The 63,525-nt window shown below is 51.8% G+C and overlaps 1 protein-coding gene across 5 annotated transcripts; it reads left to right on the top strand.

The window, feature by feature from the left end:
- The first annotated feature begins 17,420 nt into the window (after positions 1 to 17,420).
- On the top strand, positions 17,421 to 46,281 carry PCDH1 (protocadherin 1). 5 transcript variants are annotated; one of them, XM_032300683.1, is made up of 6 exons: positions 26,465 to 26,641; positions 26,727 to 27,589; positions 30,608 to 32,803; positions 38,574 to 38,793; positions 40,085 to 40,123; positions 42,236 to 42,321. In XM_032300683.1, the coding sequence occupies exons 1-5, from the start codon at positions 26,470 to 26,472 to the stop codon at positions 40,108 to 40,110; spliced, it is 3,477 nt and encodes a 1,158-aa protein (XP_032156574.1). In that variant the 5' UTR covers positions 26,465 to 26,469; the 3' UTR covers positions 40,111 to 40,123; positions 42,236 to 42,321. The 5 variants fall into 5 exon arrangements, with proteins under 5 accessions (XP_032156401.1, XP_032156491.1, XP_032156318.1 ...); XM_032300510.1 differs by lacking the exons at positions 26,465 to 26,641; positions 40,085 to 40,123 and adding an exon at positions 17,421 to 17,597 and having other exon boundaries at positions 42,236 to 46,281; XM_032300600.1 differs by lacking the exons at positions 26,465 to 26,641; positions 40,085 to 40,123 and adding an exon at positions 23,786 to 24,886 and having other exon boundaries at positions 42,236 to 46,281.
- The last annotated feature ends 17,244 nt before the right edge of the window (positions 46,282 to 63,525 follow it).

The following is a 63,525-nucleotide window of genomic DNA, read 5'->3' as shown; positions in this document are numbered from 1 at the left end:
TTTTTTTTTTTTTTTTTTTTTTTCTTTTTTTTTTTTTTTTTTGCGATGGAGTTTTGCTCGTTGCCCAGACTGGAGTGCAATGGTGCGATCCCGGCTCACTGCAACCTCCTCCTCCCCAGTTCAAGTGATTCTCCTGCCTCAGCCTCCTGAGTAACTGGGATTACAGGCATGTGCCACCACGACTGGCTAATTTTATATTTTTAGTAGAGACGGAATTTCTCCGTGTTGGACAAGCTGGTCTCGAACTCTTGACCTCAGGTGATCCACCCACCTTGGCCTCCCAAAGTTCTGGGATTACAGTCGTGAGCCACTGTGCCTGGCCAACCTTCCCAGGTTTTATGACCTGCTTAAGGGAATAAGGGAGAGGAAAAAGTGAGAGTGGCCCTCCCGCCTCTGCTGTTATTTCAAATGCCGAGTTGCCATATTTTGGAGTACTGTGTCCTGAATCCCATCATTATCCTGTCTGAAACTTTCCCAAGAAGTTTCACAGCCCAAAAACTCAGCTGGTAGATTACTGCAAAACCCATTGAACCAGTCTCTCAGTTCCAGGAATAATTCAGTCCATTTAAATAGTTAACAATTGTATCTCATTTCATTTGCTAGGTGGTATTACAAGTGGGCTTCTACCAAAGTTAGGCCTCTAAGTAGTATAATCAATCAGGCATTTAATAAGAGGCATTTCCAGACAAACACCAGAAAAACAAACATTAACAATTAGAGCAATCTATAAACTCAGTTTTTGGGAGTGGAAGGCAGTCAGTCAAAACAGTTTCTAGATTTGAGCTCAAGGCATCTTGAGATGGTGGAATGAGGACAGGCAGTGGCAAGCTGATAGATTTTCCTGGTTTGCAGTTTGCATGAGGTGTTCTGGGGAACTTTCTGAGTAATGCATACAGCAACAGGTACAAAAACTGTTCATATATAGCTGTTGGGATTTCTCTGAATTTTGTATGAAGTTGTCCAGCTTTAGCTTGCAGGGCTTTGGGAAAAGGGCAGTTTTAATTTTTACCGATTCTCAGTCATAAGGTGGGAGAAAAATTGGAAATTGTTTGGAGAGTTATAACCAGATATCAGAGGAAACTAGAAGAGTTTAAGATCCAGTCCAGATTATAGGTAGATAACAAAACCTCAAAAACATGAACAGGACTAGAATTCAATAATAGATGTACTTTAGTTTTCTTCTGAGATGTAATTTTTTAAATCTACAGTCACCTCTGTTTCTACCAAAGGTGATCAAAATAAGACAAATTTGTTTGCAAAATAGGCCCAATTTCATTAAACTTAACCTGATTATTTGTATAAGTGTAGCAAAATAGTGATTGACCATATAGGCTCATTTAAGTTTGCTTTGCTGGAATTTTTCATAAGGAATCTCAAATCAGACTTTTAAAACACAGTCAAGTCTAGGAAGCCAAACCAAGGACTTATCATCATACTTTTCCTACAATACCTATAGATTTGGGTGAATTCTCTCTTCTTGAAGTCCCTAAAATAACCTGTTTCCTAAGCCTGTCGAAAGTGGCATTACTTACATACCTGTAAGGCAACCGTACAGGGGAACCATGTATGCAGACTACCAAGCCAGTTTTTTTTAAGGGGCTTTACTAGATCAATAAAGTCAGCCTTAGTTCTTTATTTTATTTATTTATTTACTCATTTATTTATTTATTATTATTATTTTGAGACGGAGTCTCACACTGTTGCAGTCATTGGAACACAATAGCGCAATCTCAGCTCACTGCAACCTCCGCCTCCTGGGTTCAAGCAATTCTCCTGCCTCAGCCTCCCAAGCAGCTTGGATTACAGGTGCCCACCACCATGCCTGGCTAAGTTTTTGTATTTTTAGTAGAGACGGGATTTCACTATTTTGGCCAGGCTAGTCTCAAACTCCTGACCTCGTGATCCACCCGCCTCAGCCTCCTAGAGTACTGGGATTACAGGCGTGAGCTACCGTGCCCGGTGAGCCTTAGTTCTTTAAAGTATTCTGGTTATATCTGAAAATGGGCATTCCAGTCAAAGCCTTGGTAATATGGCCAATATTTCCAATGTGTTCTGCTACAAGGGAAACAGGTTCTTTTTGAACTGATGCAAATAACTATACTGCCATAAAAATTAAATTCTCACTAATAGTTTCTAAATTCTGGCGAAATCAGGTAAGGAGAAAAAGTAATGACTTCAATTTTGTTTATAAAAGTATACTTCATGGCCAGGCAGGGTGGCTCACACCTGTAATCCTAGCACTTTGGGAGGCCTGTAATCCCAGCACTCTGGGACTCCTGATCATGAGGTCAGGAGATCAAGACCAGCCTGGCCAATACGGTGAAACTCCGTCTGTACTAAAGATACAAAAAATTAGCCAGGCGTGGTGGTGCATGCTTGTAATCCCAGCTACTTGGGAAGCTGAGGTAGGATAATTGCTTGAACCCGGGAGGCGGAGGTTACAGTGAACTGAGATCGTGCCACTGCACTCCAGCCTGGGCAATGGGGTGAGACTCAAGTCTCAAAAACAAACAAACAAACAAAACGTATACTTTACCAAGTGGCTGTAAACTATAGATAGCTTAAAAGTGAAAAAACGCCAGGCGTGGTGGCTCATGCCTGTAATCCCAGTAATTTGGGAGGCCGAGGTGGGCGGATCACGAAGTCAGGAGTTCAAGACCAGCCTGACCAACAAGGTAAAACCCTGTCTCTACTAAAAATACAAAAATTAGCCAGGTATGTTGGCAGGTGCCTGTAATCCCATTTACTCAGGAGGCTGAGGCAGGAGAATTACTTGAACCCGGGAGGTGGAGGTTGCAGTGAGCCAAGATTGCACCATTGCACTCCATCCAGCCTGTGTGACAGAGCGAGATTCCATCTCAAAAAAAAAGTGAAAACAAATTTTCTTAAATATGGAAAACAAGGCCGGGCGCGGTGGCTCACGTCTGTAATCCCAGCACTTTGGGAGGCCGAGGCGGGTGGATCACGAGGTCAAGAGATCGAGACCATCCTGGTCAACATGGTGAAACCCCGTCTCTACTAAAAATACAAAAATTCAGCTGGGCATGGTGGTGTGTGCCTGTAATCCCAGCTACTCAGGAGGCTGAGGCAGGAGAATTGCCTGAACCCAGGAGGCGGAGGTTGCGGTGAGCCAAGATTGCGCCATTGCACTCCAGCCTGGGTAACAAGAGCGAAACTCCGTCTCAAAAAAAAATAAAAATAAAAATATGGAAAACAAAACATTAAAGAACCAGCAATGTTTCAGACAAAAAGTCATCCCCCAAAATTATCCTTATTAGTTTATTCAGGCTCATGTAATCAAATCTTGTTTTATTTGATTTTACTTAGCAGTTTCATGAATTTATGTTTCTTCATTAGAGTCTTGGAAATTCTTACCCAGTGCAATGGTATGATTTTTAAGTTATCAGAAACCTGAACCTGTATTCCAGAGTACTTGTTAAAATCTTTTTCATGGGCTGGGCGCGGTGGCTCAAGCCTGTAATCCCAGCACTTTGGGAGGCCGAGGCGGGTGGATCACGAGGTCAAGAGATCGAGACCAACCTGGTCAACATGGTGAAACCCCGTCTCTACTAAAAATACAAAACATTAGCTGGGCATGGTGGCGCGTGCCTGTAGTTCCAGCTACTCAGGAGGCTGAGGCAGGAGAATTGCCTGAACCCAGGAGACGGAGGTTGCGGTGAGCCGAGATCGCGCCATTGCACTCCAGCCTGGGTAACGAGAGCGAAACTCCGTCTCAAAAAAAAAAAAAAAAAAAAAAATTTCTTTTTCATGAATATCCTTGAAGAAAAAGCAATTTTGGACAATAGTTGATTGCAAATACTTTCAGACAAGAATAAAAGTAAAACAACACCTGTCTGTGAATAACAACAAAAAAAATGGCCATGGTTAAAATTATGATGAGAGTTCATGATAAAAATGACACAATTGATGAAGAAATTTGATTATTTCTATGGAATAAAATATTTGAACATAACTAAAATTATGACTGAAAACATATCAAATTTTTAGGAATTTTTTTACAGTTTCTGGGACACACATTAATAATATACCCATACAAATATAAGTCAAAGAAGGTTAAACGTTTCTTAGTTGACAGTGTTTCCCATGCAAATTTAGCATGTCAAATAAGCCAAATTAGTTTAATATCTCTCTTTTTATAAGGTGAGAAAATAAATGCTTTTGAGATATTCCAGAGGCCATCTAGAAGCTCCCAAATTTAGATTGAGGTCAAAAAGGTTTAATTTAGAATTTAATTTGGGGGAGTTTGTCAACAATATCAAAAGGCTTATAACTTGATTAAATCAGGTTCTTGTTAACTATTTAATCAAAGTGGCAACAAAATATTTTAAAGGCACGTACAGAAGGTTACAAGTTGTAAAAAAAAATCTTTAGTTCTTTTAATATTGAGAGAACTCCATTTTCTTAAGTAATCAAAGACCTAGTAGAGACCATGTGAAACACCAAAAATCATTCTGATAGGTCACAAAATCTTTCTTTTCTATGCCAATTACTTAAAAGGTAAAGAAAAAAACTTTTTATAATCTCTTATCAAAAGCAGACCAATATGCCCCCCATCAAAAAAACTTTGTCTTTAACAGAGGAAACCAAATTCTAGTTTTGCATCAGTGTACTATTAATGTAAGGCTAATTTTTAAAATGTCTTCTAAATAAATCTATCCAGTCTCAGATAGCTTTGACCACACCAGATAAGATTCCTTTCCTAAGATTTCCTTCCTCAAACCTTTACAACATTTTAAAAATATCCATCAACATTTCTGACCCTACATTTTTCTCTTTTTCATTCTGGGAAGATCAGTCATTCTACTTTATGATAGAGTTAATTCTCTTTTTTCCCTTAACAGAAAAACACATCCCCATGCCTTATAATTTTCCTTACCAAAAATGTATCTTCTTTTCCTCACATTGTTTGCATACAGAGTTGTTACACTTACAATTTCTAGTAGTTTTAATTCCATATATTAATTTGAATTTTAAATTTTGGTATCCTTAATTTCTAGTGAAAACTAAGAAGTAAGCCACTGTAAACTGTTCCATACCAACATTCTGTAGATTAACACCATTTCACAATTTCTAGAAATATATGTATCTCATAATATAATTTTTCTTTTTTTTTTTTTTTTTTGAGACAGAGTTTCGCTCTTGTTACCCAGGCTGGAGTGCAATGGCGCGATCTCGGCTCACCGCAACCTCCGCCTCCTGGGTTCAGGCAATTCTCCTGCCTCAACCTCCTGAGTAGCTGGGATTACAGGCATGCGCCACCATGCCCAGCTAATGTTTTGTATTTTTAGTAGAGACGGGGTTTCACCATGTTGACCAGGATGGTCTTGATCTCTTGACCTCGTGATCCACCCGCCTCGGCCTCCCAAAGTGCTGGGATTACAGGCTTGAGCCACCGCGCCCAGCCGATAATATAATTTTTCAATGTGGCACAGGACATTTTTACTGAGACCCAAATATATTTAGTTCTTCTGAAATAAGAAACAAAAGTAGATAAACTCATGTTCAGCGATTAATGTTTCAGCATTTTATCTTACTTAGAAATGACCCATTTGATAAATGTTTGTTACTCAATTTAACTTAGTATAACTTTAAGCTTTGAAGTTACCAAAAAAAAAAAAAAAATTGGAACTATTTTTAACTGGAATATTTTGTAAAACATAATAGTGGTTGGAAAAGATTATTTATAAGCTTTTATCCCACTTATATCTCATTTAATTCACTTGTTCTTAACAATTATGCTTGAATTAAATTACTCATGAAAATTTCATGAGACATTAAACAAAGCTAGCCACCATCTTAAGTTATTTTTCTTGTTGACAAATTTGGCAAGTATCAAAAATATCACAGAAGCAAAGAAACTAAGTTAAATATATAAGTAGAGATAATATAAGCTTGTTTGATTAGTAAACCCAAGTAGAAAAAATGTCTGAACTATATTTAATGCTAACAATTATGAAGACATTTCTGATTTTCTTTTTTTTTTTTTTTTTTTTTTGAGACAGAGTTTCGCTCTTGTTACCCAGGCTGGAGTGCAATGGCGCGATCTCGGCTCACCGCAACCTCCGCCTCCTGGATTCAGGCAATTCTCCTGCCTCAGCCTCCTGAGTAGCTGGGATTACAGGCATGTGCCACCATGCCCAGCTAATTTTTTGCAGTTTTAGTAGAGACGGGGTTTCACCATGTTGACCAGGATGGTCTTGATCTCTTGACCTCGTGATCCACCCGCCTCGGCCTCCCAAAGTGCTGGGATTACAGGCTTGAGCCACCGCGCCCGGCCCTGATTTTCTTTTAACAACAATTTAAAACTAATCTTATTTCTTGAAAATTTACCCAAGTCAACCAGGCGCGGTGGCCCACACCTGTAATCCCAGCACTTTGGGAGGCTGAGGTGTGTGGATCACAAGGTCAGGAGTTTGACACCAGTCTGGCCAATATAGTGAAACCCTGACTCTACTAAAAATACAAAAATTAGCTGGGTTTTGTGGCAGGCACCTGTAATTTCAGCTACTAGGGATGCTGAGGCAGGAGAATCGCTTGAACCTGGGAGGTGGAGGTTGCAGTGAGCCAAGATTGCGCTATTGTACTCCAGCCTGGGCAACAAAATTGAAACTCTGTCTCAAAAAAAAAAAAAAAAAAAGAAAGAAAAGAAAATTTACCCAAGTCATGTAAACTCAAAAAAGCTTGGGGTTAGTTCCTATGTTTCTTTCTTTTTTTAAAGAGAGAGAGAAGGATGAGGTCTCACTATGTTGTCCAGGCTGGTATTGAACTCTTGGACTCAAGGAATTCTCCAAAAGATTCTCCTGCCTCAGCTTCTGAAGTAGCTGAGACTACAGAATCATGCCACTACACCTGGCTTAGACTCTACATTTCTAAGACTTTTAGGAATACTTTATATAAGCACTCATTTATTTCCAAACCACTTTGAATAGAATTACTTTAAGGAATTTTATAAATCAATTTGATAATACTATCCGGAGGTAGGAAAAATACCACATATGCATAACATACAAATATACATACATATGTAAACATACAGACAGATGCAAAGATCTTACAGCTTTTAACATGTTAGTCATGTGCCAGGTACAATAATTCAAAACACACGAATTCATAAAATAAATGGCTAGATCTAAATTGTGTTGTTGGCAGGTATAGCAAGTTAAGATTACCTGCTCAGCTGTCTAAAGTTTTTTACCAATATTTGTGGAAAATACTTTTAAGATTTTTTACTCACCTAGTTTCAAATAGTTCCTTTTTCAATTTAATTTTTTTTTATGACAATCCCCTCCCTGAAGTTTGTATTTCCAAAAGGTAACTATTAGGTTCTGAAGGAGACAGGGTAGGAAATGTGCAACTCAAAGGTACAGAAAAAGAATGCAAATTTTGGAGGCATATTTGTCTGTTATCAGAGGTCAATCTCATGGAGGCTGTGGACTAATTTTAGATGAGTGACTGAGGAGACATCTAGTGGCTATCTGCCTCCAAAGCCCATCTAAATAGACAAACATCCATTTTTGTTTCCAAATAGTATTTTTCTTTCTCTCTTTCAGCCTCAAGCGGTTGCTTTCAGGAGTCTCTGAGTCCCTTGAGAGCTGGAGACCTAAAGTTCAAGTAATTGAGGCTCTGGAGAGGGAAGGGAGAAAGGGAGCACATCAAGAATTCAAGGGAACTGAAAGGAAGACCAAAGCAAAAGGAGGAAGGAAAGGCAGAAGTAAATGGAAAAAAGAGGTCTTAGAGGAGCTAGTCTTGGGGAATATTAGCCTTCTCAAAGAGGCAATTAAGGTCGAGAAAGAAAGAGATACACATAGTTGGCAGAGAATATGGTCAGAAGGAGTTTGGGAAGGAGGTGATGGATCAGTCAACTGAGACGCTCCCATGGGAAAAGCAGGATTCGATAGAGAGAACAGAGATGCCTTAAAATATATATATTCTGTGCCGGGCATGGTGGCTTACACATGTAACCCCAGCACTCTGGGAGGCTGAAGCGGGCAAATTACTTGAGGTCAGGAGTTCAAGACCAGCCTGGCCAACATGAAAAAACCTGGTCTCTACTAAAAATACAAAAATTAACCAGGTGTGGTGGTGTGTGCCTGTAGTCCTAGCTACTTGGGAGGCTGAGGTCTGAGAATCGCTTGAACCCAGGAGGCAGAGGTTGCAGTGAACCAAGATCACACCACTGCACTGCAGCCTGGGCAACAGAGCAAGACCTTTTCTTAAAAAAAAAAAAAAAAATATATATATATATATATATATATATATTCTGAATATCAACTTTCAATTAAGCGAACTTCTCACCATAGAATTCTTTAAAAAACAAATTTAAAACTTTCATTTTATCCTTTTTCTTATTTTAATCAAAGATAGCAATCAAGTGACTCAGAACCAAAACCAATGTCTTTCTTTTTTTTTTTTTTTTTTTTGATTAAGACGGAGTCTTGCTCTTTTGCCCAGGCTGGAATGCAGTGGCGCCCTCTTGGCTCACTGCACTCTCCACCTCGGGGGTTTAAGCGATTCTCGTGCCACAGCCTCCAAAGTAGCTGGTACTACAAACATGTACCTCCATGCCTAGCTAATTTTGTATTTTTAGTAGAGTTGAGGTTTCACCATGTTGGACAGACTTGTCTCAAATTTCTGGCCTCAAGCGATCCAGTGATCTTGGCCCCTCAAAATGCTGAAATAACAGGTGTGAGCCACCGTGCCTGGCCCAAAACCAGTAAGTCTTTTATGACCCAACCAGGGATGAAAGAGATGTCCTCAAAAGAGGGTACTAAAAGATTCAGTCCTCCCAAGATCTTGAACTACTCCCAAAGACAGCCTAAGGAAAACAAAGACCTTCATTGTCACAGGTGGTAAAGGATGGTGTTTGTGAAAATGGTGTCTCTGGTTTCCCATGAAATGTAGGACACTTCCAGTCACATACACACTAATCTGTGATGCCAAACTGGTGCTACTGGGACGGAGCTTCCCCAGTAGTAACCAAACAATGAAGATTAAAATGAGAAAAGCCAGGCCGAGTGAGGTGGCTCATGCCTGTAATCTCAGCATTTGGGGAGGCCGAGGTGGGCGGATCACTTGAGGTCAGGAGGTGGGACCAGCCTGGCCAACATGGTGAAACCCCGTCTCTACTTAATATATAAAACATAGTCGGGGGCCGGGCGCGGTGGCTCAAGCCTGTAATCCCAGCACTTTGGGAGGCCGAGGCGGGTGGATCACGAGGTCAAGAGATCAAGACCATCCTGGTCAACATGGTGAAACCCCGTCTCTACTAAAACTACAAAAAAACATTAGCTGGGCATGGTGGCACGTGCCTGTAACCCCAGCTACTCAGGAGGCTGAGGCAGGAGAATTGCCTGAACCCAGGAGGCGGAGGTTGCGGTGAGCCGAGATCGCGCCATTGCACTCCAGCCTGGGTAACAAGAGCGAAACTCCGGCTCAAAAAAAAAAAAAAAAAAACATAGTCGGGCATGATTGTGCATGCCTGTAATCCCAGCTGCTCAGGAGATTGAGGCAGGACAATCACTTGAATCCGGGAGATGGAGGTTGCAGTGAGCCGAGATCGCGCCACTGCACTCCAGCCTAGGTAACAGAGTGAGACTCCATCTCAAAAAAAAAAAAAAATGAGGAAAGCCCCTAATGGACTGGGATTTCTTATTAAGAGTAGACAGGCAAGCAGAAGTATGATTGGACAAAGGTGAGGTATAGTCTAATGGTAATAAACTGGAGAAACCTTAGCAAGGCCTCTTTGTCCTAACTCTACGTAGTAACTCTGTGTCTTTGAGGGCAAGGAGGTTCCTTTCCTCTGGGTATGGGGAGGATACCTCTGAAATGAGGGTTTTATGATCCACCTCAGGAGAAAAGGGAGGAAGATGGTCAGAGGTTTTATGGCCTACTTCTGGGAAGAAGGGAGAGGGGCAGGTGAGAATGACCTTCCTGCTTCTTCCGTTTTCTCAAATGTCAGGTTGCCACATTTTGGTGTAGTGTATCCTGAACCCATCACCAGTATGGTGACAGGTAGGAGGCCAGTTAAGCAAACACAAAAATACATTATCATAAATCAGCTTCTCATACTAATGACCAATAAGTTATTAGTTATTCTCATTCAGAATATAACAAAGACATTCAAATTCATCAAATCATACATTTTTTTTTTTGTTTTTTAAGATGGGCTTTCACCATGTTGATCAGGCTGGTCTTGAACTCCCGACCTCAAGTGATCCACCCGCCTTGGCCTCCAAAGTGCTTGGATTACAGGCATGAGCCACCACACCCGGCCATATTAAATACATGTAGTTCTTTGTATATCAGTTATGTCTCAGTAAATCTGTTTAAAACAGCAAATTCCAAAAGAGAGCAAGGCAGGGACAGAGCAGACAGGTAGGCAGGCAAAGAAACAGACTTGTATTTCAAGAGCTTAAATAGAGGGGACAGAGCGGCAAACAAGCACACAGTTCAAAAGTAGGAGTTCAAAAGTCAGCTATAGACTCACTGTTGAATGTGAATTAATGTGTGTGTTCCTCAGACACACGCACATGCACACACACACAGACACAAACAGCATGACAGAATTCTCTTTCTTAGTTTGAAAATTCAGCACTTTTTTTCACTATGATGGCTCCAAATGGGATGAAAAATAATGTAGAAGGTAAAACAGGTATGTGTATTAGGAGGATAGGAATCAAGGTGGAGTGATAAGACGTCAATGAAAGAAGGAAAAATGGAGTGGGAACAATGCAAGAAGAACTGGAAGCCGGTGGGAGGGTAAAAGGAGAATGAACTTAACTTGAAAGGAAGGAAGGAGGTGAATGAAAGGGTGTTTGAGGAACAGATAGGCAAGAAAGCCAACTTCCGCACTCCTGGATAACTTACTCTCTATTGTACAGTACCTGGAAAATAGTAGGCGTTAGATAAACATTGAGCTGAAGAACAAAGTCGGGGAGGCTGGGGGAGGCTGGATCACACAGGGTAAGGTATGTATGTAGTAATAACTACAAATATTTATTGAGTTTTACCATAAGTCGTGCACCCTGCTAACCACTTTACATGATCTATCACTTTAAATCCTCACCAATGCTCTGTGAGGTGATTCATAGTATCCCCATTTAATAGATGAAGAAACAGAGGCTCAGTTCAAGTAATTCATCCAAGGTCACACAGTAGTAAGTGGCAGAGTCAGTATTTAAATGTTGACTTGTCTGACTTCCAAACCAGTGTTTCTCACCACTATATTAAATGTATTCCCGGCCAAGAGCAGTGGCTCAGGCCTGTAATCCCAGCACTTTGGGAGGCTGAAGCAAGTAGATCACTTGAGGTCTGGAGTTCAAGACCAGCCTGGCCAACATAGTGAAACCCTGTCTCTACTGAAATACAAAAAATTAGCTGGGCAGAGAGGTGCATACCTGTAATCCCAGCCACTCAGGAGGCTGTGGCAGGAGAATCACTTGAACCAGGAGACAGAGGTTACAGTGAGCTGAGATGGCGCCACTGCACTCCAGTCTGGGAGACAGAGTGAGACTCTGTATCAAAATATATATATATATATTCCCCTTTGAGTAAAGGGTAGGTCTATGCCCCTCTCCCTTGCCACCCCACACACATAAAAGTTTGGAGAGGACCCCAAAAAACATGGTCCCAAACCTAGTGAGGAGAGTACTAGGAGAGGAAGAATGGGGGCAGGCTCCCGGGCTGAGGAGGGACCATATTAAAGCCTGATCTTCAACAACATAAGAAAAACAATTTGAAACTTAATCATCTCCCAGAATTATGATCCCTCCCCGCAGCGGGGAGCACATTAGCAGAGCTGAGAAATGATAATTCAGCAGCCCCCAACCCAGCAGGGAGGGAAAGAGAGGAGGAGGGAAGAGAGCCAGAGGAAAGCAGAAACAGAAGCACAGAGAAAGATGGGGAACGCGGGGAGAGGCAAGGCCTGACCTCTCATGGCTCTTCTTCCTGCCCAGGTCTGACACAGCGTTCCAGGGGAGTGCTCTGGTGGCACTTGGCCCTTCAATTATGCCCAGATAGGACAGGGGTCAAGGTGCTCCCTAGGTCAGTTCTCAGCACCGATGGATCTCCATGTCCGGAGCTGCATCCAAGCTCATCCGGGCCAAATGTGGTTTAGTGGTCTTAGCCTGGTTGAGAGAAAGCTCTCGAGACACCAGGGGCTGGCTCTGAGCGCCCCCTTGTCCGACGGCACCTAGGCGAATCAGCGGTCCGTCAGGAGCCGAGGTGCTGGACAGCTCCCGGTCCTAGAAAGGATTCTCCGGAGTCCACTGGAGAGGTGGGGTGAGGCTGCCCCCGCGCCGCGGCAGTCCCCACCCTCCGGAGACGCGCGAAGGCTGCTGGGAGCTCCTGGGGAAAGGGCTCGGGGTCGTGAAAGGGTCCCGATGGAAATCTGGTGGGGACCTTGAGACTGGAGCCCCGGGGGCAACTTCTCCAGACGCATTCCTTCCTTCTGAGTCTAGACCTCTTCTCTCCCCACACCACCCCCCGCTGGGGACAATGGCGCCTTCAGCCCCCAGAGATGAATGGGGCCTTTGAGAGCCGAACGCCACGGGGTCAGCGGCGGCCACGGGGTCCCCAGGGGCTGCCCAGCCTCCCGATCAAGGAGACTCTGGCTGGGGAGAGTGAGGAGCTCTTGGGGGAGGAAAGGAATCCCATGGACCCTGTCTTAGAGACTAGTGGGCCCCGGAGAAGAGATTCATCTGGATCAGGCAGTTCCCAGTAAATAAGGATTTTCAGGAGGTGGGGAGGGAAGAACCGCCACTATCTGTGGCAGGGAAGGGGAGATTCTGTGCCCCTTCCTCAGGAGGCAGCAAAGCCAGCTGCATGGGGGGAGAACCTACCAAGCTTTTGCTACCTCTTCCCCCCACCCCACCCCACCCTCCACCCCACTCAGCTCCCCAAATCAGGGTCCCACCCTCAGTTTGCATTGGGCAGCTCCCCGTTTCTCTCAGTGCCCTTGTCCCTTCATCTGAGGCTGTCCCTAAGGCTTGGTCCCTCCTTCCTGCTCCTGTCTCCCCTCCCCTTCTTGCACTGCACAGCCTACCCGGTTTCTATGGAAACAAGCTCGGAAGGCTCTGCCAGGAGGCCAAGGCCACTACTGCTCTTGGGGGGAGGGGAAGATAGAAATGGAAAGAGACGCAGGAGGTGAGTTCTGGCAGTTTGCGGAAGGTGGAGATCTGTTGAGAGAGAGACTTCACTGCCAGAGGGGTGGGGCAGAAAGAGAGGTATAATTGAGTGATGTGACCGAGACAGAGTCGAGGGGTTCCTCTTCATTCCCCCAATTCCCAGTGCTTCAGAAATCTAGACAGGGGAAAGTGGTGGATGAAGAAGGAAACCAAGAGCTCTGCCCATTCCTACCTTATGTGAGGCTCTATCCTTTTCCTCCTCCTGGGGGCATGCCCACTTGACAGGAGGTCTCCAGGGAACTAGAAGGTTCCCAAGAAAGGGGAGGGAAAATCGGAGTGCAGTGTGAGTGGTCAGGGATGTTCAGGAATCTCCCCTAGGAAGGTGAGATAGAGGTGGGCGGAGGTATTGGAATGTCAGCTACTTTTATGGTACCCCTCTCCAGCACCTCCACTGAGGAGTTGGTAGAGGGCTGAAGACTGTCGGCTTCCTCCCCTCTGTCCATCCCATCAGGATGTTGGGCTATGAAAAAAGAAAAGTGGCCTAGTAGGGATTGGGTGCAGAGAAGGGGAAATAAGCCTAAGGCAGGAAGGGCCAGAAAACAGGCCGGTGAGTGAGTGAGTGAGTGCAGATGTTTGTGGCTAGGGCAGGGAGGGAGCATCTTAGAAGCTTCAACTGTCAGCTCCTGAGAAGTGCGCCCCAGCCCTCACCCTCTCCTGATGCTCCCATCTTAGGCAAAACTGCTCCTTGGACAGGGAATATCGGAAATCTCAGAGTCCTGGGAGATTGTGCTGTGGGGGGGTTCCTTGAAAAGGGGCCATCCAGGTTACCAGAAGGTTCAGCAAAGCTTCCCTGGGGAAAGGGGGCGTGAAACAGGTACCCGGTAGCCTAGGGTTTCCTGGATCTGAGCCATCGGCTCTCCCTCAACCATAGTCTCCAGCACAGTCGTCTTGGTGTTTGCTTATTTTGGTTATTTTTTGATCAGATATTTTGGCACTGAGCACACTGCCTCCTGTTGCCATGGCAGCCGTGACAGGGGCTGAGGCACCGTGAGAAAAATACCAAAATTAATGAGTGAGTGAAAGTGCAGCCGAGAGAAAAACAAGGTTAAAAAAAGAGTTAAAACAGTAATGAAAACAGGCTTCCCAGCTCCACAGCAGAGCAGCTGCAGAGGCCTCCCCAGAGCAGCAGCCCCCCTCCCAGCCTAGGGCTCCTGGCATCTCCCAGACCTCAAGGCAGGGCTTATTTGGCTTCCCTCGCCCAGCTAGTCACTGACCCAGCAACAGCCACTTGGGGACCACCCTAGGCACAACCGTAGATCAGCTCTAACAGTACATCAGCTTCCATTTCAGGTAGTATCCTGCCGCCCAGAACAGCTTCTCATCTCCTAGACAATAGAGTCTCAGCTACAGCCCCCACACAACAATGGTGGAGCAAAATTACCAGGAAAAGGCCTCCTAGCTATACCCAAGATTTAGAGTTATAGCTGGAGGCAACCCAGCCAGAGTCCTGCACACAGTAACAGCCCAGCCACAGTCCTGGGCAACAGCATCTTAGCTATAGCCAATCCCCAGTATGCTTTCATCACAGCTACAGCTCCAGGACCAATAGCAGTTCAGCTACAGTCCTATACACAACAGTAGCTCTGCTCCTATCCCAGGTAACAGTCTGTCTCCCAGGTACAGGCTCCTAGCAACAGCCTCTCATCTCCTAGGACCTAGGCAATGGATCCCGCTACAGTCCCATCTACATCATATTAACAAGGAACAGCTTCTCAGCTATAGCCAGTCTCAGATATGCCAGCCTCACATCTATAGCTTCAGGCCCAACAGCATATCAGTTACAGCCCTCCCTCAACATGCACACACACACACACACCCATATACACACTGCTTGGCAATAGCTTCTCAGGTAATCTTATTGGCACACCAGCATCAGAGCATTGCAACAGTGTCCCAACTACTATCAGAGGCAGCAGCCTTGGTGTTACAGTTCCAGGCTCTACAACATCCTAGTTCACTTAGCCACACCCCATCCCAGGTACACCAATATCACAGCAAGCACTCCAACCATTCCCATACCCGGCATTACCCTAGTTCCAATCCCTGGCCACAGTCTCAGCTGGAACTCAGGCACCACCAGTTTCAGAAGCCTCCCCCAATCCTTCACTTGCCAAGCAGGTCCTCCTTCCAGTTTGGTACAGGGCCAAAAGTCCGACTTCTCTCCTATTCAAATGCCACCTCCCTTGCAGTCCTCCCCCCAGTCCCTGCTCTCTCACCTGCCCTCCTTCCAGGGGAAAAAAGCCCCAATTCTCATATCTACATTACCCCCACCTCAGGTCCCCACAGAGCCCAGCCTGGCAGCTGGGGTAGGAGGGGCTGGGGAGCAGGGAGAAGGGTAAGCACACCCTGGTGCTGCTGCTCTGGCCCAGTTCTGCTCCTACCACTTGGTGCAGAATTTGAGTTTGATGGTGGTGGAGCAGGGAGGATGGAGGAGAACATCTGGGAGATTAGCATTTCCTGCACAGCTCTGCGGCTGCTGATCCTGCTCAGCCCTGAGCAAGAGAGGAGAACAGAGAAGCCTTTGAATGGCTCCCAGCAAGCAGACTGGGGAGGGTTTGCTGCATTGGGCGGCGGGCACACGCTGGGGGCAGGGAGACTGGGGCAGCTCCTCTGTGGAAGATTTCTTCTCTCTGGGCTGCTGATCTCCTCAGAGCTGTGCTCAATGATGTGGAGAGTATGAGCTTTCAGGAGACAGAAAGAAGCTACTTACAGGACAGATCCACCCCCCTCTTTCACTAGATTACCCATCTCCCATTTAGAGTCCGTCTGTTTCCCCCCACCCCCCGGGCTTCTGGGGATGAGAGATAGAGCAGGGCCCAGGCCAGAAAAGGAGTCCAATTAAGGGGGACAGCTCTGGGAGAGAGCTTGGGCAGACTTTGCTTGCCCCCTTAGCTAGATTCAGAGCCAGAGATTCCACTCTTACACTGAAAAGCATCTCATAGAGAGAGGCCAGAGCTGAGAAGAGGAGGAGGTAGAAGAAAGAGGAAAGGCACAGAAGAATAATAGGAACAGGAAAATGGGGAAGGACAGAGATGGGGAGTCAGAGGCTATGGCAAAAAGAGACCCAGCGACTGGTCATCCCGTAACAAGGGCCTTTCCTCACCCAACACAAGCCTTGGCTAGGGATAGCCTTTCTCATTCTTTTGACCTAGAACACTGCCTGGGCTTGCAGTCGAAGAAGGCAGGAGGTCCTGTTGAACTGGGGCACTTGGTACCCTGGGTTACCAAACCGCGAGCGCAGGAGGAGTTCCCAAGCTGCTCAGAGACCTCTAGATGGCGCCAGAGAGCCAGAGCTGAATGGGAGAAACCGAATATTGGAGCGAGACACTGCGTGTGACGCCGTGTGTGATTTGGCGAGTGTGAGTGTGATAGGGAGAGTGTGGCACTGCGAGGGGGTGTGACACAGCCCTTGACACTGTGCGGCCTCGCGGGGCAGGGACCCAGTGACTGTATAATGTGAGTCACTGGCAAATGCGTGTGGCCGCAGCACTACGCCTCCCAGAGGGCAGGTGATCAGGGGACCCTCGATTAGCCTGAGCTCAGGCTTATCACTTCGTCTTCAGGCTTGTGTATCTTCCCCATCCTCACTCTAGAACCCCCGAGTCCCTTAGCCTCCTCCTCCCACGGTCCCCTCCGTAGCCCCACCCCCACGGCTTGCTGCGGCCACCGAGGCTGACCACTCTGCGTCTTCGGCCGGAGGGGGAGGGGTGGACTTTCCCGGAGCGCAGCGGGAAGGGGAGGGTCACACGGGGTGATCGGGGGTCTGGGCGGGAAGAGGGTGGATATGGAGGAGCAGGTGCCCAGGGAAGAAGGCTCTGTGGGAGACACTTCCCCTGCTTGGACTTCCCAGGGGGCAGAGCCGGGGACAGGTGTTTGAGAAGGGTAAGGAGGGGAATCCAGGAGCGGTCCTAGATGGAGGCTTGGGTGGGATAAGCGTAAGGTGAAGCTCAGACGAGGGGACAGCCTGTGTACCGGGCCTTGGGCAGTGAGGAGATGGCAAAGGGAGGGGTCCAGGCTTTGGGGAGCGGTGCTAGGGGTCCCCTCCCAGCCGGACCGCAGCGGTCCCGAGCTCCACCTCCCGGCTGGAGGGGGGGCGGGGAGGCGGGCGGGCCGGGAGGGAGGGGGGAGGGAGGGGGCGGGCCGGGCTGTGCGCTTCGCTCTCTGCTGGCTCCGCCGCCGCCGCCGCCGCCGCCGCCACCGCCACCGCCTCACACACTCGGGGAGCGGGAGCGCGGCGCGGACGCAAAGCCGCGGGGCTGCTGCGCCCAGAGCCAGCCGGAGCCGGAGCCGGAACCGCAGCGCCAGCCCCAGCCGTGCGGATCGGCAGCCCGGGCGGGGGCCGGCGGCGGCTCATGGACAGCGGGGCAGGCGGCCGGCGCTGCCCAGAGGCGGGTAAGGATCGGGCGGCATAGGAGGCGGCAGCGGCTTGGGGCCCGAAGCGGCCATGGCCGGCGGGAGCTGAGGGAGGGGCGCTCCGCGGAGCGAGGCCGCGGGGGCCCAGCCGGTGCTCGGCGCATGGGGGTTGAGGTGGGGGCGGCCGGGAGCCCGGAGTGGGGGCTGCGGCCGAGGCATTCCGGCCTCCCAGGTCCACGGCGAGAAGCCGAGGGAGGGGAGGGGGTGCTAAGCAGGACCCTAGTCCCCGAGTCCCGAACCTGGGCACGCTCGGAGAGACGGGGATAAGGAGATGCCAGGAGCGCTCGGTGTGGAGGATGGGTTTGGGGAAACGCGCGGCCCCCAGTTTGGTGGGGGGTTCCCGGAGGACGGAGCAAGCAAGGATCCTTGTCCACAACACATACATACACACTTGTTGGGCTACTAGCTCGGCTCACTCAGGCGCTTCCAGTTTCCCGCAGGCACCCAGAGGGCCAGATCGTGGACATATATACACACATACATACATCCGTACATATGTGCACACAGACATACCTCCCGCACACCAGCGCCCACTGGGGCACCGTCACCAGCTCGGAATCCGCTTCTGTGTCTGCACGATCAGCAGCACGGACACACAACCCGTGGCTTTACAGAGCAACAACACAACCGAGTGTGACACCCCGCGACGTGGACACACAAACACAATCTCGTGCCCTTAGGTACGAGTGTCACAGCCACGGTTCACTACATGAACCCTCAAAACCTAGCCACCCCCTACATTTCTTTAAGGAACACACCCTACCATATATTGTCTTACCCACTTCTTGGCCAGAACATATTTACACAGCACAGGTCTCCTTGCACCCCTCGACTGCACCCACACAAACACACAATCCAGTATCTCAGCACACGCTTGACGGCACACACCCTAACACAGTAAGTGGCACCTACAGCAGCGCCTCACCGTCACAAACACAGAACCCACTGCTTCACCCATCTTAACACTGGGTGTCACACACACCTTAAACCAACAGTGTCACATTACACCCTGCAGCGCATACACACAAACACACACACTCCATTCCTCTCCCTCGGAGTCCTGATTCAGGCTAGAGAAGCCGCGGGGATCCCTCAGCGAGCCCCTGGCGCCCCGTCACCTTAATCGCGACATTGTTATTGTAAAATACCGGCACAGCGGGAACCCTGGACCGGCCTACCGGCTTCCCAGCCAGCGCCTCCCCAACCCCCACTCCCGGGCCCAACTGGCCGGTGTTCCGGGAACCAGCTGGACCTGGCTGGCCGAGCCATCACGCCTCCCCGGGGCTCCGGGGTCCCAGGTTCCTTTGCAGAGGGTGCAAGGCGGGGACTGTGATTGCCACCCTCTTCCGGCCATTTAGCTGAGTTTTCGGAGCCACCTGGGTCCCCAGCACACCTGGGTCCCGCACACCTTCGTGGGTCCCGCACGCCTTCGTGGGTCCCGCACGCCTTCGTGGGTCCCGCACGCCTTGGTCCGTTTCACACCGGAGCGCCCCCTCCGCCTGGTCCCAGCTGTAGGCCAGTGTGTGCGCGGGCAGGCCCTGGAGCCAGAATGGAGATCGCGGCAGCCACAGAAGCAGAATTTGGAGGCGAGATGGTCTCGCACCCCTTCCCCTCCTCCCAGCTACCCTCCATAAGTCAGACTTCTGGCCTCAGTTTCCCCAATAGTGGTCGGTTACTATTTCTTCTGCCAGGAAAGACTGGGAGTGGCGCTGAGGCCTTGGAGGATTGAGCGTAGGGCAAAAGTCCCCTCCACCGGCTACGAGAGGGTCGGTTTTATGGGAATGTCCCCGCCTAGCCGGGTTCGCGGCTTTGTGATTCCGGCGCCAGCTCCCTCCCCGCCCCCTCGCGGCGCCCGCTGCGCTGCTCGCGCCGGCGCCGGTTTGCTGGGGACCCTTGGCCGAGGTCGGAGATGCCGGGGAGGAGGGATTCCCCGCGGCGGCCTAGGTGCCGGGGGCGCAAGCGGCCTGCTGGCCGAGGCGCGTTCTTACCATGCCTCGTCCTCGCTTTGCCTTGGGCTCCTGGAGGCCGGGCGCTGCCGGGGTGGGGGTGGGGCGACCAGAGCCCAAGCAAGAAACTACCGCCACTCCCCAAACCCCGCAACACACACACACACACACACACACACACACACACACACACTCACTCACTCACTCACTCTTGGCGTCCTCTGGGAGGAGTCGCTCCGCGCGCTGGGTGTGTGCTGGGAGCGCCCGCTGACCAAGGCGGTGCGTACTGGGGCTGCTCGGACCGGCAGAGTCCTGGACTTCGTGCCGGAAGACGCCGCGAACCTTCTAGCACCTGCTCTGGGTTAACCCTCGGGAGCCGTCAGGAAAGGGACTGCCCAGAAAGTTTTTATGATAACCCGCAGGGCTAGCTGTGTTGGGGGGTGAGGGAGTCGGTGGGTGTTACTTTCTTGACGTGAGGGTCTGGTGGTGGGGATTGAAACCTGAAATTACAGCTAGACTAGGGTATAGGGTGGAATCGAGGGGAGAGGAAGACGGGCCCCCAGAGGTGGCTAGAGGCAGTGTGGTAGGGAAGCAAGTCTGGATTCAGTTCTGGCCGCATTTAGTTTTTCCCCTTCTCCTGCCCACCTCCAATTCCCAATTCCAAAAGAGACTTCAGCAGGAAGGGGTTGTCTTGCTGGTCTGGCATCTTCCTAGCAGAGGGCCTACTGCTGTGGCTACTTCGGCAGCGGAGCTGTGCTATCGATAGTAAGCTAACTGCTGGGAAGAATGGGCTTGAAGGGCCAGGAGGGGGCCTGCGAAGGTAGGGGAGGAGCTAAGTGGGAATCAAGGTTGGGGGAGGGGCGATGGGGAAGGAGGAGGTCCTTCTGATAGTGGGTGAGGGCTGCCCCTTCCTCGAGCAAGGATAGTTGGTGCAGAGATTCTATTCAACAATGTATTGAGTACCTTTTATCTGCCAGGGCTCATGGTGGGTGCTGAGATGCAGTAGTAAGATACATATCATCAGGCCGGGCACAGTGGTTCACGCCTGTAACCCCAGCACTTTGGGAGGCCGAGGCGGGTGGATCACGAGGTCAAGAGATCGAGACCATCCTGGTCAACAAGGTGAAACCCCGTCTCTACTAAAAATACAAAAATTAGCTGGGCATGGTGGCGCGTGCCTGTAGTCCCAGCTACTTGGGAGGCTGAGGCAGGAGAATTGCTTGAACCCCGGAGGCGGAGGTTGCAGTGAGCCGAGATCGCGCCATTGCACTCCAGCTTGGGTAACATGAGTGAAACTCCGTCTCAAAAAAAAAAAGATACATATCATCATTGCCTTCATCAGACTTGCCAACCAGCAAGGCTTGTTTATTCATTGAACCAAGGGGCACCTACTGTGTGCCTGATGCTGGAAATAAAATGGTCTATTCAGCAATTGGAAGACTTAAAAAAAAATGATTTGTCCTTTACATGTAATGTAAATAGACCTTAATGTAATAGACCTTATAGGCATGAGATCTCATTTAATTCTCCCAAATAATTTCAAGAGGCAGGATTCATTATTTCCATTTCACAGTATGGAAAACAGGTTCAGAAAAGTAAATTCACTTGCTTAATGTCACACAGCTAGGAAGTGGTGGAGCGAGGGTTCTAACCCCAACAATCTGACTCAAGCATGCCAGGTGCCTGGAAGCCCTGCAGAGGCTAATAGAGGGTTGTGGGAGAGAGGGGAGAGGAGCTGAGGTCTGCACACTTGCTCTCTGTGGGAGGCTTCTGTTCAGCTCCACCCCAAGAAACCCCACTTGCTTCCCCTCTTCTCCCAGACAGTCCCTTTGTCCCTTGGTGTTTTGTGCCCTCGGCAGTGACCATTGTGTATCAGTGCTGGGGTGAAGCGGGGGAGTCAGAGCTGACCTGGCTACTAAGACAGTGGCGGCTGCCTCTGTGTTTTTTCTCTGGCCACAGCACTCAGCAAAATGGACCTTGGTCCCCAGGGTGGGCTGGAAATGAAGTTTCCGGGTGAACCCTCACCTCCGTTCTCATCCCTTCCCAGATGTTGACACAGATGATATTTCCCTCAGCTTTTCTGGGATTCCATCCCCTCCTTATCCCTTCCTCCTACACTACTGACGGCTCTTCTGCTCCTCTATCTGAGGGACATGGGTTCCTGTGCCTGTTCCCCTTGAGGCTCTGGCTTCTCAGGGTCCTGAGTGCCCATGTCACTGGGGGGAGGTGGGGCACTGTTCCCCAGGAAGGCAGCCAGGGCCTGGGGAAGGGCAGATAAGGCGCTGAGTGTTTCAAAGGCTGCCGTGTGGGACTAATGACTCCCAGTGCCCAATTACTGAGGACAAAGTTCAGAGATGGTGGGGGCAGGAGTGAGGAAAGGCCTTGTTATTGCTGCTCCTGCCCTTCCAGGTTCTCTCCCTGTATCCCTACGGGCCCCTGGGTGAAAAGCAGCAGCCTAGGAATACTGGGCTCATTCATCCTTGACCCTTAAGCCCACTCTTATTCCCTCCTTACTGGGCAGGGTTGGCAGTCCAGGAATGGTGGGGAGGCCAGTGTGACATAACAAGCATCAGATTCTAGCCTCAGGTATTTTTGTTCCTTTCCCCCAGACTCTGGTATATGAAGAGACATTCTTACTTCTCAAGTCCTGGCTCTTCCACATACTACTTCTGTGACTTAAGACAGTTTATTCTTTCTCAGCCCCCATTTGATCATCTGTAGTATGGGAAGGAGTGTGATAATAAATAGCAACCATTTCAGAGAGTTGGGAGGAAAGAGATCATGTGTATAAAATGCTTAGTACTGAGTAAAATCTTAGTGAGTGTTTGCGGAGATGATGATGATGATGATGATGAAGAGTGATGATGATGGCAGAGGTGATGGTAAGAGTTTGCAGGACCTCAGGCTCTTTCTTAACTCCGGAATTATCTCAAAGTTGTACCCAGAGGGTCGACCATTGCATCACAATTGCTTGGGGGTTTCTCTAAGTCCCACATCCTGAATAAAGATTCCTAAGGGTGGGGCCAGATAATCCTTATTTTGAAGGAACTCTCCAAATGCTTGAAGGGCCTAAGCCCTCTTCACCTCCTTTCCCCACTCTGAGCAGCTCCCTCTAACCCTGTTTTCCCCACTTACCTCCTACTTTCTGGGACCTTTCTCTGCCCCACCATCCCATACCTTTCCTGAGTTGGACATTATCCTGTGGTTTTCCTTCTCTTTCCAATTCAGTTAGATACCACAGTCCTTAACTGGTTGTTTTGCTGGCTGAAGGTAAGGCATCTCCTAAGGGAGAGAAAGAAAGTGTGTGTGGGGGGAGGGAGTAGTCTCACCGGCTTGTGTGCCTGTTCTGCCTACGAGGTTTGAAAGGTTATAGGGCCTCAGGTTGTGACACTGAGATGGAGGAAGCCTGAGGTAGGGGCTTAATTCGTAGCTCTTGGAGTGGCCACACATCATTTTGCCCTGACCGCCAGATCACGGCTTCCTGAATTTGCAGCTAAAATTTGTGAACAATCATTTTTCCTGGAAAAATCTGCACCATGGTTTTATAAAATTCTTAAAGGAGGATGTGACCACGAGGATTAAATATCTTAAATATCCTTGATCTGGAGAGAACAAAGGCAAACAGTGACTTCCTTATTTCTCCTTTTGGTCAAGTTTAGGGTAATTCCCGTGGGCTTCCCACATAACGCCTGGCCTGCCAAGACTTAGGCAGAGATTTGGGGTGCACAATGATACCACCTTGTGTATGCAGAGGAGGTGGCAGCGAGATACACTGCCCTTAAGAGAATGAGGTTCTCTAGAGATGGTCCTTTGGGGATGTGTTTGGGTTTGGGTCAAAGTGGTCAAATGAGCCTTGTGCCAGATCCATGCAGGTGGAAGGGAGGTGGCTGGAGGGCGAGTGGATCCAAATGGAGTATCAGATAAATTCCTGCTTCCTTTAAATAGATTAAGATTACAGCTGGCAGCAGGGGGATGGTAGCTCACGTCTGTAATCCCAGCACTTTGGGAGGCTGAAGCGGGCAGATCACAAGGTCAGGAGTTCAAGACCAGCCTGGCCAACATAGCGAACCCCTACTAAAAATACAAAAAATCAGCCGGGTGTGGTGGCAGGTGCCTGTAATCTCAGCCACTCGGGATGGTGAGGCAGGAGAATTGCTTGAACCCGAGAGGCGGAGGTTGCAGTGAGACCTCGACATTACACTTCAGGTGGGGCAACAGTGCAAGACTGCATCATTTAAAAAAAAAAAAAAAAGATTGCAGCTGGAAACAAACATACACACTAATCTGATAATGGCAGCACAGACTTTAGGGAGGGGCCTGTGCTTGGAAGGCCACACAGAGGAGGGGAAGTATTTGACTTATCTAAGGACTCTATGCATTCAGTGAACATTTGCTGAGAGTCTACCATGTGCCCTAAACACAGGAGACTTAAATTTTACTCCAGGAAGTTCTTAGTGGAGTAGGGGAATAGGGTAAGTGAGCAAGTAAAAGAACAATGGTCACACAGCAAGTATCAGGAAAGGCTAAGCCCAGGAAGCCAAAATAACAGTCATTCAAGAGCTGCTGAGTGCCCACTGTGCGCCAGGTCCAGGGCTAAGCTCTGAGGGGGTAGGAATAAACAAAGTAGAAACTGTCCTGCTCTCTGCTCACCATCTTGTAGCAAAGGCAACTAACACATTTTCCAAACAGGTACATAACTACAATTGTGCTAAATGCTTTGAAGGAGTCCGTTGTTGAATACCCACATTTAGCCCACAGTATCTCAAACACCTTAGGAAATACGTAGTATCATCCCCATATTACAGATAAGGAAACTGCAGCACTAATCCTTTGCTTCAGGTCATGCAGCCAGGAAGTGAGGAGATGGGTTTGCCTCAGACTGCTGATGCCACAGCCCTTGATCTTCTCCACCCTCCTCCCTTACATTTGCCAAATGGCATACAGAAGCAACCAAACAAAATGGACAAAGAGTCACTGAGTTAGAAACATTGTCATGGCAGATTGGGCCAGTCTTTTTTACTTCTGCATCCCAGTGCCCAGGACAGAGCCTGGTACATTGTAAATGCCCAGTAAACATTTGTTAAATGCATGAGTGAGTCCGTACAGTGTACCCAGATGTGCAAAGGTGCATTGTTGGGGACAGAGGATGAGTGAATGTACGGATTACTGTCCCTTCCTTCAGGGTGCTTGGTGTCTACCTGGAGAGGCAGAGAACTTAGGAATAGGTGTACAATACTGAAGCTGAACAACAACACAGGCGGGCGGTGTCCCAGTCAGCCCAGTGATTCATTGCCTTGGGATTGGAGCAGACAATAAGCAGCTGTGAGTTGGAGGAAGGAGAGGTCACCATGGGCAGGAGAGGGCTGTGGTTTCCTGGAGGGCCAGAGCCTGCCTTCAGTGGGATTGATGTGGGGTGAGTGTCCAGGTAAAAGTGGGGAAGTAGGGAAAGGAGACTGAACCAGAAGCCTCTAAAGAAACTGCTGATCCAAAGATTTTGGATTTGAATAGAGGAGAGAGTGGCCATGATTTTGTTGGAGAGGAGGGGGCATTCAAGACAGAGACAGTAGCTGAGTCTGGCTGGGATCTGCCAATGCACGACCTCAAAGCCAGAAGAGATGGGCAAAAGAAGGGGGTTATTGTGGTGGTTGGGGTGCAGCTTGTGGTTGGCTAGGGCATGCAGAGCTCCCACTAGAAGGATTTAGGGGTGGGCAGGGAGAGGCAGGTGTGAAGTGGGGGCTGGACATACAAGGATAGAGGTCAAATAGGAGCCAGATGTTCATCCAGAGACCAGAGGGTGTGGGGTGGGGGAGTGGTCAGGGAAAGCTAGTGGTGTCATCAGCAGCAGCAGCTCTGTCCCAGTTAGACCTGCTGGGCTCCCAGTTGCTAAGGACAGGCCAGGGCAGCTCCCAATGACAATTCCAGGGCTAGTCAGCCCTGACCACAGTTCTGACCCCAATCTTTACCTGTGTTCCCTTGTACACACCTGCCCGTGACAGCAGGAGGGAGAGGAGAGGAGCCCTAGCAACTGTTCATGTGCCTGTGAACGTGCCCTGCGGCCTGCGTGCGTGCCCTGCGCCCTGTGTGCGTGTCCTGCGGCCTGTGTGCGTGTCCTGCGGCCTGTGTGCCTGCTCTGCGGCCTGTGTGCCTGCTCTGCGGCCTGTGTGCGTGCCCTGCGGCCTGTGTGCCTGCCCTGCGGCCTGTGTGCGTGCCCTGCGGCCTGTGTGCGTGCCCTGCGGCCTGTGTGCGTGTCCTGCGGCCTGTGTGCCTTCTCTGCGGCCTGTGTGCCTGCTCTGCGGCCTGCGTGCGTGTCCTGCGGCCTGTGTGCCTGCTCTGTGGCCTGTGTGCCTGCCCTGCGGCCTGTGTGTGTGCCCTGCGGCCTGTGTGTGCTCTGTGGCATGTGTGTTGGGGGAAAGTCGGGGAGCTAACACCTACTCCTCAACCCTAACCATTTTCACAAGCCTTGCCCAATTCAAGCTGGCCTTTTATGGGGGTGGAGAACACTGGGCACCGTGGGTGATTGTCAGAAAAAGAGAATTTGAGTTGTCATACCTCATGCATATGCACTGACTTGGCATCTCAGGATAAAGAGAAATGAGACATCACTCCCTCTCCCTCCAGTCAATCTTAGTGGGGCCCAGTGTGAGAAGTCATGGTCCCAGGGTCTGGGGTGTGTAAGAAGGTACTTGTGTCTCTTTCCTTCCATGCATGTGGGGAGGGGTGCTCCAATTGGGGGTACTCGAGGCCTCACCCTTCCACTGGCTCCCTATCTCAGTATCAGGGTAATTACCATGGGTGACTAAGGCAGGTTGCTGGTGAGAAGGAGGTATTGGGTGAAGCGGAGAGAAGGAAGGAGGGCAGGCAGCCGGGCTTAGGCCCAGGGAGCGTCAGGTGGGTGAGGGCGTTCCATGGGCGGGAGCTGCTCTAGACCTGCCAGGCCTCTTACTGGCTCCTCCAGCTGGGGCAGACACTGCTGCTACACCCAGCTGTGGATGAGATTCAGGGATCTGAGTCCCTGGAATCGGGGTTCTGTGCCGGGACTGACTGCCCTTCTGAAGAATCGTGTGTCAATGGGAGAGGGTGAGTATGGGGCCAGCTCTGGGCAGCTCACGGCCAGCCTCCTCTTCCCAGCTCATGGCCTCTGTTTTGCCTCTTCCCCTTGCAGCCCTCCTGATTCTGGCGCCTGCCAGGATGGGGCCCCTGAGGTGCAGCCCGGGCCCTGGGGGGCAACGGCTACTGCTGTCTTCCATGCTGCTAGCAGTGCTGCTCCTGCTGGCCCCATCCCCAGGCCACGCCACTCGGGTAGTATACAAGGTGCTGGAGGAACAGCCGCCCAACACCCTCATCGGGAGCCTCGCAGCCGACTATGGTTTTCCAGATGTGGGGCACCTGTACAAGCTAGAGGTGGGTGCCCCATACCTTCGTGTGGATGGCAAGACAGGTGACATTTTCACCACCGAGACCTCCATCGACCGTGAGGGGCTCCGTGAATGCCAGAACCAACTCCCTGGTGAGCCCTGCATCCTGGAGTTTGAGGTGTCTATCACAGACCTTGTGCAGAATGGCAGCCCCCGGCTGCTAGAGGGCCAGATAGAAGTACAAGACATCAATGACAACACACCTAACTTTGCCTCACCAGTCATCACTCTGGCCATCCCCGAGAACACCAACATCGGCTCACTCTTCCCCATCCCGCTGGCTTCAGACCGTGATGCTGGTCCCAACGGCGTGGCATCCTATGAGCTACAGGCCGGGCCTGAAGCCCAGGAGCTATTTGGGCTGCAGGTGGCAGAGGACCAGGAGGAGAAGCAACCACAGCTCATTGTGATGGGCAACCTGGACCGTGAGCGCTGGGACTCCTATGACCTCACCATCAAAGTGCAGGATGGCGGCAGCCCCCCACGTGCCAGCAGTGCCCTGCTGCGTGTCACCGTGCTCGACACCAATGACAACGCCCCCAAATTTGAGCGGCCCTCCTATGAGGCCGAACTATCTGAGAATAGCCCCATAGGCCACTCGGTCATCCAGGTGAGAGGCCCCTCCATATAACTGTCAGGGTGACCCACCATTAGAAATGGGAGCCCACCCAACCAGGTGAGAGTTTCCTTCACTTAGGGGGAAAACTGCCAGGTTACTGTAGTGAGACCCCTTCTCCCCAGCCTCAGCCAGGGGAGTCCTTCCCACCCCACCTCAGCATGGTGGTATTACTTTCCTCTATCAGGCTACTTAGGTGACAGTGACATAGCATATGAACAGTAAGCCTCCCACCCCTAAGCCAGACTCAAGCTGAGGAAACCTCTGAGAAGTGAAACTCCCTCCCTAGTCAAGTAGATCCTTCTCTGCCAGCCAGGTGAGCCGAGTTGGAACAAAGGAATCACCTTTTATCCAGGTAGAATCTCTCCTGAGATGAGAGTATCTTCCCAACCAGGGACAGTTTCCCTTCAGCCAAATGAGGTTTCCTGAAGCTAGAGAATACGGCCTCACTTTGCCTCTTCCTGACAAAGTCAAATGAGATCATTTTAGCCAGGTGGGTCCCTCAGAGTCCTGAAAAGACATAACAGGGTGTCTGTATACCTACCTCCTCTCCTAGGCATGGGGTACCCATAGGTGTAGGGTGCTTGGCACAGTGGGTTCAGTGGTGGGTCAATTTCCTCTGTTTAAGTTCTCAGCACCCCTGTCCGTGGGAACTGCCCCAGGTGCTGGGCAGCTTGGTGGGGCTGGGGCCTGGGAGGGAGCAAAGACCGCGTCCCTGCAGACAGGTGGGTGTATCTCCTGCTGCCATCTCAGCTCTGGCCTCCTGCCAGCCCAGCTCCTTTCTCCTTCCCCATGGGCTGAAGATGCCTCTCTCCTTGATGTGAGGGAGCTAAGGAGGCTCGGCCTGCCCTGGACGCCGTTACCCATCCTGGAAAACCCTTAGTCCTAGGTCCTCAAGCTGAAGCGGGAGATGGGTGGGAGTTGCAGAGGCTGATGGACTGAGACCTGGAAAAGAGACGAGAAAGAAAAGGGAGACAGACAGTCGGGGATGGCAAATAATCATAGCCTAGGTGCCAGGCACTGTTCTAAACATATGATATGTATTATATCATTTAATCCTTAACAGTACAAGGTAAGCATTATCCCCATTTTGCAGATGGGAAATGGGGCCCATAGAAATTAGAAAACTTGCCTGATATCCTACAGCTGTTGAGTTCAGAGTCCACCTTTGCCACATCCAAGAGTCTGACTTCAGAGCTTAGGTGTGTAACAGCTTTACCACCTCCCAGTGAGGTGAAGCAGGAGAATACAGCAGAAATTAAGCTGAGAGGTCAGCTGGGCTGAAAAGAGAGGCTGGAAGAAAACAGGCCATGGCAAAGGAGCAGAATCAGAACTGAGCAAGGATGGGAAGGAGACCGAAGCCAAGAATCATAGAGACAAAGGGAGGTAGGACAAGAGGCAGTTAAGAAGCTGGATAACCAATCTAGAGGCAAGGGAGACAGTGGGGATCCTCATGATAAAGTTTGTGACAGGTAGACTGGGGTGGGCAGAGAAGAAACTGTTAGGGTTTGGCACTAAGAGATGTCAGCAGAGACCAGGGTAGCTGGGGAACCGTGGCATCCTATGAGCTGCAGCCCGGGCCTGAGGCCCAGGAGCTCTTTGGGCTGCAGGTGTGGAGTCTTCATTGTAGAAAAAGCCCAAGCAGGAATAGCTAGAGTTCCCATTGCCAAGGAGGAGAGGACTGGCAGTGGCTTGAGGGCTCATTAGGTGCATTGCACAGCACTGCGTTAGCACTGATTTTTCAGAGATAGGCAGGTAGGAAGGTAGACAGTTGGACAGACAAAAAGAGAAATAAATGCTATTTAGGGAGCACTTCCCCTGTGTCAGGCAGTATCAGGCATTTTTACCTGTGTTATCCCATCTGATCCTCACCACAATTCTGTGAAATAGGTTACATTATAATCCCCATTTCACATATTCATAGACTGAGGCTTAGGGAGGTTAAATAATTGGCCCAAGGTCACATAGTTACTTGGGAAGTGGTATAACTGAGATTTGAACCCAGGACTCTTCTGTTTTGTTATCCCAGGGACTCTGCCACGTTGTTTTTTCTCTTCTCACTCCCCATAGCTGTCACCTTCCGTCTGGCTGTGACCTAACTCCAGCCCTCATGTTTCTCCCTGTCCAGTGGTACCCCATGGCCATTCCCACCTGGCTCCTCTTGCCCCATTACCAACCATGTTTGTATAGAGTTGGGCCGAGTGCGCGTCAGAGTTGGCGTGGGAGGGCGTGCCCGCTGACTGCAAAGGGACAGACAGTTCATTGTTTGATGCTGGGAGCCCAGCCTACTGCCAGCAGGCTCTGTGGCCTGCATCAACCCCTCCCTCCTGGCTGCAGGCTCAGGCCGGATTCCTCGCACTGGTGCCTCGCCAGCCAGTGCCAGCTGGGAGGAGAAGGAGCTGCTGAAACAGGTTTCCCCGGTTTGACAGAGCGGTGGCTGGGGCCCGGCCTGGAGGGCTCCTCTGACCCACAACCCTACCTGACTTCTTTCACAAGAAATCCCCCCCTACCTGGAGCCTTCAGGTGGGCATGTGAGTCTTTACTCATGTGTGCAAACACACACATGTGCAAACACACACATACCCAAACACATATACCTTCTCACACAAAAAACACATAATCATGCATTCTGACACAATCGTACACATAACCTATGTATGTGCGTGCATATTGTGCACATTCATACGGGCATGTACTGGTATTTTTGTGGGCCCATACAGCAATGACAAGTGAAGTTTAATTCTGCCCTGTCCCATCTCCAGTAGTTGCCGATACCACTGTTTAGGATTTGCAGGCTGCATCTGAGCTTTTCAGGAAAATGGTTAGTAATGCCTGCCAGAGTGTCCAAATTGGGAAAAGGCAGTACACACATGGCTTCTGGAAAGGGAGCAATGTTGGATTGGCTGTGTCTGCCATGCTTGTTGGAAAGGACATTGGCAGCACACATGCCCCTGTATTTGCTATCCCTGATCTAAACCATCTCTGTTCTTGTTTTTCCCTCCTGCCCCATAGGTGAAGGCCAATGACTCAGACCAAGGTGCCAATGCAGAGATTGAATACACGTTCCACCAGGCGCCCGAAGTTGTGAGGCGTCTTCTTCGACTGGACAGGAACACTGGACTTATCACTGTTCAGGGCCCCGTGGACCGTGAGGACTTAAGCACCCTGCGTTTCTCAGTGCTTGCTAAGGACCGAGGCACCAATCCCAAGAGTGCCCGTGCCCAGGTGGTTGTGACCGTGAAGGACATGAATGACAATGCTCCCACCATTGAGATCCGGGGCATAGGACTGGTGACCCATCAAGATGGGATGGCTAACATCTCAGAGGATGTGGCAGAGCAGACAGCTGTGGCCCTGGTGCAGGTATCTGACAGAGATGAGGGAGAGAATGCAGCTGTCACCTGTGTGGTGGCAGGTGATGTGCCCTTCCAGCTGCGCCAGGCCAGTGAGACAGGCAGTGACAGCAAGAAGAAGTATTTCCTGCAGACCACCACCCCACTGGACTATGAGAAGGTCAAAGACTACACCATTGAGATTGTGGCTGTCGACTCTGGCAACCCCCCACTCTCCAGCACCAACTCCCTCAAGGTGCAGGTGGTGGATGTCAATGACAACGCACCTGTCTTCACGCAGAGTGTCACTGAGGTCGCCTTCCCGGAAAACAACAAGCCTGGTGAAGTGATTGCCGAGGTCACTGCCAGTGATGCTGACTCTGGCTCTAATGCTGAGCTGGTTTACTCTCTGGAGCCTGAGCAGGCTGCTAAGGGCCTCTTTACCATTTCACCTGAGACTGGAGAGATCCAGGTGAAGACATCCCTGGATCGGGAACAGCGGGACAGCTATGAGTTGAAGGTGGTGGCAGCTGACCGGGGTAGCCCTAGCCTCCAGGGCACAGCCACTGTCCTTGTCAATGTGCTGGACTGCAATGACAATGACCCCAAATTTATGCTGAGTGGCTACAACTTCTCAGTGATGGAGAACATGCCAGCGCTGAGTCCAGTGGGCATGGTGACTGTCATTGATGGAGACAAGGGGGAGAATGCCCGGGTGCAGCTCTCAGTGGAGCAGGACAATGGTGACTTTGTTATCCAGAATGGCACAGGCACCATCCTCTCCAGCCTGAGCTTCGATCGAGAGCAACAAAGCACTTACACCTTCCAGCTGAAGGCAGTGGATGGTGGCGTCCCACCTCGCTCAGCTTATGTTGGTGTCACCATCAATGTGCTAGACGAGAATGACAATGCACCCTATATCACTGCTCCTTCTAATGCCTCTCACCGGCTGCTGACCCCCCAGACACGTCTTGGTGAGACAGTCAGCCAAGTGGCAGCTGAGGACTTTGACTCTGGTGTCAATGCTGAGCTGATCTACAGTATCGCAGGTGGCAACCCTTATGGACTCTTCCAGATTGGATCACATTCAGGTGCCATCACCCTGGAGAAGGAGATTGAGCGGCGCCACCATGGGCTACACCGCCTGGTGGTTAAGGTCAGTGACCGCGGCAAGCCCCCACGCTATGGCACAGCCTTGGTCCACCTTTATGTCAATGAGACTCTGGCCAACCGCACGCTGCTGGACACCCTCCTGGGCCACAGCCTGGACACGCCACTGGATATTGACATTGCTGGGGATCCAGAATACGAGCGCTCCAAGCAGCGTGGCAACATTCTCTTTGGTGTGGTGGCCGGTGTGGTGGCCGTGGCCTTGCTCATCGCCCTGGCAGTTCTTGTGCGCTACTGCCGGCAGCGGGAGGCCAAGAGTGGTTACCAGGCTGGTAAAAAGGAGACCAAGGACCTGTACACCCCTAAGCCCAGTGGCAAGGCCTCCAAGGGAAACAAAAGCAAGGGCAAGAAGAGCAAGTCCCCGAAGCCTGTGAAGCCAGTGGAGGACGAGGATGAGGCCGGGCTGCAGAAGTCCCTCAAGTTCAACCTGATGAGCGATGCCCCTGGGGACAGTCCCCGAATCCACCTGCCCCTCAACTACCCACCGGGCAGCCCTGACCTGGGTCGCCACTACCGCTCTAACTCCCCACTGCCTTCCATCCAGCTGCAGCCCCAGTCACCCTCGGCCTCCAAGAAGCACCAGGTGGTACAGGACCTGCCACCTGCAAATACATTCGTGGGCACCGGGGACACCACGTCCACGGGCTCTGAGCAGTACTCCGACTACAGCTACCGAACCAACCCCCCCAAATACCCCAGCAAGCAGGTAGGCCAGCCCTTTCGGCTCAGCACACCCCGGCCCCCACCCCACCCCTACCACGGAGCCATCTGGACCGAGGTGTGGGAGTGATGGAGCAGGTGTACTGTGCCTGCCTGTGTGGGCGCCAGCCTGAGCCAGCAGTGGGAGGTGGGGCCTTGGTGAGAACACTGCTGCCTCACCCAGGCACAGGGATTAGGCTGAGTGAAGATTAAGGGAAGGTGGGCTCTGTGGTCTCCTCTCTGCCCTCTCCCAACTGGGAAGTGACTTGCCAAGTCCTCAGGCCCTGGACCAGCCTCTGGGCCTTGTGGGTGGGGACTGGTGGGCAAGTGAGCAGAATTGGGGAGGGAAATGGGGAAGAAGTCTACTCCAAACCTAGGTCTCTATCTGAGACCAGCCCTACGTGCTTCTCTAGGAGGGAACAGGGAGACCTCTGGTCCCATGGATAAGTGAGTGGGGAGTGTGCCAGGAAGGGGGAGTTCCCCATCGTGCCTTCTGTGTCCTGTGCATCAACCTCTTCCTCAGCACTAGGCTCCTGGGGTGGGGTTCCACATGCCCTTGGCCCTGACAATAAAGTTCTCTATTTTTGGAGTTTTGGTTTCTTATTTTCTGGAACTGAGAGAAGAAGCGAGAGAGACTGGAAGCAGCCCTTTGTCCTCAGTCCTACTTCAGTTTCCCCTTCCCTTCTCTTTGCCGCTTGCCACATCCTAGACCTGCCCACTGCACCCCACACTATCCTAGTTTACCATCTTGCCATCCACCCCTATGTCCCTATCCACGTCTGGAGAAGTGCCCTTCCTACCAGCCTTCAAATGGAGGTGTCTGGCAATGTGTCTCCTTGCCCCATGTCTGTAGGGCTTTCTTCCTAAGAATATTCCAGAAAGGGGAGGTGGAGCTGTACCCAAGTCCTGCCCCATCTGAGGCTGGATTTTTTTTTTTGTGTTTTTTTTTTTTTTTTGAGAGACGGAGTTTCGCTCATGTTACCCAGGCTGGAGTGCAATGGCGCGATCTCGGCTCACCGCAACCTCCGCCTCCTGGGTTCAGGCAATTCTCCTGCCTCAGCCTCCTGAGTAGCTGGGATTACAGGCACGCACCACCATGCCCAGCTAATTTTTTGTATTTTTAGTAGAGACAGGGTTTCACCATGTTGACCAGGATGGTCTCCATCTCTTGACCTGGTGATCCACCCGCCTCGGCCTCCCAAAGTGCTGGGATTACAGGCTTGAGCCACCGCGCCCGGCCTGGATTTTTCTAATCTGCTCAAACTGAGTTGCCTCTGACAGACGTCAGACTAGAGCACCCGGTAGGAGGTGGCATTCAGCCTTCCTGCCTTGGGTGAAGGCAGAGAACCTCTCAGTTACACCAGCCACCTTCCCCCAGGGCAATCCCTTCCCTTAAGTCCCTTCCCCAGCCTCCTCATCACAACAGCACTCAACACCCAGCAGTTAGCTGGCCCTACCCTGTGTCTCCCTACCATGATCACCAACCCAAGCTAAAGGGAGGGGGCCGAGGGGGAGAAGAGGGAATTCCGAAGTTCTCTGCATTTACCTGCCCTGCACCCCGACTCTTAGGGGGTCCCCTGCTCATGAGCAGAGGCTTCCTAGTTCTGCCTTCTGCCTGTGATGCTACCGCCCTCCCCTCTTTCCATTCCTTGCTCTGGCCACCCTGGGTTGCTGGCTCTCACTCTCTCTCTCTCCGTCTCTCACTTCTTGCTCTCCTGGGTCTACCCTGTCTCTGGTTGTGCCTGAGTGGGAGGAAGGCTAAAGCGTGGCTGAGGGGCCTCAGGTCCTGGGGGAGTCTCTGAGGCCAGAAGCAGCCTATCTCCATGGTGACCAAAGAGGCTTGAGACACTCCCAGGAGGAACAAGGCGCCAGCTCTCTCCTCTGATTCCATCCACAAACTCCCCCAATGCCCTGGGCGTGGGGGAGAGGGCAAAGTAAAAACTCCCGGGGTCTTGGAGGAGTGGGGCCTGGGGAAGAGAGATCTAACCACATCGTGACCTCCAACAACTCCTGACCTCCCATTCTTTCTCTTCCTTTTCTGTCCTTACTGGCACTGCTTCTATCTTTCTCCTATTCCTTTAGTGTCTTCATCTCTTTTTCTTTCCCAGGGTCTGAGGGATTGTCTTTTACTCAGCTCTAATCCATCCTAACCCATCCATCGAGCCACATTGAATGTCTTCTCTCAACATTCAGATACAACCAAATCACACCACCTGTTGTCATCATCAGCACACATAGGCCAAGTTTCCACTGAGTGCTCAGCATGGTACTAGACCCTGATGAAAAAATGGCTATACTCGTACAAGACAGACAAGTGAATGATGAGGCAATTGAGAGTCTTAAGAGTCGAATGAGAAGTGCCCTACTAAAGCTTTTCCCAACTTACTCCATGAAACTACGTCTACTGCTACCACTCACTTCCATTTTTTGAGTCCTTACAAGGTGGGAGGTACCACGCTAAGCACTTTGTGTGAATTAGTTCATTCAGTGCTCATAATTCTTTATGATATGGGTCATTTTAATGTTCAATTTGCAGAAGTGAAAACTAGATAGTGATGCCGCCAGATTCAAACGCAAAGCAGGCAGTTCTCCTATTATCTATTCTGCTATAAAAAAGGGGTTCTGTGATGAAGTTAGTTTTGGTAGTAAGAGATTCATGATTACATTCAACTATTAAAGGCTCTGTAGAGTCCTCCAAAAAAGGGGGAACCTGTTAGACGTTGTTTTAATTTTTATTATTTTTTTGAGACAGGGTCTTACTCTATCGCCTGGGCTGGGATGCAGTGGCACAATCTTGGTTCACTGCAACCTCTGCTGCCTGGGCTCAAACGATCCTCCTGTGTAGCTGGGACTACAGGCGTGCACCACCACACCTGGATAATTTTTGTATTTTTGGTAGAGACAGGGTTTTTCCATGTTGCCCAGGCTGGTCTCAACTCCTGAGCTCAAGCGATCTGCCCACCTCAGACTACCAAAGTGCTGGGATGACAGGTGTGAGCCACCATGCCCAGTCTCAATTTTGTTCACCTCTTGAGTTTTCTGGATTTATTTCACCATATTGCCCCTCCCTTCCTTTGACAAGCACAGTATGGGAAAGCTACACAGGACATGGAAACGGGCTTCTGGAAGGAGAAAGTGCAACTTGAGCCAACTTGTCAATGAGGAGCAGGATTAGGGAAGGAGGGTCCCCTGCCTTCTTGCAGGGTCACTGTGTGAGCAAACTCCTGCAGCAGGAGTGAACCAAGTTGAAGGCAGGAAAAGGGCAGAAAAAGTAATATTCTGGCAAGAATGGAGGGCATAAGAGAAAGCTGAAAGATGAGACTGGAAGAACTGTAGGTTGTAGAGGACACAGGTGCCAAAAGTACTTCAGAAAGAAATAGTCCCGGAAAGCTCATGAGTGTTTTAGATGAACTGAGTTTTAGAAAGTTCACTGGTATATATGGTGGGCTTAAAAGGGCATAGAGATGAAGGTACAGGACTGAACCTCTAAGGTTTGGACTGATGGTGGCAATGGGGGTGATGGATGGATAAATTTGGCCAAGGTTAGGGACAAAGAACCCACAGGATTCAAAGGATAATTGGATATGGGGTAGGGACAGGGAATGAGGGGAGAACTGCCAGGACTTCCAGGTAGACATCAGTCTTCTGAGTCTGAGTAATGGGATAGTGATGAGATGATTGCCCATACAGAAGCTAAGTGAAGAAGAATTTTGTTTCAGACATGTTGAATCTTAACGGCCAGTAGGCAGAGCCAATTGGAAATAATCAGCAAGCGTCCAGAGCTTCAGAACTCAAAAGAGTTTGAGAGAGATTTTTGATCTGGGCTTTTATAATTTGATAGTCATAAAATTAGAGGGAACATTAAGTGTTGGGTATAACTCAACCCTCCATTTTACAGAAAAGAATCATGGGAAAAGAGACCAAACGACTAGCTTAGTAGGCAGGACCGAAGCCCTCAATTACCAGGTGTGGGTTCTGCAGGGTGGTGGGACTGCTGGCCAGTATCTTGAAAGAAAACTGGAAAGAGAAGCACCAACAACCATGCTGCCCTGTGCCTCCCAGACCCTGTGGGCCCTGTTCACCCCTATACCAGGTGGGCAACACTCCTTTGTAGCCTCCCAGACCCAAACGTCCATGTCAGTTTTGGAGACCTTATCAGTCATCACCCAGACCCTTCAGTATTTTAGATCAATACAAGGATCCCAAGAACGATCACTTATTCCTGAAGATGAGGTGGGAGCCATCTTCAGGAATGGGGATAATGGGGAGGCAGTTCAGGACTACCTTTCCGGCAGCTCCAAAAATCCTGTCCTGATAGCCTCTCCCACCCTAGCTACCTTGAATGGGGCTTTAGGAGGGTAAGTCTACAAAGCCAGGGTCACCTCCCCTAGCCATCTTCATAACCTCCCATCCAGAGTTACAGAGTAAGACAAAGCACTGCCAAAGTCTTGCAGGATTGGAAGGAGCTTGGAGACTCATCAGCAGGGCCCTGGGCTTGGCTGTTTTCACCCCTGGCCTCCAGGGGCCCTGGGTCTGCGCCCTCCACAACTCCTAATTTCTGGTTGGCAGGAAAATCTGTGGCAGTCCCAAGTGGGTATTTGGGTGGCTGGCTGGTTGTACCAAGTGCCAAGTTGAGGTTGCCAGGTTCCAGGGCTGATCATTAACCTGTGGCAGGCCTACAGGGCTGCTGGCTGGGAGCAGCCTGTTACTGTTCCACTTCCCTGACCCCTAGTCCCCAGTCCCCAGTCCAAGCCTCCAAGTCTGGCTCCTTATCTGGCTTCTCATCCCGGCAGCCCTCCCAGAAGCTCCTATTTCCTGGAAGGAGTCTCCTTTTGAGACCAGCTTTCCTAATCCCTAATGGTGCCATGCCCTCCCCGCCATGTCCAGGCTCCTGGCAAGGCCCTACCCTCTCCAGTGAATATTCTATTTCCTGATCGGGAAGACTGGGGAGTTTCCATTGTTCTGCTTTGCCCCCTTCCCCCAGGTGCCCTGGTTTGTTATCAGGCTCCTCCCTCTGTTTTCCACTCCCAGATCTCTCTGTAGAGGAGTGACGTGGGGATGGGGGGCTGAATGGGAGAGGCCTCAGCTGGGAGTCCTGAGGCTGCTGCAACATCACAAACCAGGGATGAGGAACAGAGGATAAGAAAGGTTGGCCCCTCATTTGGAAGGAGACAGTGGCAAGAGCAGTGAGACAGGTGAGGAGCTGGAGTTTGGAGGGTGCTGTTTGGAAATGAGGGAACTGTTCTGGTATTGGTGAGCTGTTTGGGAGTTAGGAATCTGCTGCTTTTAGGAAGCTGTTCTAGAAATTGCAAGCTATGCTGGTGTTTAGAGGCTGCGCTGGAATGAGGGGAGTAGGGTGGTATCATGCTACTCTGGTATTGGGCTCTACACTGTATTACAGGCCATTCTGGGATTAAAGGGAGACTGTGCCAATATTGGGAAGCTGGGTTACAGCTAGAAGGGTTGTGCTATAACAAGTGGTTGCACTGGATGAGTGTTATTGGGGTGGCGCAGGGGCTATGATAACACTGGGGCCTGCGCTGTACTGGGACTTCCACTATGTGGACTTGGCTGTACTAGGAGCTGTCCTAGAACTCGAGCAGTCTTCTGCTGGGGCCTGTGCTTTTGGGAGGAGTGTGCTGTGCTGGACCTGGGTCCCTTCTTGGTTGCTGTTGAGACCTGGGGAGGGCGGTGCTTGGCTTGTACTAGGGCTTGGTATGGCGGTGGGCCCGGTGGGCAAGCTGGGTGGTCAGTAGTGACAATCTCTCTCCCTGCAGTTACCTCACCGCCGCGTCACCTTCTCGGCCACCAGCCAGGCCCAGGAGCTGCAGGACCCATCCCAGCACAGTTACTATGATAGTGGCCTGGAGGAGTCTGAGACACCATCCAGCAAGTCATCCTCGGGACCTCGGCTCGGTCCCCTGGCCCTACCTGAGGATCACTATGAGCGCACCACCCCTGACGGCAGCATAGGAGAGATGGAGCACCCCGAGAATGGTGAGGCACAGCACCATGGTCAGGGCACCCCAGGAATAAGTGGACGCCTGGGAATGGTGACGAGGCCTTAAACAAATCCTCCTCTTTTTCTTTTTCTTTTTTTTTTTGAGATGGAGTTTTGCTCTTGTTGCCCAGGCTGGAGTGCTGTAGCACGATCTTGGCTCACTACAATCTCCGCCTCCCAGGTTCAAGTGGTTCTCCTACCTCAGCCCCCCGAGTAGCTGGGATTACAGGCATGTACCACCATGCCCGGCTAATTTTGTATTTTAACTAGAGACGGGGTTTCACCATGTTGGACAGGTTGGTTTCAAACTCCTGACCTTAAGTGATCCACCCACCTTGGCCTCCCAAAGTGCTGGGATTACAGGCATAAGCCACCGCGCCTAGCCGTATTGAGTTCTTATGTGTTCAGTCATCATCGCCATGCGGAGGGCTTTCAGGTATACACACATTTAGTCCCCAGAACCACTCTGTGATCTGAGAGCTTTATGGCACCCACTTTACGATGGAGGAAACTGAGGCTTAGAGAGGCTAAGTCACTTGCCCAAAGTCATACATCTAGAAAGTGACAGACCTGGGAGGGATTCAAACCCAGGTTTCTCTGAATCCAAATCTATTGCATCCAGCCATGTTTACACTGCCACCTGGGAACAGGGACTTGAGCGTGGTTGGCCAGAAGGCTCACGTAATAGTGAGGAAACCTTGAGGAGGTGGGTGGTGGTCCTCTAATGGATGGGAGGGCCTTCAGAATAGAGAATGGGCCCTGGATGCTACAGGCGTCTCAGAGAACGCTGTGACAATCCACTGGGGAGAGGAGTGGGAGAAGGTTTGGCACCTCTTTGAGGAAGAGAGGCAGGAGGTCTGGTGAGGAGAAAGACCTGACTGGGAGGGATTTGGAGGATGATGGCAAAAGGGAGGTGTGAGCTGGAGCAGAGATCAGCCTGGGAATGGATGCTGAGGTATGCTGTCAGAAAGTGTGTGTGCAATGTGTGTGCTGTGCACATGTGTGTGCATGTGTGAAGGTGTCCATGGCAGCCTGTGGAGGAAGAGAGTGAACGAGCTAGCCCCTGAGATGGAAACACTCTCTAACTTGGAGCTGTCCTCGGGTCTCACCCACTCCCTCAACCCAAAGCCTCCCCTCCACACAAAAGATGGGAGGTTTCACTCCCCTGCCTCAGGCACAGGGCCCTTGTCTAACCTCCCAGGCACTAGGTCTCAGAGTGTCCTCCACCCCACCCCACCCCTCCATACATGATCTCATACCCGTCTCGTCCTTTTTGTGCCCGCGCAGAGCCGGCTGGCCGGAGCAGGCCCTGAGGCAGAGTGCCAGGTATGTGGGAACTGCTCTGGGGTCTGGGGTCTGTGGGACTCTGCCCAGCACCCAGCCTCGCCCACCCAGTGCCCATGCTCTGCTCCGAGCCATGTTGGGTCCCCCAACTCTCCTCTGAGCTGTAGAGCCTTGGCACTTTGAGGGTTAACAACAGAGCTGTCCCCTCCTCACCTGGCACTGGTAGGAGGCCAAGCCAGGGTGGGTGGTGCCAGGGGAGCCCCTGTCCCAGGCAGTGTTTCTCAGCCATGTCCCTGGGGGTGTGGGGGGGTCACTGCCTGGTGCTGTCCCTGAGCAAGGGCAGGACAGGGACAGCTGTGACAGGAAGTGCTCATGGCCCAGCCGTTCCCATGGAGACCCCCGCTGCCCAGCAACTACACCGGCTACTGCTGATGTCAGGCAGCCAACTCCTGTTCCCGTGGGTGTTCTGGGCAGGGAGCTGGGGCAAGGCCAGGGGTGGTGGATGGTTTAGGGGCCAGAGTGAGGTGGGGAGGGGCTGCATGAGCGTGCTTGTGGATGTGAGTGTGTGCTTCTATGTGAATACCCCACATAGAAGCTATCCCTTCCCCCTGGCTTTAAAGCAAGGCCTCGCTATGCTGGGGGAGGGTGGGGGTTCCAGGACCGCTGGGAGCATGTGAGGCTTGAGGGGGTTCAGAAGGAAACCATGTGCCCAATTTCATCTGACAATAGAGGTGCCCAGTGTAGTAGATTTGTGCATCCATGCCTATCTGTGTGTGTGTAAGAGAGGGAGGGGGAGAGAGAGATTGATTGTATCCTTCAGTGAGGATGGGGGTTTCCTCAACCGCACCTGAGGATAGATTTGGATGTTTAAGCCACTCTGAAGATAGAGGAGGCAGTGTATAGATAAGTGTGTGTTTGTGCACCTGAGGGCAAAATTGGTGGGTGTGTGAGGAGAGCACTGTAGGGTACATGAGGCTGGAAGGAATGTGTCTATTTAGGGTTCAGTGGCTCACGCCTGTAATTCCAGCACTCTGGGAGGCTGATGCAGGAGCATTGCCTGAGCTCAGGAGTTCAAGACCAACCTAGGGGCCGGGCGCGGTGGCTCAAGCCTGTAATCCCAGCACTTTGGGAGGCCGAGGCGGGTGGATCACGAGGTCAAGAGATCGAGACCATCCTGGTCAACATGGTGAAACCCTGTCTCTACTAAAAATACAAAAAATTAGCTGGGCATGGTGGCGCGTGCCTGTAATCCCAGCTACTCAGGAGGCTGAGGCAGGAGAATTGCCTGAACCCAGGAGGCGGAGGTTGCGGTGAGCCGAGATCGCGCCATTGCACTCCAGCCTGGGTAACATGAGTGAAACTCCGTCTCAAAAAAAAAAAAAAAAAAAAAAAAAAAAAAAGACCAACCTAGGCAACATGGCTAAACCCCATCTCTACAAAAAAATACAAAAATATAGCCAGGTGTAGTAGTGCATGCCTATAGTCCCAGCTGCTCAGGAGTCTGAGGTGGGAGGATCACCTGAGTCTGGGAAATTGAGGCTGCAGTGAGCCGAGATCACACCACTGCACTCCAGCCTGGGTGACAGGAGTGAGGCGCTGTCTTGAAGGAAAAAAAAAAGGATAAGGCTGGGCCCAATGGCTCACGCCTGTAATCCCAACACTTGGGAGGTCGAGGAGGGTAGATCATCTGAGGTCAGGGAATCGAGACCAGCCTGGCCAACATGGTGAAACCTCATCTCTACTAAAAATCCAAAAAATAACCAGGCATGGTGGCAGGTGGCTGTAATCCCAGCTACTCCGGAGGCTAAGGCAGGAGAATTGCTTGAACCAGGGAGCTGAGATGGGGCCATTGCACTCCAGCCTGGGTGACAAGAGCAACACTTCGTCTCAAAAAGAAAGAAAAAGAAAGAATAGATTGTGTGTGTGTGTGTGCGTGCGTGCGTGTGCGTGCGTGTGTGTGTGTGTGTGTACAGTAGGTGGATGGTAGGAGTACACGTGTCTATTCGAGGGTGTGTATGCCTGTGAGTTCCGTGGTCAGGAAGGGGCGTGTACCCCTGTCATGAGGCAGACTTTAGGTGCCAGTGGGAGGCCATGATGCAAAGCTTTGCAGACGCTGTATGTCTGATGACTGCCCTTCCCCGTTCGTTCCTACAGACCTTCGCCCTTTGCCTGATGTCGCCATGACAGGCACATGTACCCGGGAGTGCAGTGAGTTTGGCCACTCTGACACATGCTGGATGCCTGGCCAGTCATCTCCCAGCCGCCGGACCAAGAGCAGCGCCCTCAAACTCTCCACCTTCGTGCCTTACCAGGACCGAGGAGGGCAGGAGCCTGCGGGCGCCGGCAGCCCCAGCCCCCCGGAAGACCGGAACACCAAAACGGCCCCCGTGCGCCTCCTGCCCTCCTACAGTGCCTTCTCCCACAGTAGCCATGATTCCTGCAAGGACTCGGCCACCTTGGAGGAAATCCCCCTGACCCAGACCTCGGACTTCCCACCCGCAGCCACACCGGCATCTGCCCAGACGGCCAAGCGCGAGATCTACCTGTGAGCCCCCTCCTGGCCGGCCGGTCCCCCTCCCCCAGCCGCCGGCCAGTTCCCAAATGGGCCCATTCCAGGGCCTCACTCTCGACCCCTTCAGCGTGGACTTCCTGGCCAGGGCCCCAAGTTGGGGGCAACACTGGCCTCATGACCACGCTGGCCCTTCTCCCATGCAGGGTCCAGGTCCTCTCCCCTCATTTTCATCTCCCAGCCCCCAGGGGCCCCTTCCCCTTTATGGGGCTTCCCCCAGCTAATGCCCAAGAGGGCTCCTCTACAATGACTGGGCTCCTTTCCTTGACTTCCAGGGAGCACCCCCTCAATTTGGGCAGATAGTGGAGTCAAGGGTGGGCAGCACACTCCTAACTCATTGTTTCCCTCATGGCCGACCAGGGCGGGGATAGCACGCCCAATTTTAGCCCTGAAGCAGGGCTGAACTGGGGAGCCCCTTTCCCTGGGAGCTCCCAGAGGAAACTCTTGACCGCTAGGGGCTCCCTGAAGGGCTTTCATTACCAAAGGTGGGGTAGGGACAGGGGGGTGGGAGTGGAGTGGAGGCCTCGCCTTCCCTTGCTGCCCCTGGGCTGGCCCACCTGCCTGCCACATGCCCACGCCTAGTCCCATCTGGGCCCCCCTTCCCTGCTGGTCATGCAGTGTCTGTATATAAGGACCTTGGAATGACGTTCCCATTTCTGCCTGATTTGCAACTTTTATTGTTGATGTTGTGTTGTCTTGGGGGACCCCTCTGGCGGGGGACCTGCCCTGTGCCCCCTCCTCCCTGCCGCAGTGCCCCCTCAACCCAGGCCTCTATTGTTCCGTGTTGTAAATACCCCTGGGGCCATGGTGGGATGGGGGTGCAGGCCAGGAAAACAACGGGTGGGTGGGGGTGGGGACGGGGGTAACATTTGCCTATCAGCAGAGCTGGGCTTTTATTTAATTTTTTTTAAAAAATACAAATCTCTATTTTTTTGGAACTGTTGCGCTGTGCCCTGGGGGGGATCCCCGCTCAGGCTGGCCTCCCACATCCAGATGAGCATCACAGAGGGGCCCTGAGGCTGTGGGGGGCAGCTGGACAGGGGTGGGATGACTGTGCCTCTGGCCTGGTTGGGTGAGTTGGGAGCAGGAAGGTTTGCTCAGGGGGTGGCTGGGTGCTGCTCCTGATACGGGGGACTGCATCCTGCCCCCTCCCTGCCCCCCCAACCCCCAGCCCCTGCCATGACTGACCCGTCAGCCTGTAAAACCACCATTGCCTTGATCTCAGGGGGTGGGAGGGCTGCCTCAGGGCACCCTGGGCTCCAGGCCCCCTTCTTCCAGTTGGGCTTCCCTTTGCCAGGGTCAGGGGTCCCATGGGGGAGGGGGGAGGGAGGTTTGGGGGGCAGAGAAGCCCAGTCAGCCATGATGAGGTGGAGTTCTTTTCTTCACCTCAGGGGGCCAGGGTGTAAGGGGCGTCCTGCAGAGCCCCCATCTCCCACTGTGGCCATCTCAAAGCCTCAGCCCCTCTTCCTTCCAGAAACCCCCACTGCCTTGGCCCATACCTCTCCAGCTCCCTAGGGGCCCAGGCTGGGAGGCTGGAGACTCAGGGTATGGCCCTTGCTTGACTTAATCTAAGCTTGGGGAGGTGGCCCAAGTGTGGGAGGGGTGGGTACAGGCTGCTGGGTCGTCTGGTGCCTTTGGGAGCTGTGCTGCTGGGGTCTTGACTCCTGTACCCCAAAGACCCCACCCCCAACCAGGAAAAGCCAGGGGGGCTGAAGAATCACCCTATTCTCTGCCCCTTACCCCTAACTTGGCTTGGGGTGACAGTGCTAGGAAGGAGAGCATTGTTAGGCTGGTGGCCCCAGCATACACAGCCCTTCTATGGAAGGGAAGGGGTAGAGTGGGCTGGGGTGGCAGCAGCCAGGTCTAGGGGTTGGCCAAAGGCTCCTTTCCTTGGGGGAGGCCCAGGAAATGGGCAGGGGGCTTGTTAATGAGACAGCCCTTTTCCCCTGCACAAATGGGGCAGGTGCAATAGTCTCGGAGTTGGTAGTATTTGGTACCCAGCTGGTGGGGCAGTGGCCTCAAGGATTGTCCTGGGTCCTGGAGATCAGGATTCTGGCAAGATTGTATGAGGCCCATTTGCTTGGAGGAGAAGGTGGTCCAGACAGGCGGCATTCCTGGGGTCAGTGGACTCCCACTGGAAGCCCCTGGTGGCCTGGGTACCCTGCCCTGGTCTTAGAGACCCCTGAGCACTGAGTGGAAGGGCAGAGGAGCATTTTGCACAATGGAGAAGCCAGAAGAAAGAGGGTAGCCCAGACGGCTGGGAGGGCTGAGAAGCATAGAGCAGAAGCCCTTCCTACAGGCAAACACTGAGCCCCCATCCCCCTGGTTGGGGCCAGGGCACTGCGTCTGTTACCAACTGGGCACTGGAGAGATGAAACCAAAGGTGGGCAGGGGATGGTGACAGCACTGGGGACTACACCTATGGGTCCTAGGTCTGTGAAGCCCCTCCCCAATGCCTGTGTCGCGTACAGTTTTATGTACCAATAGGCGACATTTGGCCAGAGGAGAGCACCCCTCAAACCCAGCCTGACCCAGTCTGTGTCTTCCTAGAGGGGACCTAGTCGGTCCCCATCCCCCTACTTCAGGGCATGTCTCTCGGTAGGGGGAGGGTATATGGGGACATATTTCTCTCCTAGGGTCCCTGAAGCGTGTCTCACGTTCCGGGGTGGGAGGAAGTTCTCTGGGCATCTCTCACCTCTGGGGGCTCTCTAGGCCCTATCTCTCCCCTTGGGAGTCTCTGGGGGACATATGTTCCCACTGAGGACCACGGGAGCATGTCTCCCCCGCTTATCCAGGCTCTCTGGGGAGCCTGTTTTCCTCCCAGGGTTCCTGGGAGTACTTAAGGCAAGTCAGTCTGGGGCCATCTCTCTTTCCAGGGAAGGGGGCTATCTCTGAAGCATGTCTGGGAAGGGATGTTTCTGGCCCTGCCCCCATCTCTCCTATGGGGGTTTCTCTGCCCTGCAGCACTTTGGGATGAGGCTGGGCATCTCTGAGTTGTCTTTTCTCCTAGGGGCCCTGAGATACCTCTCTCTCCTGAGGGTGGGGCCTCTGGAGCCATTTCTTCCCTGGGTCGGGGCTGTCTCCGGGTGTTGGGAGGGCTTGTGTTGGCCATGAGAAAGTCTCTTAAGGGGCGTCTGCACTGGGGACTTCTCTGGGAGGGGGGACTGTGTCTCGCCCACCGGGTTTCGGGCGGGTGTGTCTGCCCATGGGGAGGGGAGACTGGGTCTCCTCGGGTTACCTGATTGGGGAGGGGGGCCGTGTCTCTCTCGTGTGTAGGGGGGTGGGGGTAGGTAGGGGTGGGGGGTTTGGGCGCGTCGGGTGCCCACATTGGGGTCGTGTTTCTCTTGGTTCGTGCCACTTCCCACCGCCTCGCTCCTCCCGGGAAGGGCCCCCGCCCCGCCCCTACCCCCACCCCATCCCTGGCGCTGCGAGCACAATCCTGTTGATTTGTAATGATTTCTGTCTCTTTCCGTCTTTCTCTTTCTCTGACCCCCCCACCCCCGCCGCGAGCATGCGCAGGCACCGCCCCTACCCCCTCCGGTTCGGTTCGTTTCCGGTTTGTTTGCTGAGCTGTCAATGAAAGACCCGTGTAATTATTCCCGAGCTTTACAATAAAAGTGTGAAAACCGGACCCCACTCCGCTTCTTCCGGGTCCTCGGGCCTGCGTCCCGTGGATAGTAGGAGCTAAATCTGGAGACCTTAGAGAGGGCCGGGGGACGCGAGGGACGAGAGACTGAGACCTGCACTGGTATTAATCGGGGATGGAGTCGAGCTGACGCGGACTGAGGACAGACCCCTAGTCCATACACCTCAAAGTGACCCCTGCTAGCTCCGCTGGGTCCGACCTGCTGTTGATACCCCTTTTCCCCCAGAACTCAGGTGCAGGACGGGGTGAGGGTGGCTGCCGGGGAAGGTTGTGCTGCGCTGCCTTCTTCCCCGGGCGCCTCCAGGACGTGCAATCGTTCCCGGGTGTATCCATTCCCACTCCCCACTCTTTGGCAACGAGTGTGAATTGCGGAACTGGATGGGATAAGGGGCGGGAGACAACTGTCTGTCGGGTTCTCCCACGCTCAGGAGCCAGAGTTGGAAGTCGAGTTAGTGGACGGGAACCGAAAAGGTCTCAGCCTCGGTCTCCAGCTGCGCTCCCCTCCCCCCTTCCGGGCTCGATCGGCCCCGGCCTCCTCCGTCCGGCTCCTGGGTAAACACCGGCTCCGGAGAGGTCGGAAAACAGAGACTGGATGGGCAGGTTCCCGGCCCCGCCTCCCGGGGCGCTGCTCCCTCCTCCGCCCCCCACCGCGTCGCGCGCTGTTGCTGGGCCCGCGTCCTCGCCCCCAGGCCGGTGCTGTGTGGGCCTCCCTCCGGACCCCGAGGTCGGTCCAGCCGTTGGGGGATTAGCCGAGCGCAGGGACTAATCCCGGATGAGCCTCGTGTAAACCCGGATCGACCGCGGGAAAGCCGGGGGTTGCTGGCACCCCTTCATCCGTTCCCCGATGTGGAGCATCGCGGGGCCTAGAGCCCACCCCGAGGCTCCTTGCTGCTTTCGGAGAGATCCGAGTTGGAGCTGCCGTTGGGGGCGGAGCGGGGCAGAGAATGAAGAAGGGAGGGCCGGATCAGACGCGCTGCGCCGAGAGCCTGGCGGCGGGGTGACGGGGGTGTGGGGAGGAAAGGCACAGGTTTCTTGGGCAGGCTTTGAATCAACAGCGTTAGGTCAGCTCCCTAGCTCAATCTGTAACCCCAAGCCCCCCACCTATCTCCAGTTACAGAATCACAGACCCTCCCCCTACCGGTGGCTGTGGCAACCCTTCCCTAAACCTGAGACCTCACCTCATTAGGAGAGGCGCTGAATCATAGGGGGAGGGCCCCACATTATCTCCACCCCTGACTTGACCCCACAGTGGAGGGTGAGGAGCTCCTTCTGTCAAAGCCTAGCCCCAGGAAAAGATGTCAGGAGTTAAGGAAGTTGGGGGAGATGAGGTGGCCGACTGGGTACCAGAATCCTGTCACTGGTTGATTTACTCATTCTACAAACATTTCCTGAGCCCCTCCCATGTGCCAGAGCGGCACTGGACCCCAAGAATGACACACAGTCTCTGTGGGAAAGACAGACAGGTAAACAACAACCATATCTTGTGTTCGGCCCTTGCCTTGAGCCGGAAATTCTGGCAGGAGACCCAAAGGCACCGTCTCCTCCAAAGTCTAGAGGCTTCCTGGAAGGGGTGGTGCCAAGGCTGAGTTTCAAAGGGCAGATGAGGGGTAGGCTACTGAGGAAGGAGTCGGCCTTGCGGTCTGAGGAGAAGTGTGTGCCAGGGTCTGCAGGTGGAGGAGAAGGTGAGGTGGCTCAGGAGGGCAGGAGAAGTTGGAGAACAAGGCAGGGGCCAGAACTAACGACCTGCTGGTCAACTTAAAGCGCTTGGATTGAAGGGTTGGGGAGGAGCCATTTACAGATTGTAAGTCTGTGAAAGAAAAGGTCAGATTTACATTCTTCCGGATTCTGTGTTCCTCCCTTCCCTGCCCCAGGTTTCTCTGGGGATGCCTGGGTTGGGAGTGGAGACACACAGGCAGACAGACAGGAAGATGAACCAGGTGCAGTTCAGACTGGTTAAGAATGGTCCCTGGCCAGGCGTGGTGTCTCACACCTGTAATCCCAGAACTTTGGGAAGCCGAGGCAGGCAGATCACAAGGTCAGGGGTTCGAAACCAGCCTGGCCAACATGGTGAAATCCTGTCTCTACTAAAAATGTCAAAATTAGTTGGATGTGATGGTGCACACCTGTAATCTCAGCTACTTGGGAGGCCGAGGCAGGAGAATCGCTTGAACCCGGGAGGCAGAGGTTGCAGCAAGCCGAGATCGCGCCACTGCACTCCAGCCTGGGCAACAGAGCAAGACCCATTTTGGAAAAAAAAAAAAAAAAGAATGATCCCCACCTTCCATCACACTTGGAATCAGAGATCTATGTTAGAAATCTTGTTGTACCTCGTTCTAGTGGCATGACCTTGGGTAGGTGACTGAGCCTCAGTTTCTTCCTCTGTACGGTGGGGATAATAGCGCTTACCATTATTATTGTGGGGCTTCAATGAGAACATTTGTCCACTCTTTTATTTAGCACACATCTAACACCTACTAAGTGGCAGGCACTGTGTCAGGTGCTAGCATTACCGTGCTGAATAAGACAAGCATGTTGCCTACTCTCTCTCTGGGAACTTACATTCTAGAGGAAAAGACAGACAATAAACAAATAAATGAGATAATTATAGATTGGTTAAAGTGCTGTGAAGGAAACAAACAGTGGGACATGAAGGAGGGTAACTGGAGGTGGGGGAGGGAGGGGGCTGCTTTACCCAGCCTAGCCAGGGAAACCTCTGCAAGGAAACCTGAAGGTTGGCCAGTGCACTGCAGCCTGGGTGACAAAGTGAGACCCTGTCTCCAAAAAAACAAGAAAAGAAAAAGAAACCCTGAAGGTTTATAGCTTGGTGGAGAACATTCCAGATAAAAGGAAATTGCAGCTTCAAAGGCCCTGAGGTGGGAGAAAAGAGCATAGTCTGAGTACTTACTCTAAGATGCTAAGCTTCCTGAGGGCAGTTACCTGGGTCTCTCTTTTCTTCTAACCTGGGCAAAGTGAGGAGAAATGGAGGGGAGTTTCCATCCTGCTGAGGCAACCCCCTTCTCCTTCACCTCCATCCTCTGAAGTAGTATTGGGGAGATGCGGGCCTCATCAGTCAGCCCATCTGTCCAGCTTAATCTTTCCGCTGTTCTATAGCTGCCCCCCAACCCCCCTCCCAGTTTCAGGACAGGTCTCAGCCTACTATTTTCCCAGTGGGTTCCGGGGCTCCTAGTTCTCTTGGGCAGGAGGAGTAGAATAGGCCCCTCCAGAATCTGCCAGTCCAGAGCCTAGATGAAACAGAATTTAGGATCTGACCTGCAGGGGCTGAGGGGAGGATGTTTCCCAGATGAAGACGACCAAGGGGTTTAGGGGTTTAGGCCTTTTGGAGTCTCCCCCTTGGCCTGGGTCTCACTTGAGGGAGGCAGCCTGGAACCCTGTCTGATTCCCCCTCAAGGAATGTTTCTTGGAACATGGATACATTTCACACAGCCGCCTGCCCCTGCTACAGAGCGCACATGGCTCCTCTCATACACACACCATCCAGCTGCACTGTGCGTCTCCATGGCAACCAGTAGGCCTGGTCCACGGATGTTAGAAATAAGTGCCAGAGGAAGAGGAGAGAGAGAGGGAGAGGGAGAAGGGGAGAGAGAGAAATAAAGAGACTTAGAAAGATAGCCTCCCAAGGAGACCCCTACCCTTTTCTTATACCCCCTGCCAGGAAGAAGTGAGTGGATTTGGGCCCTGAGGATGGAGGAGCTCAGGGTGGGGACTAAGCAATAGATTAGAGGCTGTCTGGACACAGGTAATAGGCACAGTGGGCAGTGAGGAGTGGGCAGGATCAAGGGAACTTTTCTTGACAGTCTGGTGTCTTGGGATAAGAATTCTTGGTCTAGGTGAAAAAGGCAGATGGGGGTGGGTGGGTAGGGGTGGGAGATTTGGGGAATCTACTTTCCCTTCTTCCCGGCCTAATTGGCTGTTCAGGCTGAAACCACCTCTTAGTCACTTAGTCTAATTAGAATTGTTCCGGAGAAGACAATGGGGGAGGGGAAGGAGAAGCAGGGGTGTGAAGGGGGAGGGTGGGTGGAGACAGAACTGGGTGAAGGTGGGGGCGGGAGTTCCTTCCACCACCTGCCATCCATTCTATCACCACCCAATGGGTGGAGTGGGCTGTGACTTTACAGGCTGATGGGTCACTCTAACAGCCCCCCAGCTGCCACTAGCACCCCCTCATGCCCACCTGCTTTCTACTCTGCCCCATCTTATCTGTCTCGTGTATCTCTCTGTCTCTAGCTCTAGCTCTCACTCTCACTCTCTCCTGCTCACCCTGTCTAGCTCATCACCTTCCTTTCTCTCCTTCCTAGGAGTCTCCTAATCTCTGGCCACCAATGTTTGTCTATGGAACAGATAAAGGATATAGGGTTGCTGATGTGGGCCGATCCACTAGGGAATGGAGGAGGAGCAGGGGGAGGGGATTATACTGAGAGGAGCCCTGTCTTTGGGGAGAAAGAGAGAGTAGGGCAGATGCTGACCTGGCTTGACTCCCCTGCCACACACCCACACGGGTCAGGGTGTGTGTGAGTTTGGCCTCTGGAGCTGGATGGGCTGTCTTGGACAAGTTACTTAACCTCTCTGTGTATCATGTTTTCTAACTATGAGATGAGGATAATACATTCCAAAAATGCAGTGTGGATTTATGGTGAGAATGCACATAAGTTGCTTAGCATGGTAAATTGTAAAGGCTCAATAAATGGCAGCTTTTATCCTCACTGCAGACTCCTGTTCTTTCTCTGGGGTCCTTCTAGAGCCAGGACATCTGCATCTTCCAATCCCCTCCTGCTGCTGCGTCTCCATTTTGGGGGGCCCAGATTGCCTCTCAGTTCCCGGGCTCATCCCCCTTGCCTGGCTCCCAGGGCTACTCACTATGGTGTCCCCATGTAGGGGGTTAGGCTAGGATCCTGCCCTCTGCCTACAGGATCTGGAGGGGCACACTTCTCCTCCAGCTTAGGGCCTGTTTTTCCCTTCTCTGCAGGCCTCAGAGGGGAGGAAAGGGGACAGCTATAAATGATGTAGGCGAAGCGTACTTGCTGAGGGGGACAATAAGGGATGAGCAGCGTCCAGAAGCCTAAATATTTCATGGGGCTGCCGCGCTGGGAAGGGCAAAGTCCCTGAGCTGTGTTTGTGCATATGCGCGTGACTCCACGTGGCTTGGAGCTGTTCCATATGTCCAATGCCCTCCTTACCCCAACCCTCAAAATGCTACACTCAGGAAAGCTGCCCTCGTGAACCCTTTCCTGGCCAGAATCCCTCCAAAACCTTCTCAGCACATGTATATTTCATTTCTTCCAGCAGTAGTCATTCCTGCAGCTTTTAGGCTGTACGTTTGCATAGTCATGTCTTTTTTTGCCCCTGTATTCAGTGCACCCCCTCACCCCACTTTAGGGGCAAAAAAAAGACATGACTCCCAAGGACTGGTACCCTTAACCCTCATTTCCTCAGCTTTGTCAGGAGACCCCCATAGGTGGAAAAAGCTGGTGGGGTGGGAGCAGAGGCAGAGGTTGGGGTGGTAGGCAGGAGGTCAAGGTCTCCTGAGTTTATGTCTCTGTTATGGTTGACTAAGGAGGAAGGTGTCCATCAGAACAGGTGGGAATGGAGGGACAGCATCCAAGTCTAGTGGCTTCCATGCCTCCTGCTTGCAGATGAGCTGGGGGACTGCCTCTGCCAAACCTCTGCCTCAGGGTAGCCCCTGTAGGGCTGCCGTCTGTGACCCTGTCCTGACAACATACCTAAGTAAGGGAATAGAAGGTGTCCCTTTCTTTTTTTTTTTTTTTTTTTTTTTTTTTTTTTTTGAGACAGAGTTTCGCTCTTGTTACCCAGGCTGGAGTGCAATGGCGCGATCTCGGCTCACCGCAACCTCTGCCTCCTGGGTTCAGGCAATTCTCCTGCCTCAGCCTCCTGAGTAGCTGGGATTACAGGCATGTGCCACCATGCCCAGCTAATTTTTTTTGTATTTTTAGTAGAGACGGGGTTTCACCATGTTGACCAGGATGGTCTCGATCTCTTGACCTGGTGATCCACCCGCCTCGGCCTCCCAAAGTGCTGGGATTACAGGCGTGAGCCACCGCACCCGGCCTTGAAGGTGTCCCTTTCAATCCTGGTCGCAGGCCCCCCTTGTCTCTTTTCTTGATCGTATTCCAGTCTATGATTATTTAATCATTGTGTGCATTCAATTTCTGCCTCTCCCCACTAGAATAAAAGTTCGCAGGAGGCAAGAACCTTGTTTAACTTATTTACTACCACCAAAAATGTTTGTTGCATGAATAAATGAATGAATGAATGAATGAGTGGATGGAAGGAATTCTGCTCGGAAATTCTGTAGCCAAAGCAAGAAAAAGGAGGGAGAAGGAGGGCAGGCCCCAGATGAGTAGGGCTTTAGGTGAGAACTGTGGTGAAAAGAGGGAAAGAGGGTTAGAAGGTGAAGGGAGTGAGTGCGAAGTGCTGGGAGGGACCATGGGAAAGAGGTGGGGAAGAGGAGGGACCTGGGATGGAAGTAGATGGAGCTAGAACAAGGAGGCATGGACTTCGGTGGAAGGGATCCAGGTCCCCAGAGGTGCCAGAGTCAGGGACTTCAGGGAGGAGGAGGAGGGCAAACCTGGAGCAGGGAGTCAAGGACAGGGTGTGCCCTTGGCAAGGGCAAGGGGATACCTGAAATTTGGGTCTGGGGCCACAGTGAGTAGAGTGCAGGGATCCACCAAGAACAGCTGAGTCATAAGGATTTCCCAGGGCCTCCTCGTACCATCAATGTCCCTACAACTCCCTCTCACCCCCAAATCTCCTCCCCTTCCCTTCCAAGCCCATAAACAGGAAATGCTCCAGGCTGGGCTGGCCCAGCTGCCCTTATAGAAAGAGCCAAGGATCCTCCCCTGACTGGGAAGGGTGCACAAAGACACATGGGCTCCTGACCCTTTGATTACTCATGCTCTACCCAGGGAGGCCTCTTCGGAAGCCTCCATCCTCTCATCCTCTCAAATCAAGGGTGACAGCAATATTAACTCATTAGCACTAAGCCCCTAGAGGAAACTGGATTTCAGGGGTAATCTCTTCACAGGGCTGCGCCTTGTTCCTTGGCCCTCTCCCCAGCCTAGGGGCTTCCTGAGAAGGCAGGCAAGGGACAGGGGAGAAAACCTGGAGGCTGGGGGGTGGGGAGATTCCCTTCAGAGAGGCGGTGTCTCCCCTGAATTGGCCAGAGTGGCTATGTGTGTGGGGGTGGGGGTGAGCAAGCAGAGGAAATTGGAGGTGTGCACCTGCAGTGGTTGTCATGGTAACCTGGCCCAAGGGGGTGGCCTCTCCCCCAAAGCCCTATAAAGCTTGGAACACAAGAGTGAAGACACACAGACGCATGCGCACACACACACACACACACACACACACACACACACACACACACACACACAGCGGCTTTGCCAAACTCCTGGGAGTGTAGTCAGCTGCCCCTCTTCTCTCTACTTCTCTGGGTGAGGCTGACACCAGGAAGGGGGCTGTGGGAAGAGGATGTGTCAGGGTGCCAGCAAGGGGGAGGCCCTCCACAAGGGGGTAGGGGATGTGCTTTGCAAATGTGTGGGTTGGTGTGGGATTATGTGTTGCAGCATAGCTGGGGTGGTGTCCCCGTATCCGCAGAGGACATGTATATACCCAGGTGACCCAGCTGCAGTCCTGCAGTCAGACCACACAGGAGAGGGATTTGAGAGGGAGATGATTATTAACAAAGACAACAGTAATCACAGTTATCTTTAATTGAGAGCTTATTAAATTCCACCTATGTGGTTGTGGTAAACATTTTACAGGCAGTGTCTCATTTGATTCTCACAACAATAGTACAAGGTAGGAACTATTAGACCCATTTACAGATGAGAAAACTGAGATTCTAAGAGGTTAAGTAATTTGTTGCAGGTCAAGGAGCTGGAAAGTGACAGGGCAAGACTCTGCAGGAGGGGAGGAGGCACAGGACAGGGGTGCCAGCTGCTGAGGTCACTAGTCCTGTCCCCAGACCCCAGGGGTCACTCATGCCCATGTGTCCCCATGCTCCTTGGCAGGACTGGTCTGGTGCCATGCCAAGAGGCAAGGCTTGGGAACTTCAGATCCTGGTACCTGCCTGGGCTGGGCCAGGCTGGTCTGGGGCAGCTGAGGGCACCTGGGAGGGTACAGGGTACACCATGCAGTGGGCATAATGATTGGCACGAGCCAGGGGAGCGGCTGGCAGCCTTGTTCCTGGTAAACACGAGGAGAGGTTACTTCACAAGGAAACAGTAATTAACTTTAATTAGCACCTTGCATCTCAGAATATTATTAACATCTCAATTTCTCTAATCAAGGCAGCAGGAGAGGGGCGGCATCTGCTTTGCTGACTCCTTCCTGGCCATGCTCCCTGGCTTGGCTTGGGTTTCTGCCCGGCCCGCACCCCCTGGAAGACGCCCAGGAGTACCTCCTCAGAGGTGGGTTGCCAAGGGGAGCCTGGGCTGAAGGGCAGAGAGCAGGTATGGGCCAGGGACACACCAGCCAGCCCCAGCAGATGCGGGGCAGCAGGACAGGGACAGGGCTCTTTACCTGGCCACCCTCTCTTTCCAAATAGACTCTAAGCACCGAGGACAGCCAGGCTTCTCTTCCTGATCCCAAGAACACACATGGCTGCCTTGCTATTTTCCTTTCTCCTTCTCCTTGTTTTCCTCCCTCCCTCCCTTCCTTTCTTTGTTTCTTCTCTTTCCTCTTTCTCCCCTCTCCTCCTCTCTCTCCCTTTTCTTCAAACTAGCCTCTTGTTCTCTTATTTTTCCCACTCTCTCCCTCACTCCCCCTGTCCTCCCCATTGGAATTCTCCATTTTAACAAGCATTTATTAAGCAGCCCTTACAGGACAGGGCCTCTGCTCCCACAGCTAGGAATGCAGTAATGGGCACAGGATAAATCCTGCCCTTGGGGAGTTTAGATCCCACAGGGGAGATAAGGCTTGGGTATAAAGAACTCCCATTTGGGCTTCACACTGATAGGCATCATAATAGAGGGGCAGGTAAGGGGCTGAGGGTTAGTAGGAGGGAGGGGGGCTTAGGAGGGACCGGGGGCCCTAGTTGTGGGGCACCAAGGCATGCGGAGGGCAGCAGGATCCGGAGGCAGAGAGGGCACTTGGGGCTGTTCAGCCCTCTTTAGAAGACCATCACAAGGGAAGTCCCTGAGGGTGCAGGAAGTGACTCTCTTCATTATACCCACCCTCAGTGGCTGTTAACCCTGCCGCGTGTCTGATATTAATAACTGACTGCCCTCCTTGGTCTAATTACAGCGACCTGCTGCTTGCACAATTTGTTATTTATTTGGCAGTGTCCTCAGGGTATCTTCCTAGTCCATCCAATTTGTATTTATTGAGCACCTACTATGCCTGGAGGGCTGGGTCTGCCCTGGAGTAGGCTTCCAGTGCTGGAGCTCCTCTCTACAGAGACTGGAGGGATCAGGAGAGAGCTGCCTACAGGCCTGAGCATTTCAGAAAACCAAACAAAAAACACAACACACACACACACACACACACACACACACACACACACACACACACACACACACATAACCCCGCCCCTCCCCGCCCCCCGCCCCCAGTGTCAGCAGGAGGTTCCCGTAAGGAAGAGTCTGGCTCCACATTGCCCTCATCAGCACCTCTGCCCGGCTGCTGTACCTGTGCCTACAGTGTTGTTGTTGGGCACCCCTCAACCCCATCTCTATTTTTATACCATTTAGAGCATAGAGTCAGAAGATTCAAGTCCAAATGCAAATCTTGTCCAACATTAACACAGAGGGCAGGTTAAATGTTCAGCGGAGACCCCAAACTCAAACCCACCTAGCTGGGAGGGCACACACCATTTGATTTTATTATTTACCAAGGTTAAGAAAACTGATCACACATCAAGTTGCCAGGTGCAAAGTGGGATCGGTTATATCTGGCCGCCCAGCTAACGTGGGCCTCCGAACAGGGATGGCCATTTGCTTTTCCTTTGCTATCACTCTATTCCCCAGTTATGATCAGCTTTTGTGGAGGCCTACAAGTTCTCACTTATTTAATTCTCATAGTAACCTCAAGGAGTGGGAATTACTATATCCATCTTACAGTTGGGGAAACCAGACAAACAGGTGAAATCACATAGCTGGTAAGAAAGTGAAAGCATGGTGGGCGGAGAACTGCTGGGATCGCTTCCTCAGTTTTCATCTCTACAGTTTATTGGGGGCCCTCTGTTCTCCTGGAGCTTGAGCGCTGGGGAGGAGTGATGCTGGACATGGCCTCTGCCCTTAAGGAAAATCACTTGCCAGTTAGAAACTCTAGCTCTTGGCTGGGTGCGATGGCTCAAGGCTGTAATCCCAGCACTTTGGGAGGCCCAGGCAGGTGGATCACCTGAGGTCAAGAGTTTGAGACCAGCCTGGCCAACATAGTGAAATCCTGTCTCTACTAAAAATACAAAAAATTAGCTGGGTGTGGTGGCACATGCCTGTAATTCCAGCTACTTGGGAGGCTGAGGCAGGAGAATCGCTTGAACCCAGGAGGCAGAGGTTGCAGTGAGCAGAAATTGCACCACTGCACTCCAGCCTGGGCGACAGAGCAAGACAGTTAAAAAAACAAAAAAAGAAACTCTAGCTCTCCGTCTCTCTCTCCAGCTCCTCCCCACCTCCAGCCCCAGCTCCAGCTCCTCAGGGTTGGGGGCTGGGCCTCTGTAATTGTAGAGTAGTCCACAGAGGGCGGGGAAGAATCTGAAGTTTCCAAAGGCCTTTTTAATGTTGATGATTATGGCGATGACGAGGCTGCCTGTCTCCTACCAAGACTGGGGTCTTTCTTTGTTTCTCTCTCCAACGAGGTCTCTCTCTCTCTGCCCTGAGGACTGATGTTGTCAGAGGACCAGCATTTGCTCCTCTTTTGGCGAGGAAGGTGAAGGACTTGGCCAAGTGAAAGCTGGAGATTCAGCCCTGCGTCACCTTCCCAGTGCTGGGCAAGGGGGAGCACTGATGTGATCATTAGCATAGCATTTGCATAAGGAACAATTGAGGAGATTGGAGTCGAGCCTCTGAGGAAACACCTGCAAAGAACTGTGAATGAAAGCCTCTCCCACCCCCACCCTGAGATATTTCCTACAACCCTCCCTAGGATTGGGGAGGATGACAGGAACCCAATGTGACTAAAGATGATGACGATTGGTTGTAATTCACAGAGTGCCTACTAAGTGCCAGGCACTAAAGTGAATGTTCTATTTCTCTTGATTTTCACAACCACCCTGGGTGGTACATCTTATAAGCCCCATTTTACAGAGGAGGAAGCTGAGGCTCAGCTTCCCACATCAGTCATATAGCCTATGTTAGTGGTATGACTGGGCTTTGGAATCGGGTCATGTGACTCAGTGCCCTGCACGTGTCACAGTGGGGCAGGGTGCTCTGGGCTCACCTTAGGCACCAAGATCCAGTCTCCATGGGTTCTGGGGGATCCTGAGAGGCTCAGAACCAGAGCCCAAAGACAGGCTTGCGCACACAGACACGCATGTTGTGCACACACATGCACAGCCGCTCTGCCCCTCCCCCACCCCGCTTCTGGAGGCAGAAGAGTTGGCTGACTTGGCCCATAACCAGGTTAGCCAAGATCCAATTAACTAGTTAGCGCAGGCAGAGCTGGGGGCAGGCAGGGCGCGCAGGAGAGCAGGACGGATGGGTTGGGTAATGTGCAGAGACAGCCAGAGACAGTGGCTCCGCTCTAAACTGATAAGCAGCTCCTAGCATCAGTGCGCCCTGCCCGGCAGGCTGAGCAGCCTCGATCTGGGGTGGCTGGTGGGGGTGCTGGCTCAGCCTCTGATCCTTGTACCCCACCACACACACAGTCAATTCATAGCCCCTCAACCTCTGGCCTCCCCTCAGCAACCCTCACTCCGACTCTGTCTCATTCCAGGCTGGGAGGCAGGCAGCTTCTGGGAGATAAATTTTCACCCAAATTAGGCCAAAGTAGAAAGCTGGGAATATCTGTCATCGTGCAAGAAAGTTATGGGTGCAACAGCTACCTCGAGGTGGGAAGGTGGGGATGAACCTGCTGGAGGAGTTAATGGGGAGGTGAGGATAACAATAGCCACTATACCCATCTTACAGTTGGGGAAACCAGACAAACAGGTGAAATCGCATAGCTGGTAAGAAAGTGAAAGCATGGTGGGCAGAGAACTGCTGGGATCACTTTCTTAGTTTTGATCTCTATACTTTATTGGGGGCCCTCTGTCCTCCTGGAGCTTGAGCATGGGGAAGGGGTGATGCTGGACATGGCCTCTGCCCTTAAGGAAAACCACTTGCCAGTTAGAAACTCTAGCTCTTGGCTGGGTGCGGTGGCTCAAGCCTGTAATCCCAGCACTTTGGGAGGCCAAGGCAGGTGTATCACAAGGTCAGGAATTCAAGACCAACCTGGCCAACATGGTGAAACCCCGTCTCTACTAAAAATACAAAAATTAGCCTGGTGGTGTGTGCCTGTAATCCTAGCTACTCGGGAGGCTGAGACAGGAGAATCGCTGAAACCTGGGAGGTGGAAGTTGTGAGGTGAGATTGTGTCATTGCACTCTAGCCTGGGTGACAGAGTGAGACTCTGTCTCAAAAAAAAAAAAAAAAAAAAAAACCAATAACCACTATTTATGGAGTTTGCTGTGCCAGGCATGGTGTAAACCATTTATGTGTGCCATCTCATTTAAATTCACAATAACCATTTGCGGCAGATACTATTAGAATCCCCATTTTGTAGATGAGATAACTGAGGTTTAGGACACTTTAGAAACTTGCTCAAAGGGCTAGGCGCGGTGACTCATCCCTGTAATCCCAGCACTTTGGGAAGCTGAGGTGGGTGGATCACCTGAGGTCAGGAGTTTGAGACTAGCCTGACCAACATGGAGAAACCCCATCTCTACTAAAAATACAAAATTAGGCGGGCATGGTGATGCATGCCTGTAATCCCAGCTACTCAGGAGGCTGAGGCAGGAGAATTGCTTGAACCTGGGAGGCAGAGGTTGCAGTGAGCCGAGATTGCTCCATCGTACTGCAGCCTGGGCAAGAGGAGCGAAACTCCTTCTCAAAAAAAACCAAAAACAAAAACAAACAAAAAAGAAACTTGCTCAAGGTCATACGTCTGCCAAGCTGCTGCCTCAGGCTTAAAAGCACCACACTTCAGACCACCCCTGAAATTAGGTCTAGGACTAACAGTATTACCAATAGCAGTCCTACTTGTTTTTGTATATCACCTTAGAGTTTTCAAAGGCATTTTGGATTTATGCTTATGACAGGCCCATAAGGTATATGTTTTCTTTCTAATGTCCATTTTACAGATAAATGAAATTGAGGCTTGGAGAGACAATGTGACGTCCCAAACCTCACAAGTGATAAATGACAATCAGAGCATTCACCCAGGCTGGGTCTTTCTCACTTCTAGACTAGTACCCTTGAGAAGACAATGGAAAAAGAAAAAAAAAAAAAATCTCATCCCAAAGTCGAGGTGGGTCATGTATCTATTTATTTGTTTATCACAAACTTATTGGAAGCCAACTGTGTGCAAGGTACCACGCTGGGCATGGTTATTCAGGGGTGGAGAAAGCAAATGGCTTCTTGCCCTTATGGAGCACATGCAGAGGAAAGCCCTGAATTTCGGTGTTTGGGGACTTGGGGCTGCCTTGGTCAGAGGATTCCAGGGAATGGAAGGCCAAAAGCTATTCTTTCTTTGCCTTTTAAGGCACCAGACCATCTCTGGTTTGATTTCCTTGTGTTTTTCAGAGGCTGCACCTGAAATCAAGAAAGTTAAGTAACTTCCCAAGGTCACACACAGAGACAGAAATGTAAACCAGCTCTCCTGACGCTAAAGCTCCTTTCTTCTCAGCCTGGAGCCCCCTATTAATGGCAGGATGGGGACTTCCTAATCCTACAAGCTCTAAGTTCTGTCTGACATCTTCTCACTACCCAATAGTGAAGAACAGATGCTGTGCCACCCATGCCCAGGTGAAGGGTCCCCATTTTCTTCACTCTGCTCTGGTAGGAGAATCAGCTGAATACTTGCTGCTTTGGGTAACCTGGGGCTTTGGAGTCCGGAGCTGGGAGGTGCAAGTTGAACAGGGCAGAAGAAAAGGAAGGGCTACACCTGTGTGGGACGTAGCATTTAGGCCATTCTGCAAAAACGTATGTGCACATCTGTGTTGCTCTGTTTCTGATACCAGCACTAGAAGGGTTAAGATGTCCCTAGCCCAGGAGATGGAGAAGTTGTCTGAGCAGGAAGCTGCTCTCCCAGTCCCAAAGGCCTGCGGGAGGGGGAAGGGGAGCGCTTTTCTCATCTCTTTCCCAGGCTCCTCAGCCTCCCTGGGGACCCAGATACATGCCAGAGAGGTGGCCCTTGACCTGTTCCCCTCCACAGGCCCCCCCCCAGCCCGAGGAAAGTCTGATCCTGCACAAGGCGCTGGGGCACTGGGAGTGTGGGACCCCTCCCAACTTCCTTACCTCTTTTTTTCCCACCATCTCACTTATTCCCCTTAGTGTCCACTCCACTCCGGTTCCATATACACCGTATTCAGATCCCGAACTTCTTCCCCCACCCCAGCTCCAGGCCCTCAATTCTCTCTTCCAGCCCCCGCATTTGTAATCTTCTAAAAATAAAAGCCTGTGATTCAAGTAGGCAACTCCGGAAATATACAATCCAGCCCAGGCATCCGCTGGGTGGGGGACAAGGAAGGGCCCACATGCAGAGAAATACCCAGACCCAGCTCACCACCACAGGTAAACACAGGAACACAGTCACACAGTCCGTTCCTGAGAAAAAAGAAGGCAAGGGGAAGAGAATACTGCCAGGTGGGGCTCTTGAACTAAAGTATCCAGCAAAAGAGTCTGGGGTCTCCTTGTGGCTTCCTGTCTGTCATCATGAGCCATTGCACCCCTCCTACTTTCTCAGCAATGGCTTAGAGAAGTGGGAGCTGCTTCCCCCAGCCACCAGCCCTGACCATCTAGAGTCTGGACCCAAATCCTTGGAAATCCAGGCAGCTTTGGACCGTATCCCTTGCAGGGTGTCCTGTTTCCCATGATGTGGAAGCAGACCACTTCAGGCACAGCTGTTCAGAGGCATATATTCCCCATCCCTTTTGCCTCCTTACGCACCCTGGTCAGGCCCGAAGCCAAAGGGAATCCAGGAGCTGTATCATCTAAGATTCCCCATGTGTTTCCACAGAAAGGGAGGCTCTCCAGTGGTCTGAAAGGACTCTAGCTCCTACCTGGGCCATATCCTCAGCATGACAGAAGTTCCAGGATCAAATCACACTGGACTTTGGAGAGAGTCACTCCCATACTGGACCATATGGACTTCCTGGCTGGAATTGGTATAACTGCTCAATCATAGTACATTTGGGGACCTCATGAACTATAGTAATAATTTTTTTTTTTTTAAAGATGGGGTTTCACCATGTTGGTCAGGCTGGTCTTGAACCCCCGACCTCAGGTAATCCACCTGCCTTGGCCTCCAAAGTGCTTGGATTACAGGCGTGAGCCACATGCCCGGCCTATAGTAATAATTAATCAGAAGGACAATGGCTAACATTTTTCGAGCACTAGTTATGCATCAGACCTGGGCTAAATACTACACATACATCATTCTCACTTGATCCTGTCAGGAGCTTATTTTATCATCCCTAACTTGTGGGTGAGGAAACTGAGGCCCGGATCCCTCACAGAGCTGGCACTAGGTCACACCAGTAAATGGCAAAGCTGGGACTTGAACTCAGGTCTGCTTGACTCCACAGCCTTTTCCCCTTAACCTCTGTGCCTGTGCCAGGGCGTAAGGATGTGGAACCCTGCTGAGGGACATCTGGAAAGCAACTGTGGTCTCAGGCTCAGATGGGCAACATTCATGCCCTGGGGGTAGAAGCCTGCTGGGAGGCTAGGGTTTCTTTCTGTGCCGCATGGCAAAGTCAGCTGGCATGACACACGGGGGTCAGTGGATCCTGGCTCCTTCCACACCCCACTGCACAGCCTCAGGAAGGCAGCAGTGGCCAGCTGGAGGGTCTCTGGGAAGTTGCCCCATCAGCCTCATCCCTAGATTCTCGTCTGCAGATGACTGGCATCCTAACTGCTAGCCTACAGGCCGGACTGGCCCTTGCCAGCCCCAGCCATGCAGCCTTCCAGATAGCAGAATTCTCATTTTCCTTCCGTTTCCTTCTCGGGGAGGAAGGAAGGGGTGCTGGGCAGGGCAGGCAGCCTGGACAGGGCCCCACCCATAGTATTGTCAAGGAGACAAAGAACTGACCAGAACTTGCCCCTCTTGTCTGCGTCTTTGGGTCTTTTTTCCAGCCTTTGTCAGCCTGGCACTTCTGCTGTTCCCCCATATCTGGCTTTTGCATCCTAGGGAAGAATCGACTCCTCCTCTTAGGCCTACGGGAGCTGTCCAGCTATTCCCATACATGAGCAATCCCACCCAAAAGCAGACATTTTGGATTACAGCCTTTTTGGTTTAGACAAAATTTATCATATGCAAATTAGGTGGTGTGCCTGGAAAATCTCACCATTAAAGTGTATATATATATGTTGAGTGTAGTAGGGGGTCACTCAAAGGACCCCTTAGACATGTTGCCCATGATAATAGTAATGCTAACATTACCAGCTACTGTTTATTATCAGCCACAAGCCTGACACCATGCCAAGCCCTTTACATGCATTCTTTTTTTGAGACATAGTCTCACTCTGTCACCCAGGCTAGAGTGCAGTGGCTCAATCTTGGCTCACTGCAACCTCTGCCTCCCAGGGTCAAGTGATTCTCCTGCCTCAGTCTCCCAAGTAGCTGGGACTACAGGCACTCACCACCACACCTGGCTAATTTTTGTATTTTTAGTAGAGATGGGGTTTCGCCATGTTGGCTTGAACTCCTGACCTCGGGTGATCCACCAACCTTGGCCTCCCAAAGTGCTGGGGTTGCAGGTGTGAGTCAACGCGTCCAGCCTGCTTGCCCACCCTTCCTTCCTTCCTTCCTTCCTTCCTTCCTTCCTTCCTTCCTTCCTTCCTTCCTTCTTTCCTTCCTTCCTTCCATCCTTCTTTCCTTTCTTTTCTACCTTTCCATCCTTTCCTTCCTTTTGTTTTTTTGAGCTAGTGTCTTGCTCTGTTGCTCAGGCTGGAGTGCAGTGGCGCCACCATGGCTCACTGTAACCTTGACACTCCAGGCTCAAGTGATCTTCCTGCCTCAGCCTGCCAAGTAGCTGGGACCACAGGCATGTGCCACCAC

The sequence above is a fragment of the Sapajus apella genome, unplaced genomic scaffold (genome assembly GCF_009761245.1).
Source record: "Sapajus apella isolate SASKATOON/1434 unplaced genomic scaffold, GSC_monkey_1.0 scaffold1, whole genome shotgun sequence".
NCBI lineage: Eukaryota > Metazoa > Chordata > Mammalia > Primates > Cebidae > Sapajus > Sapajus apella.
The sequence above is the reverse complement of the archived record's forward strand: the minus strand, read 5'-3'. Positions and strand labels throughout refer to the sequence as shown.

Coding starts and splice junctions, on each gene's coding strand:
- PCDH1 (XM_032300427.1), top strand. CDS start 26,470: ATGGGCGGGAGCTGCTCTAGACCTGCCAGGCCTCTTACTGGCTCCTCC. Junction 27,590..30,607: donor TAGGCCACTCGGTCATCCAG/GTGAGAGGCCCC, acceptor CCTGCCCCATAG/GTGAAGGCCAATGACTCAGA. Junction 32,804..38,573: donor CCAAATACCCCAGCAAGCAG/GTAGGCCAGCCC, acceptor CTCTCCCTGCAG/TTACCTCACCGCCGCGTCAC.